We start from the raw sequence: 72089 nt of genomic DNA, 5'->3' as shown, positions 1-72089 counted from the left end.
CTATTTATCTGCGTGCCCTTAATCGTTTTGGTGACAACTATTTCGTAATTTAACCAATAAATATCGCTTATTGACATACATACATATATATATATATATATATATATATATATATATATATATATGGATGCATATATCTATATATCATATATATCTAGGCATGTTAAAGTTGTTATTTTGTTGTTATCAAATTATGTATTAACATATTCAATCTTTTTATAATGCTAATAAAAATATATAATTTGTATTTAGAATAATAATTGCTTGTTCATAATAATTAACTATGAACTAAATAAGTAAGGACATGCACATATCTGACCACTATATTTCATGAATAATTAAAAACTCTTGATAAAAAACCAATTATATCTAGCCTAGCAGCAGGCATCATCTCATAAATAAATTGAGTTTCCCCATTCTAACAATGAGTGAAAGTCGGCGAACCTTATTTAGAAAATGAGTTACATGAAATAAACTATCCGCTGTTGTTAGCTATAAGCATGCACATACCATCGACAGATCAATATTCGCTTTTAATTCGCTTCCCCCACGATGAACAAGTGCCCAACCATAAGCATAATTACGATTTGGATAAGAAATTGCGAGACATGACGTAACGACGTAATTAACGTTTTTATATTAACCGGAAAACAGACATGTATGGTTAAACACAGGTGTATTATCATTATGTCACATTATTACCTATAAATGTGCTTGGAATAATTAAAATGGCAACGTTATGAACAAATATGGACTCGTTTTCTATTGTGTTTGTTTGAATTCTGAAAATAATACTCTATGGACATCCCTGTTGGGTATTAAGTACACATATTAAGGGGTATCCATAGTCATCCTCAATACCTTATTGCTTTCAAATTATGCTGTTACATATACTGTTACAGTGTTAAAATGCCTCAAAATATCGGAGTTTTTAACCAAAAACTCTTGTCTTGTCACACAGTAATGTTTTTTCGTCTCATTTTCATAAAATATATGTCCTTAGACAAAAAGCAGAGCGAGCATGACTCAAAATCGTAGAAAGATTAGTCGATATATCGGTCTGTTATAAAACCTATATAGACTTATGGGGTTCAAATATGGTATTTCACTAAATAATCAAACCAAATGGTAGTTTAGCACTGTCAAAATACAGTTCTTCGATTAATTATCTATGCTTATTAAACTAAAATATCCAACGAAGAGTTGATGATGACGATGAGCACAATGACCCCTGAAGACATCCAAGCATTCGCCTTAAAACACGAAATAATGTTACTAAATCACAGCAATGTAGAAGCAAAACAGCTACTAGACAACATGCAAGAAATCAGATTGAAGTGAACTAAAGCACATGAACTTGTATAGTGTATAAGTGTCTATATAACAGTTCAAATGAAAAGTCCCCGGCCTGACAGATAGATGGCGCTACTAGAATTAAATCCATATGTTTTTTAGTTGGCCCTAATACCCAAAAGATGCTTGTATTAATTTGACATCTCTCGGATCATTACTTTGTGAATTATAGCATTTTGAGTGAAGCAACTTTTGTTATTGTGAAAAAAAATGAATAAAAAGGCATTTCGCGTGTTGATAAAATATTGATTTTTGAAGGAAAAAAATATAGTTGTAGCAAAATCTTGGCTTGATGCCGAGTTTCCGGACACGGCCTCAGGAAAATCAACCATCAAGGATTGGTATGCTAAGTTTAGACGTGGTGAAATGAGCACCGAAGACACAGCACATTGAGCACAAAAGAGGTTGTTACCGGCGAAAACATAAAAAGAGTCCACTAAATTATTTTGAATGACCGTAAATTGAAATTGAATGAAATAGCAGACACTCTAAAGATATTAACTGAAAGTGTACATCATATCATTCACGAATGTCTGGGTATGAGAAAGCTCCGTGTAAAGTGGGTGCTGCGCGAGCTCACTTTTGACCAAAATCAACGACGAGTTGATGATTCGAAGTAGTGTTTTAAGATTCAAGCATAATAAACCCGAGTTTTTGCGTCGATATGTAACAATGGATGAAATTTGGCTCACGATGAACTGCACACGATGAACCCGCTCCAAAACGTGGGAAAACGCAACTGTATTTTGGGATGCGCATGGAATAATTTTCATTGACTACCTTGAAACATTAACATCGACTAATACATAGCGTTATTGAACCGTTTGAAGGACGAAACTGCCGAAAAACGGCCATATTTGAAGAAAATAAAAGTGCTGCTTCACCAAAACATGCATCGTGTGACAAGTCAGTGAAAACATGCATCGTGTGACAAGTCAGTGAAAACGATGGCAAAAATCCATGAATTGGGCTTCAAACTGCTTCCTCATCCACCGTATTCTCCAGATCTGGCCATCAGCGACTCTTTCTTGTTCTCAGATCTCAAAAAAAATGCTCGCTGGGAAGAAATTTTCGTTGAATGAAGAGGTGATCGCCGAAACTGAGGCCCATTTTGAAGCAAAGGACAAATCGTACTACAATAATGGTATCGAAAAGTTGGAAGGTCGCTATAATCAGTGTATCATCCTTGAAGGGTATTATGTTGAATAAAAAAACTAATGTTGTCCCGAAAATGTGTTTTACTATGGTAGGCCGGGTACTTTTCAATTGACCTGTTTTAAGACTGAATTCAATTTAGTGAACGTAATCAGCATACTGGAGTGTTCTTATTGTGTGATTTTGGACAAAATTCGTAAATTATAAAACCAATTTTCATTTTTATCGTATATGGAAAAACAGAGCGTACAGTTGATATAACCGAAACCTAAACCTAAACAAACAATTGAGAATGAAAGAGCAAGACCATTCTAAAAAGAGAATTCAACTATTCAAAGAATAGAAAATCTAAAAAAAGTTAGCAACCCATGAAAAGATTAAATCTACTACAAATTATTTATAAAGTCTTAGGAGTTTTTGATCATATTACTACATCATAGACACTAGCTCTCTCCAGATAACATTTTAAACACATGACTGAATAACTGTGAATTCACATTAAGTGATTTATTCATAAACTATGATGAACGAATGTGAAGAGTGTATTTGGTGGTCAAAGTTGCAAACTTGAATACTATGAAAATATTATCGCTGTTTTAAAAAATAGAATGGGCTATTGATAAAGTGTCCGTATCAATAAGTTGTTAAAATATTAGCTTAGACTCTTGGTTATTATGTCGCAGAGAAACGCCGAAAGAAATTTCATACCCCATCTGTAGCGCTGCGCCGAAAATCAAACAATATACCCGCCCTATATCCGACCCATAAACCTCTGGAGGACGGATCTATCGCTAGACCATGAAAGAGTCTCCTGGCGCCCTGGTGCTCCACCCCGCAATTCGAGACCGATTCCCGCTGAGAGCCCTCTTTGAAGAGGCCGTCCACGAGCCGTGGCCCGTTTCGGTCCTCTGGCCGCATCTCTACGACCTCGAGCCTCGCTAATTGGCTTAGAAAATTTTTAAACGACTCGGTAATGGTCTAATGGACTTCGGCAATCAACAGGTGTTTGACCCATTTAAGTCGAACCGCTTCGATTTTTTTTCGTTCCTCCGGCTTGGGATTCGGCTTCTGCGAGTTTTTTTATTTGGTTTTGGTGAATAATTATCTCGACTAACAAACTAAAGGGACGAAAGTTTGTCTCTACAGTGACGACTACAGTTTACTTATCGTATTAGATTCTCAAAAGATCGAATTCAAGAACTACTATTAATAACTCGTAATTCGAGGCTGATTATTTATATTTCGGGAATTGGCAACACTGTTGAAATGTAACCCCATCTGACGGTTCCTCCGTAAAGTTTGACATTTTTGACGATATATGTACTCAGAACATGTTTCATTATCACAACAAGAGTGCACCAATCAACTTAATTTGACTTTTGGCGATGAAGCTCCATCAAAAACCACCGTGCATCGCTGGTTTAGTGAAGTCAATCGAGGTCGTAGTTCGCTGTCCGACGAGTTTCGTGAAGGTCGTCCAAAATCGGCTGTTGTGTCAGAAAACATCGATGACGTGTGCGAAATGATTAAGCAAGATCGTCATGTCACCTATTGTTAGATTGAGGCATCCCCAAGCATTAGTGCCACCAGCATATATGCGATTTTATATGAACAGTTAGCTGTGCGAAAGTTATGTTCGCGTTGGATCCCACACAATTTGACAATCGCTCAAAAAAAGGCTCGTGTCGATTGGTGCAAAGAAATGCTTAATAATTTCAATCGCGGTAGTTCGAAAGACGTTTATAAAATCATGACTGGTGACGAATCCTGGATATAATCGTATGAGCCCGAGAGTAAGCAGCAGTCGACTGTATGGATGTTCCAAGATGAACCAAATCGAACAAAAATTGTTCGCACACGAAGCACTTCAAAGAAAATGGTGGCCTTTTTCTTCGGAAAAACTGGTCATATTGCAACAGTGCCTCTAGAGGATCTTAGAACAGTACATTCTGATTGGTATACAACTATATGTTTGCCAGAAGTCTTCGGTGAAAAGGAAAACAAATCGGAGACGCTGGATTGTTCTTCATCATGAGACAATTTGAGCACTAAAAACATAGAATTGATGGGTCATCCGCCCTACAGCCCCAATTTGACACCCAATGACTTCTTTTTGTTCCCAACCGTGAAGAATAAACTGCGTGGTCAACGATTTTCAAAAATCATGTCTTGAAAATACCGCATTCGGGATGGAATAAATGCTTTGAAAATTGGTTTAAGCGTGTGCAAAAGTGCATCGATCATTTTGGCGAGTATTTTGAAAAACAATAAATAATATATTCGAAGCTTAACTATTTTTTTTTTATTCTCGAAATATAAATAGTGACCCTCATATTGAGTGTGATTTACCGGATATAGAATGTAAAGTTAACAGAGAAAATGAATAAATTCACAACAAGACATGAGGAAAGACTGCACTCGTTAAGAAAACTCGTAAAGACTGACATGTTAACAACGAAATTTTGGATCACTTGGATACCCCCATGTAGTGAACTATACTGAAAGGTGAAAATACTGAAAAGTGTTACTAACTTTCATTTTTCACCGACTTCGAAAAAGTAGGAGGTTCTATGTTAGGCTATAAATGTATTTTTTAACTCAAAAACCAGTTCCTTAAGGATACATTTTAAAACCCCTTTTCAGTTTAGGCATGAAAGCAAGCCACTTGTTTTGGTGTTGCTTAGCATTGTCTAACATTTCAAAGTATTATATTGCTACAAAACAATTTAAGTAACAAATATAAAGAGATAAAGTTGGAATCTATATATAAATAACGATTTTTATCCTCAGTAATATATTGAACTCTCACATTACTAACTTGATAAATGGAATAAAAATTATAAATAAAAACCATCCTCATTAACCACGATTTTTTCGCTCTACGTCATTACCAATATGGATTTAAAACTAGACATTCAATTAAAATCGTGTGTAGTCAAACAGAAATCAACAGACCACCCACCACATCACAAGTCCATACAAACACCATTTACATAACTTCTAGAAAAAGACGGACAGCTGAAGATAATTAAAACCAATTATGACATTCTTACAAACATACTAAAAGTTTTCATAACAGAGTCATTTCAATAAAATTTTATAGAACCACCGAACGAAGACGAAATAAATATAAATTACTGTGATGAAATGTAAATAGATATTTTGATAAAAGTTTGAGATGTTTTCTCTGAAATCCATAAAGCGGGTTGAAGTAGAAAAACAACTAATTGGGGTTATTGATAATAATTATATGTCAGTAGTGATTACGAATATTCCTAAAAAGTATCAACATATATTAATACGGTTGTGGTTTTTTTAATATATGGCACTTCATGTTTATTCACTTTTATATTCTACACATACAATAATTTATCTTCATTTATATGTCTGTATTTATGTTTCCATAAGTTTGTTTTAGTTTTATTTATTTTACCTGGACCTTCTGATAAGCTAAATTCCACATATAATTACGCTAGGTATAGTTTTGCAGAACTGTATAAAACTCTGAGTTAAAAATAGTTAATAGTTTAAAGTTAAAATAAGACGAATAATTATCAATAACCAAAATTAACTCACAGAGACCGACGAACGTTAAATAGAAATGCGTCCAGACAAAATTAAACTACTGCCTACAATTTTCTATCATTTTCTTTTTTGAAAAACTCCCGGTGAAAAGAATAGAACCGGAGAGAAAGAAAAGGAAAAACCTAACACCTAGTTTAGATTACAAGAATGCATATAATAACAAACATAAATAAAAAAGCCTATGAAGATAAACAGGTATATTCAGCTATATTCTTAGATGCAGCACAAGCATTCGATAAGGTATGGTATGACAGCCTTGTTCATAACCTACCGAAAATGTTACAGAAACAGCACGTTGAACTATTAAAATCTTACGTTACAGCCAGAATGTTTAGAGACAAATACGAAGAAGCAGACTCTATAAAAAAAGAAGCTAAGGCAGGTATACTACAAGTACAATTATTCATCATCAGTGTCCATTTTTATGAACAAAAAAACAAAAGAAAAACGAATAATAAATAACAAGTTAATTGAAAAGTTATATATATATATATATATATATATATATATATATATATATATATATATATATATATATATATATATATATATATATATTTATATATATATATATATATATATATATATATATATATGAATTAAAAATATATATACATACATATATATATTCAGCTATATTCTTAGATGCAGCACAAGCATTCGATATATAAAAAAAGAAGCTAAGGCAGGTATACATATATATATATATATATATATATATATATATATATATATATATATATATATATATATATATATATGAATTAAAAATAGTTAATAGTTTAAAGTTAAAATAAGAGGAATAATTATCAATAACCAAAATTAACTCACAGAGACCGACGAACGTTAAATAGAAATGCGTCCAGACAAAATTAAACTACTGCCTACAATTTTCTATCATTTTTTTTTTGAAAAACTCCCGTTGAAAAGAATAGAACCGGAGAGAAAGAAAAGGAAAAACCTAACACCTAGTTTAGATTATAAGAATGCATAGAATAACAGACATAAATAAAAAAGCCTATGAAGATAAACAGGTATATTCAGCTATATTCTTAGATGTAGCACAAGCATTCGATAAGGTATGGTATGACAGCCTTGTTCATAACCTACCGAAAATGTTACAGAAACAGCACGTTGAACTATTAAAATCTTACGTTACAGCCAGAATGTTTAGAGACAAATACGAAGAAGCAGAGTCTATAAAAAAAGAAGCTAAGGCAGGTATACTACAAGTACAATTATTCATCATCAGTGTCCATTTTTGTGAACAAAAAAACAAAAGAAAAACGAATAATAAATAACAAGTTAATTGAAAAGTTATATATATATATATATATATATATATATATATGAATTAAAAATAGTTAATAGTTTAAAGTTAAAATAAGAGGAATAATTATCAATAACCAAAATTAACTCACAGAGACCGACGAACGTTAAATAGAAATGCGTCCAGACAAAATTAAACTACTGCCTACAATTTTCTATCATTTTTTTTTTTTTGAAAAACTCCCGTTGAAAAGAATAGAACCGGAGAGAAAGAAAAGCAAAAACCTAACACGTAGCTTAGATTATAAGAATGCATAGAATAACAGACATAAATAAAAAAGCCTATGAAGATAAACAGGTATATTCAGCTATATTCTTAGATGTAGCACAAGCATTCGATAAGGTATGGTATGACAGCCTTGTTCATAACCTACCGAAAATGTTACAGAAACAGCACGTTGAACTATTAAAATCTTACGTTACAGCCAGAATGTTTAGAGACAAATACGAAGAAGCAGACTCATAAAAAAAGAAGCTAAGGTAGGTATACTACAGGTACAATCATTCATCATCAGTGTCCGTTCTTATAAACAAAAAAAAACGAAAGAAAAACGAATAATAAATAACAGGTCAATTGAAAAGTTATATATATATGTATATATATATATATATATATATATATATATATATATGTATATATATATATATATGTATGTATATATAATAGGAATGCCCGACTAACCAGTCGACAAAAATTGGAGGAACCATTGGTTCATGCATACACTCCATATTCATCAGAACCATAAAAAATAAATACATTCATTTTTTGGAATATCTAGAAACGATTAAATCACCAACCCGACAATTATTCCATTACGGGTTGGTGTAGTCGAGCGAGTCCACTTTGATCACCATCGACTATCGCCGACCATTAGTGCCCGATCCAAATAAACTACACAATTTATAGCGCGATAAAGCGCAATTAATTTTCAGTCATAAACACTCCAAAATCTCATTAATCAGCCTTTATCTGAAATTAACTTGACCCAATCGACTACCGATTCGAGAAATATTTTTAATTGCTTATTTACATCCAATAATTGTGTGTAGACATGTTGCGGTGGGTGGTCTCCCGGCTCATAATTGTCAATAAACAGACGCTCTTATTGAATTGACGAATTAGGTGGGTACCGTCGCCGATAGCTTATAACTTTGGCTAAAAGTCGAAATGCATTTCGACCAATCATCTAGATGGTTTTAGGCAGAAGCGGTCAAGCAATTTGAATATCGAAGCCATTTAAAAACAATTTTACTCTATATACCTGAACTCGATGGGTTCTCCTTGGCCATGATGCAGCTTAAAAGGTAAAGTACCGAATATCTCGAATTTCGAGACAAATTAGTCGGAGATTTATTGATAAAGTATTTCTTTTGGTCGCCGTTGTTCTTCGGTTCTTGCTGGATCATTAATACAATAGTATTTAAAAGAGAAAGTAGCAACAAGGATATATTTGTTCATTTAATGAAGTCTTGAGTATATTCAAGCCTATGAAGGAAAAAGTTTGATCAATGTTTCCTTGTGTTTACTTTTGTGCGATATTTATATAATAAATACTACTGAAAACGTACTTTTTAATACTTTAAAGACTAGAACCTGAACAGATTCAGACTCAAAATCAAGAAACTGTACTGGTTTGCTAACTTAATAATGCTTATTGCTACATAACTAACGAAATTGCATGATTGACAACATACAGAACTATTAAAATCGTACATTACAACCAGAATATTTAGAGCCAAAGAAGAAGACGCTTATTCTACAATAAAAAAAGCAGGTGTATCACAAGGACGTGTACTGGTACCAATGATTTATCTAGCCTACACTTGTGATATACCACAATTGGAGAATATTATGATGTTTACATCTGCTGATGATACTACGATTATAGCTGTCGGAGACAATAATGAAGAAGCGTCACGAAAATTACAACAGGCAAGTGACAATATAAATAATTGAACACAGGCTTGGAAAATAAGAATTAATGAAAGTAAATCTGTACATGTGCAGTTCACCTATAAACACACCGTACAAGCGTACTATCACTCCATATAGCAACAACGCTAAATATCTCGGAATGACTAATGGTGCAAAACTTTGGAAGGAACATATAAAGAAGAAAAGAAAACAACGTTAATTGAAATATAGGAAAATATACTGGATACCACCAGAACATAATAAATTACTATTATATAAGCAAATACTGAAACCTATAGGGACACAGACTCAAAAGAATCAAACCATCTGATTATGTGTAGTGTTGTGTAGTGAGGTGCATTTACTAAGAAATACAGCAATGACATGTATAAATATTATTTCATCAGGCACTGAGATAGGGCCTGTGGGTCCCCCTAGTTATATACCTAGATTTAAGTTATCATAAAGACCAATTGTAGATAAAACCGAAACGACTAGTAATAATGTATTAATTAAACAATAAAAGAAATCATTAAAACATAATAAAAGGTTACTCTAAATCACTGCAATATGGAAGCAATACAGCTACTGTAAAACGCGTGGAAAATTAGAAGATTGAAATAAACCAAACCACACAAACTTGTATAGCGTACAAGCGTTACTCTTAACTTTACCTGAAGTAGCCTCATTTCATTTTAATTTGGGAAATACGTACTGCAAGTATAATAGAATAATAGTAATTATTTTGTAAACTAAACTTTTATCTAAGTACTAAGCATATCTAATGTAATATGTATCACAAAATATATATACCAAAGTATTTGTTTACTAGTTTTCAATTTTATTTGCAACTATTCTTATTATCAGGTGAAGTTCAAGTAAGTTAAGAAATTCGCAATAGAATATGAGAAAAGTAGCTATTCTTTTCTTAAAACTAACATATACAACATCTTTTAGATCAGTCTTATCTAGATAAATAAAAATCAATCTCAAGAAACCCAAATGGGTTGATTTCGTGTAATTTTGTAGTAACTAGCTATATTTTCGAACAGTTTTTTTCTATCTACATCATTTAAAATCAAAAAAATATCTAGAAACAAAGGTAACTAGAGGAATCATCATTTATATGAAGCATTAATGATAATGCATGCAAAACAATGAAAATATTAGTCAGTATCAACTCGAAAGGGTCCTTCAGGAAGGTCCTGTACCTAAGAAATAACGCTGTACTTAATAATTAACCTTTTTCTGTTCTGTGATGTTCAAATTCCACTCAGTAAAATATTTCTAAAAGTGAATTTGCTGTTGTACCATAACATACTTCAAATTTTGCTTATTAATCTTGAGATAGTTTCAATTTAACGTCTATGAAATTGTATATAACCAATAGTAAATTTTAAAATTTTAACAGATATATAACCAAACATAAACAAATTACAGTTTTTATTATATGACCAGATTTTCCACTGGTTTCTCCCAGAGTAGTTCCTTATTTGCTAATTTTATTACAGAGTATTTTTACACCAACTAGAGATTATCTGAGCTTGGCCCACTGCTTATCATTGATTCTTCAACATTAAATCCACCATCTCAAAAGACATCGGGTCTTATCCAGCTTGATTTATTGTCGAAGGTGATTATTCCTTGTCGAATTGTATTTAATAATAACCAAACCCTTAGCGGGAATCGAACATACGACTATCGCATCAATTGAATGACCCTCCCATCGCTTTAACTACTTCCCTATAGCCGTCTCTAAATGTATCAACTTTCTAGCGACTAAAAGGCCTTTTATGACCAAAAATCCGTATCCATACCTACCCTGTAGCAGAACCATTAGCAACACAAAACCCAATTAAACTATTATTAATCATTTCGCAATACGTAAGTCCGCAAAATCTATTAGTTTCGAGACTTCCTTAATGTGGTTGTCGTAAATGTGACATTTTAAGTGATAAATAATGGTGACGCATCAAAAAGAAACACCGAAAACCTTCAGTTACACGGCATTTTATTAATTTTTGAGGTGGAATTGGTGACTAGCGATTTCAATATAGAGATTTATTTGTTAAAACATTATCTTATAAAACAAAAACAATTTTTTTGTCATTAAATTTGTTAATAATAACAAAAAAGGCCGATTTGCCACCTACCAAACCAAACAAATCTACACAGGATATCGTAAAAGCTGTAATAAAACTAACCGAAGAACACCTTCGGTTTTAAGACTGTTTTCAGTAGTTCGGCATTTTTCACAAATAATAAAAATGAGGCAATTAAAAGATTGGTTCTACCTGTAACCAAGAACGACGCTTACATGACCTAAGTTTCAAAACAATAAACGCTTTTTATTGTTGGTTTTATTGTGGTTATAATCTGTGACTAAATTAATAGCAGAATAATGAATTTTGATTAGGTTTTGTTTGATATTTAAATATAACATAGAGAAATAGAAATACAACCAAGCGAAATCAGTATAAAATATTCAAACCACTGGTTATTTTAAATAATTATTTAAATTTAAAAATGGTGGGGAGCTTTCTGTAGTCTTTTTTGATTAAAAATTGATCAGAATATATTCAAGCATCTAACACTCGTTCTTTAACTTATACTCTTAACACTTTATATCGTACATAGCGCCTATTCAAAGTTATTTTGTACATTAGTCATTTAAATTTGTTACGTCAAAACGTCGGAATGTTGCTGTATCAACTCTGAGTTTTAGTTCCGTTGGGCTTTGATATATAACAAAATTCTAATCTAAATAAAATAATTGAACAAAAATGTTATCAAATATAATTTATTTTAACATTATAGAATATCTAACAAATCAATTGAAAAGTCCCCAGACTGACACATAGATAGCGCTACTAGAGTTAAATCCATATGTCCATTTTTTAGTTAGCCCTTACACTTAAAAGATGCGTGTATAAATTTGACAGCTGTCGGATCATTAGTTTGTGAATTATAGCATTTTGAGTGAAGCAACTTTTGTTATTGTAAAAAGAAAATTGATAAAAATAATTTCGCGTGTTGATAAAATATTGCTTTTTGAAGGGAAAAATACAGTTGAAGCAAAAACTTGGCTTGATGCCGAGTTTTCCAACACTGCTCCAGGAAGATCAACCATCAAGGATTGGTATGCTAAGTTTAGACTTGGTGAAATGAGCACCGAAGAAGGTGAACGCAGTTGACGCCCAAAAGAGGTTGTTACCGACGAAAACATTTAAAAAATCCACAAAATAAAATGTAAATTGTAATTGTATGAAATAGCGAACACTCTAAAGAAATCGACTGAACGTGTACATCATATCATTCACGTATTTGGGTATGAGAAAGCTCTGTGCAAAGTGCAACCGAAAACAACGACGAGTTGATGAATCGGAGCAGTGTTTGAAGATGATCAAGCGTAATAAAGTCTGATTCTAAAACGAATTTACAAATTGCCGCAGGCAATACATTAAACATTTTGTTGACGTATGTACAAAAAACTTTGAATAGACTATATCATCTTCGTAGACGACAGGAAGCAACACAAAAACTACATAAAAAAAACAAAGATAGAGAACCACAACAAAATAATTTACATCTTTTGTTCAATTTAAAGGAAAATTTTGCTGGAAATAGCATCAGGTATACCGCGGTGGTATATATTTCGATCCTGAATACAATTTTAAATAAGTCAAATGTTTCTTGTCAACTACTTACCAAACAAATAAGGAATAATCTTTTAATCCGTTTAGGTCTACCTGAGGTTTATTATACGAGATAAGACAGGTATATCTTTCAGAGCTTTAAAGAATATATGTTGTCAATATGATGCGCTTGGACAAAAACATGTTTAGTTCTCAAATAATAGTGACAATTAACTTATAACATCAGCCCCTATTTATTAGAAACCCATAAAGGAACACTTCGAGATGTCTTTGAATGTTTAATCAGCAGGTGTATATCGATAAGAATCTTTAATAGGTTTGATGATCAGCGGCATCATTAACAAAGGGAGTGTTTATCAGTTTGTTTTAGCCAGAATCTAGCTTCCTAATGTACGATGAACAGGTGAAAAGCTGACCTATTACGTTTATTAGGAAACTGGGAATGTCCGAGTGATTTGAATAAGTGAGATGTTTGTATAATTGATTATCTCTATTAGATGGATTCTCTATTAATTTTAATGAAATAGTGTGATGTAATAAGTTAATTTTTAATAATATATCGTAAGACATAAATTAGAAATGATAATAACTGTTCTAGTATTGAAAAATTGCATTCCTAACTTGGGTATTGCTGCAGTCTGATATCTGTAATCTTAAAGCTTTTCAAATGCAATTATTTTGCAACACTACATTACAGGTTAATTGAAAAATCCCCGGCATACCATAGTAAAACACATTTTTTTTGTCAACAATTTTTTTTTATTCAACATAATTCCCTTCAAGGGTGATACACTCCTTATAGCGACCCTCCAACTTTTCTATACTATTTTTGTAGTACGATTTGTCCTTTGCTTCAAAATAGGCCTCAGTTTCGTCGATCATCTCTTCATTCGACGAATTTTTTTTCCCAGCGAGCATTCTATTGAGATCTGAGAATAGGAAATAGTAACTCGGGGGCAGATCTGGAGAATACGGTGGATGGGGAAACAATTCGAAGTCCAATTCATGGATTTTTGACACGGTATATTGTCTTGGTTAAGTAGCACTTACTTTTTCTTCAAATGCAGCCAATTTTCGGCGATTTCGTCCTTCAAAGGGTCCAATAACGCTATGTAATAGTTGTTGTTAATGGTCCTTCCTTTTTCAAGGTAGTCAATGAAAGTTATTCCATGGGCATCCCTAAATACAGACGTCATAACCTTGGCAGCCAACTGTTGCGTTTTCCCACGCTTTAGAGCGGGTTTGTCATGTGCAGTCCACTCGGATGACTGTCGATTGGACATCGGATGAAATGATGGAGCCATGCTTCATCTATTGCCATATATCGACGCAAAAACTCGGATTTATTGCGCTTGATTATCTTCAAACACTGCTCCGAATCATCAACTCGTCATTGTTTTTGGTTAAAAGTGAGCTCGCACTTTTGTTACTTCCCAGTTGTAAATAAAGATTTCTTATTACAGTTATTACATAAAAATCACATAAAAATATAATTTCAGGCTGTTGCTTAAATAGCTCGAATTTCACTAGAACTTGACTGATTGTCTATAGGCAAGAATTTAGTAGTAATCAGACTTGATAAGAACGAATATCTTTTTGGACAGTGCCTACATTCACTCAGCTTAATATCGAGGACTACAGCTCGCAGCCCACGTTAAGAATTAGCTGCAATCACTCAAAAATTAAACAAACACAACTAAAAATCGTATACATGTTTACAGTTTATTGCAGTCTCTATGTATTAATCTATGTATTAACCAGAGAGGTAGCTATATAACAAGATATTTTGTAGTTAAAATAGGAACACTTTAATTTAGCTATTTAGCACTTTTCTAGATTTGGACTAAATATAAAAACATTGGGTTAAAAGCTGCGGAAAGTATGGGAAATTTGAAAAAGAAGTATGGGAAATTTGAAAAAGAAGAAGTTGTACCTCGTCCTACTATTGCAGATTTCTGTAGAACTAGCCAAGAATTTCATATTGCATTAACATCAGACATTACCAAGATTTAGCGATACTTTATTTTATTTTATATCCACGGTAAATCCATCATGTCTTCAACAGCTACATGTTCAGATACTATAGTGTCTATTAAAGACAAAACAAGGGAAGAGAATTAAGAAATTTAATATCAATATCAAGCTTAATCATTCCAGCAAGATACTTGCGAGCAAAATATAGACAAAATATAATATTATAATTCATAACGATACATTGTATTCCATATTATGAAAACACACGAAATAAATATTATTTAAACGGTTTTTTTTTTATTATAACTCTTCGTGAGTCCACAATCTGCCCTATTGGCAATAAGTATTTCTTCTGTTTATATTATATATACATGACATGTAGAAAATCACTTCATTAAGCAATCTTCTGTATAAAATATTATCTTAATTAATTAATCTTATTCTAAAGCTTATTCTAAAGTCTACATATGTCCAGTAATCAGATCAGGTGGTGTTAAACGTTTTAGTCTACGCACTTCACTATCACGTCGCATATTTAGCTGATTAGCGAGTACATTGGGATGCACTGACACGGATATATAGTACGGAGCATCAACAATGGCACGCAACACCTTATTTTGGAACCGTTGAATGATGGATATATTAGATTTGCTAGCGGTACCCCATAGTTGGATTCCATATGTCCAAATGGCCTTGAGTATAGACTCATACAGCAATACCTTGTTATCTAAGGATAAATTGGATTTGCGCCCAATGAGCCAATACATTTGATATAATTTTAGTCCTAGTTGTTTCCGTTTAGAGAGTATGTGCTTCTTCCAGGTTAGGCGTCGATCTAAATGCATACCAAGATATTTAACATGGTCTGCTTGGGGGAGTTGGCGATGATTGATATTTACTGGTGGACATGTTCTTCTACGCTGGGTAAACGTTATATGCGTGGATTTTGATTCATTGGCTTTAATGCGCCATGTCTTCAACCATAATTGTATTTGCTCCAGGTGGGTTTGTAGGTTTATTGATGCTGTGACTGGATCTTCATGGGATGCTAAGATTGCTGTATCGTCTGCATATGTTGCCACAGTAGTTATTTTTGTGGTGGGCAGATCAGCCGTATACAGAAGATACAGTACTGGACCCAGTACACTACCTTGCGGAACTCCTGAATATATGGGATTTAATTCGGTATGTTCATCGCCTTGATTTACAATAAAATGTCTGTCAGTGAGATTTAAACGGTTGAGACTGCTTTCATTTGTTAAAATAATTAGGAGGAAAAATACTTTTAACAAAAAATTGAACCGGCTTAAAAAAATAAATAAAAAACTCACTAAAAATTGAAAAAAATGCATTTTGAAATAAAATATGTTCCTAATAATCGTTGTAATAACTAAATAAAAGTAAACAATAGCCTTATTTAACCTATTTTAACATACACTTATTTTTTATTCAACTATATACACAACATTTAGCTTAATACCTACCATAACCTACTTATCTATTTATAATATTATTTTAACTTCTATCAATAAAACAAAAAACAAATAGAGTTGTATATAAATTAGCTACTTTCGTATTGGGATAGTAGTACCATTTAACTCGAAGGTCGGTGATTTAACCAACTAACGAGTCTCTTATATATAAACTTCATCGGTTTAGTAAACTGCTTGAAGTCAATATCCGGTAAAGTTCTTTCCATCCGCATCAAAACAAATTCGCCTGTTAAAGACCAAACCTAATTATCGAGATCGGCTGTCAAAGTAAACCGTTAGTCGTTCGCAAAGCGCCCAGGGAAATTCCAGAAAAAATCTGGCGCCCATTTACCGCCAACTAACGAGGAAACGGGGACCGCAACCGGGTACCGCCTCCTCCTCCTCACGTGTTTTTAATAAGCACGAAATCTCCCGCTTTCGAAAAGTGTCAAATGCTAATTACCCAGAGCCGACACACTAATTGGTACGCTGACCTAGAAATATTCGGCGCGCGGTATGTTCCGGCCTTAATGGAGCGTCCGTCGCATCATCCTTCCTTCGAAGAACTGGCTATATGGGGTGTTTAGGGGAAAGGAATAGGTATTCGTGCTATTTTGTGGCAAATTTCGAGTTTTTTTTTATTTAGACGCCAGATTTATCGTACTCACAACATGCCCACAGCTATACTTATCTCAAAACTGCAATAGAAAACAAAATAGATACAATATGAGCTAATAGTGATACATACCTGAGAGTTTTTGCTTTAGAAAAACGCGGTTGACAGAATAAGCAGACAAAGACTGATGGAGTATATTAGAACAAGTTGTAAAGTGTAAGTAATAAAATTGTAAGAATAATCCAAAAAGTACGCAGAATACCAAGGCCATCATTACAGACAACATGACATAAAAAAAAACTTAAAAAAGGGGGTAAGCTTAAGCCCAGCCAAATTAAATCAAATTAATTTAATATATTTAAAATATTAATAGACAAAATAATAAATAAATAACAAAATGACAAAATAGGGCTATATATAGGGTATTAAAATAGGGAAAAACTAGAAATATTGGAAGGATACTTTGCGAATGATGCAAAAATAATAATTGAACTGCTAGAATATCTACAGAAAATTTCAAACACATGATGACCAATAAAAACAAAATGGTTATTGCCAAAGAGAGATAAAAACAAGATACAAGCAGTAGAAAGAAAGTACCTCAGAAGAGACAGCGAGTTACAAAGATGAACAGGATGGCCTCAATGTTAAATCAGTAGAAGTCACGGAAGCGAATCTGGGACGATCAGAACGACCAGAGAAAGAACTCAGAAGACAGGAGAAAAATGTCATCCTGGGTTTGCAATAAAACCAAAGCCGATGGTAAAAGGGATCATCTGCCCTCTGTGACCTCAACCTAATGATTTTAGCACTCATACTGAATTTCGGCAATATCTTTGTCGGATCTATAATATAGATGTTAAACAATATAATCTATATTTTAAAAATTGGGTGATATACAAACATATGATGACCAATAAAAACAAAATGGTTATTGCCAAAGAGAGATAAAAATAAGATATAAGCAGTTCAAATAAAGTACCTTAGAAGAGACAGCGGTTTAATAAAGATGAACAGGATGGCCTCAATGTTAAATCAGTAGAAGTCATGGAACCGAATCTGGGACGATCAGAACGACCAGAGAAAGAACTCAGAAGCCAGGAGAAAAATGTCATCCTGTGCTTGCAGCAAAACCAAAGCCGATGGCAAAAAGGATCATCTGCCCTCTGTGTCCTCAACCTAATGATTTTAGCACCCCTACTGAATTTCGGCAGTATCTTTGTCGGATCTATAATATAGATGTTAAACAATATAATCTATATTTTAAAAATTGGGTGATATACAAACATATGATGACCAATAAAAACAAAATGGTTATTGCCAAAGAGAGATAAAAATAAGATACAAGCAGTACAAATAAAGTACCTCAGAAGAGACAGCGGTTTAATAAAGATGAACAGGATGGCCTCAATGTTAAATCAGTAGAAGTCATGGAACCGAATCTGGGACGATCAGAACGACCAGAGAAAGAACTCAGAAGCCAGGAGAAAAACGTCATCCTGTGCTTGCAGCAAAACCAAAGCCGATGGCAAAATGGATCATCTGCCCTCTGTGTCCTCAACTTAATGATTTTAGCACCCATACTGAATTTCGGCAGTATCTTTGTCGGATCTATAATATAGATGTTAAACAATATAATCAATATTTTAAAAATTGGGCGATATACCTTTGAACGTTGGAAGTCACAGGACGATAAAGAAAAAAGATATTATTGCCTAAAGAATTCTTCAGAAAACAATGTTAGAAGTTTAGTAAACAGATGATAAGGAGTAATTGTAAAGATAGGTAACATGTGGGGCAAAAGTCTCGCTACTATTTTGATTGTGTGCCATCTTGGTTCTGTAACGTTTAGTTCAGTCTCGCTTTAACCATTATGATGTGTATACATCCAAATTTTATTATGGATAAAAATACGCCACAAGAACAAGCAGAAATAGTTACAATATTTCTTAAAATTAATCGTTCTATTATTGCCACTCAGCGGAAACTTCGTCAAAAATATCCTAATCGTCCAGTGCCTCACAAAATCACAATTTATCGTTTACATGCGAATTTTCGACAGCAGACAGGTCTCGTTCTGGAGGACACGGACGTCTCGTAACGATGAAAATCTCAGTCTCCATAGTCAACAATTCGGAGACGTGGTTTCCAGTTACACATGTCTGGATGCAGTTTAAGGCGAATTTTGAAAACTGATTTGAAAATGTTCCCGTACAAAATTCAATTAGTCCAATAATTGCTAACGTTCGGTCTCAGATGTCGCAGGATTCCTGAAGAGGTGTGAATTAAGAAAAATATTGTACTTGTTACAACTAAACAGTTTGCTGATAAGGAAGAGCGATCTGCCAAAAAATCTAAGAAGAGAAAACCTACTTTCCTAAGAAGAACTTTGACATACAACAAAATTCTAATCTAAATAAAATAATTGAACAAAATTGTTATCAAATATAATTTATTTATATTTAGTATATCCAAAAACTACATTTAATTATATAGCCACAATAGTTTATAAATTAGAGTTCTAACCTCTCACTATTGCTTTCAAGAATATTGTTTATGTCTGACTACTAGACGACTTTGACAGGTACATTCGTTTTTGTGTTCGAACTAATCAGTCAGCATTGTGTCTCTTTTTAACTAGAATAAAATGAGAAGGAAAATATTGTCTGATGATAAAACGAATTTACAAGTTGCGGCAAGTAATACATTAAACATCTTGATGACGCAAATACAAACTTTGAATAGACTATATAATACATTTGTACTATTTTATATCCAAATATCTGGTAGTTTAGTAAATGGTTTATGGTATAGTTTAGGCTCATTGTTTAATTACCTTTAACTTATAATTAAAAATTTAATATTATGCTGTATTTTTCTTTTACAGTATACAGTGTATTTTTTTTTAGTTTACAGCAGTGTATTGATACAAGTGCAACAGAACAATAACGAAATAATTGTATAAATTAAGATTTTACTAAACACATAAAATGTCAGATGTAAATAAAAAAGTTTAATAAAAAGATAACTGAGCTGTTTGATAGAAAGATTGCCAGGTCTGCTGGTTATTAAAGAAATAGTAACAACAAATCAACACCCTGTCTCTATGACGCTGATAAAACACGCGTCAAGGTACCGGTAGCTGTTTCGAAAACTGTCATTAAAACGAAACAGTACAAGGAAGGGCTCGATGGAGTTTTAGCCATCGTACAGCTGTAAGAAATGTCCGACATCGCAACAGTCAACAACATAAAAACGAAGAAGAATCGGGGGAGATTTACGAGCGGCTTTCGACATTCCGGCTGATATTTAGTCGTCGGTACGATACCATCTCGGTACCCCACGGACATATTCCGATCTAGGAGCCGTAGAACATTAATTTATTAGTCCTGTTCTAACAGCTTTTTTTTGTTCGAGAGACGGTCGTTAATCCTGGCCTTAATTTTCTGTTAATAGCCAATAAAACTTTTACTGGCTCCAATTAAAGTAATTTCGGCCGTATAGCGCGCTACCGGTTTTCCGAAATTCGATTTCGGCGCGGTACCATTCATGCTTTATTGCCGTTGCTCGGTTTTTAGTTTACTAATTAACATATCTTCGGCCGGCGCGCTGTTCACCTCGGGTTAATAGAGTTATTATTCAATTAACTTTTTATTAGCTCAGGTCTTAAGTGGTAAACAGCGAGGTGCGGCTATTTGGAAACAAATTACTTTGGGATGTTCAAAAGTCTTCAACACTTGTAATCAAACTGCACATACAACAATAATAATGAATAACACTGTCATCGCAGGTAAGAACGACGCCAGATAACGAATCAATTGGTCAACTCATTCACCGTATTCTCCAGATCTAGCCCCCAGCGATTTTTTTCTGTTCTTAGATCTCAAAAGAATGCTCGCTAGGAAGAAATGTTAGTCGAGTGAAGAGGTGATCATCGAAACTGAGGCCTATTTTGAAACAAAGAACAAATAGTACTACAAAAATGGTATCGAAAAGTTGGAGGGTCGCTATAATCAGTGTGTCACCCTTAGAGGGAATTATGTTGAATAAAAAAGACTAATTTTGTCAAAAAAAGTGTTTTACTTTGGTAGGCCGGGGACTTTTCAATTGACCTGTTACCTTAGGAGGAACGTCGATGCAAAACATCGTTGGATGGAGCACGTTAAATAGAAAAATTCTTCAAACACCGTCGCCATGATTGAATTTGCTTGTAATCAAACTGCACATACAACATTAATAATGAATAACACTGTCATCGCAGATAACAACGACGCCAGATAACAAATCAATTGGTCAACTTATCCACCGCATTCTCCAGATCTATCTCCCAGCGAATTTCTATTCTCAGATCTCAAAAGAATGCTCGCTGGGAAGAAATTTTAGTCGAATAAAGAGGTGATCATCGGAAATGAAGCCTATTTTGAAGCAAAGGACAGATCGTACTACAAAAATGGTATCGAAAAGTTGGAGGATCGCTATAATCAGTGCATCACCCTTAAAGGGAATTATGTTGAATAAAAAAGACTAATTTTGTCAAAAAAAAAGTGTTTTACTTAGGTAGGCCGGGGACTTTTCAATTGACCTGTTACCTTAGGAGGAACCTCGATGCAAAACATCGTTGGATGGAGCACGATAAATAGAAAGCAGAAAACTAGAACTAAAATATAGAAACTGCATGGGTTAAATGAAAGAAAATCATACAAGCCTATTGGCTTAAAACTACCCTTGGGAACTATCGACTGAAAATATTACAAACAGTCGAGTTCGAATAGTAATTACTATTTCAGTCAAATGCACACGATTATTTTTCTATTCGTGATAACACATGGAGATGTTGTACTAATTCCTTCCCGTGCTAATTTTGAGAGAGTAAAGGACGGAGATATAATTGTTTGATTATCTGTGCTGTACAGATTAGTTAATTTTAAATAATTCTAAATTGGTAAGTGGCAGTATGAAAAAAAAGGAATAGAATAATAATCCTAAATATATTTAATCAAATTTAGTATTCGGAAATAAACAAAATAAACGCTGACATATCTCAGGCTTTTGACAAAGTATGGCATACGGGCTTGCAGGTTAAAATAAAAAAACTTGTCCCTCATCCGGACTATCAGTTACTAAAATCGTATCTCACTGACAGACATTTCATTGTAAATCAAGGCGGTGAACATACCGAATTAAATCCCATATATTCAGGAGTTTCGCAAGGTAGTGTACTGGGTCCAGTACTGTATCTTCTGTCTTAGCATCCCAAGAAGATCCAGTCACAGCATCAATAAACCTACAAACCCACCTGGAGCAAATACAATTATGGTTGAAGACATGGCGCATTAAAGCCAATGAATCAAAATCCACGCATATAACGTTTACCCTGCGTAGAAGAACATGTCCACCAGTGAATATCAATCATCGTCAACTCCCCCAACCAGAGCATGTTAAATATCTTGGTATACATTTAGATCGACGCCTAACCTGTAAGAAGCACATACTGTCTAAACGGAAACAACTGGGACTAAAATTATATCAAATGTATTGGCTCATTGGGCGCAAATCTAATTTATCCTTAGATAACAAGGTATTGCTGTATGAGTCTATACTCAAGGCCATTTGGACATATGGAATCCAACTATGGGGTACCGCTAGCAAATCTAATATATCCATCATTCAACGGTTCCAAAATAAGGTGTTGCGTGCCATTGTTGATGCTCCGTACTATATATCCGTGTCAGTGCATCCCAATGTACTCGCTAATCAGCTAAATATGCGACGTGATAGTGAAGTGCGTAGACTAAAACGTTTAACACCACCTGATCTGATTACTGGACATATGTAGACTTTAGAATAAGCTTTAGAATAAGATTAATTAATTAAGATAATATTTTATACAGAAGATTGCTTAATGAAGTGATTTTCTACATGTCATGTATATATAATATAGACAGAAGAAATACTTATTGCCAATAGGGCAGATTGTGGATTCACGAAGAGTAATAAAAAAAAACTATTCGGAAAGTAACAGTAACATAATATAATAAAATAACACTTACACCGAACAACACTTAGGATATCAGAAGATTTAACCGAAACAAACCACACGAACTTGTACAGTGTTACTCTAACTTCAGTTCAAGTATTCTAATCTAATTTGCGACATACATACTGATTATATATTGATACATGTAAAACTGAAGAGTAATAATGAATTAGTTTATAAATTAAAATCATACTATAGTAATATTTAAAAACGTTAGAAAGAAAACAGACGTTTTTATAAACAATATTTCTTCATTTACATAAATTATACTAACACTCTATATAGAGAAGTTAATTTATATCGAACAGATGTTTTCGAACCTCCTAACAGTGCTAAGTGGCTTTTAACTTTCTACAAAATGTTGTGATAGTTGGACCCTATTAGTTGTAGTTATAATTAAAAGGAATTTTAGATCTACCCAAGGCGTCATCATGTTTGATCTATTATATCAACATCCGCTACAGACGCATTCCAACCGTAACAAAGCAAATTCAGATTTTAATAACCAACCCTAATTATAACGGACCAAAAGATCTGGTATTTTGGTGTTAAGCAGCATGCAGTTTGTTTGTTGGACATCAGAAGGCAACGGTCATTAAAAGACCACTCTATGCTGTGTTATTAAAATGCAGTATTTCTTAATATATTTTTATTAATCTCATAGAACTTCAACAATCTGGCCGTGGCCAATAAGTTTATTATCACTACATAGTATAAAACAAAGTCGCCTTTTCTGTCATTATATCCCTATGTGCACTTAAATCTTTAAAACTACGCAACGGATTTTGATGCGGTTTTTTTCAATAGATAGAGTGATTCAAGAGGAAGGTTTATATGTATAATACATGCATAATATACTAAGGCAACATTGCTAATTTTAGAGGTTTCTAACGTGATGTCGTAAATTAACCTATTTTTTTAGGCTTATTTAGCAATTAGCAAAAACGCTGCCTAACCCTACGAGTTAAATCAAATTAATGTACTACAGTATTGTACACCATAAAAAGATCTACAAAAAAGTCCGCTATGGTATATGTTTATCTTTTAGGGATAACCCACATTAACCATTTTTATTGTTTACTTTTTACGTGAGAAAATGGCTTATTTACGAAGCTATTTTAAGCAATACGGCATTAATCCTTATCGAATTAAGTACCTTAAATACAGTGTGCAATTAATATAGATCAATATGGTTCCTTACAGCATGTAAATTAAACAAATATTTTCGGAGATATTACAAATTTAAAATTTGCGTTTAAAAATGTGTAATGTAATAAAAATTGTATGAATTTAGATATTCCAAAGATAGCAGGAAATCTTCATAGTAAGTATAGGGGAAGAGGAATTGTTTTACTCCAAATTTAATGCGTGCAGGCCAAGGGCAGTAATGAATGAACCAAAAATACTGGATCGATTTTAATCATGTTTTCATTGAGTGACATAGGCATATATATTTTATGCCCGTGCAAAGTCGGAGCGGGCCGCTATGTTTTTATATGCAACGTTTATATTTCTTCTGTAGTGTATTTAATTTAGTATCAGCATTGCACCCGTGCGAAGCCGGGGCGGGTCGCTAGTATATAATAAGTTTATTATTATATGATTTCCATTATATAATATAACTATCCTGTCGAAGATCGCTTCAGTAAGTAATAATAAGTAATAATAATTTTTTTCTAGCTATCAACTAGTCATCGTCACCGTTGAGCTGCCAAAAAAAAATTCTTCGATTAATTACCAATGCCTATCGCTACGTAAGCAACGAAGAACTACACGATGACCTGTAAATCAAATGGATTTTCGAAGTAATTCAAAATTTCGCCTTAAAACACGAAAGAAGATTACTAAATCATACTAACGTGGAAGCAATACAACTACTGGAGAACTGGCGCAGGATATCAGAAGATTGAAGCGAACCAAACCATTCGAACTTATATAAAGTGAATTAATAAAAATACAAATGAAATGTAGTAATATATTAATTTATAATTAAGATTGTACTAAGCATATCTAATAAAAGTGTTATCAAAAAAAAATTACAAAAAAATTGTAGGTTAAAAAATTATTCTTTCCTAAGAGTTTTCATCAAAAAGTGAGACAAAACTTTGACTAAGCCAGTGAACATATAGAAGATAGATACGTCAGCAGTGCTCACCTAGACCTTTAAAATTAACTACCATAAATAATTTTGACAAAATGCGTTTTTTGAAAGTCTAAACTTTCTCATACAGGAGGTTTGTATGAACAGTCGAAATAACCCGGGTTAATTTATTCCCCATGACTTGGATATCAACATTAACTCCCCCATATTCCCGCACGTCAAAGGAGAAAAAAGAGCCAACCTACGTCTGACTTAAGAGCGTGTCCTGGAACAATAGAGCATTCTCGTAGCCGTAAAGATAAGGCGGAATGCCTATCGCCGGATCATTATGGTGCAGTTAGAATAATTTAGATGAATTTAAATTGAGTTAAATGGCCGACACGTTATAAAAACTCTGTGTTTTTGCACAATTAACAGAACAAATGGGGTGGACGTCCCTATTTCATTATTATTTCAGCGATACCGTAGATCTACTGGATTAAAATCAAGTTGGCATTGTTGAAATGTTGCTGTTCAAATTTGTTTGTTATGTAGAGTCACGCTATATGTGAAAAATTGTAAAAACAACTGTTTTTTTCGGTTGAGTGACCTAAACAGATTATGGAGAACTTTACGAATTAATTTTTGTATTATATTTATTGATTGAAACTAGTAGTACGATTAACAGTTAACTTTGATCTGACTTAACCTAATAAAAACCAACTGCAACTAATATATTTTCCACTGAATCATTTAGTGTTCATTTGCATGATTGCAGAACGTTTTATTTTCATTAATGACATCTAATGACTTTATCCACATTTAAAAGTCTAGCCTTTCCATGTTGATTTGGCTCTGGAGTCTTTTTTATCGACTTTTTCTTCTCTATCAACTTCTAGGTCGCAAAAGAGGTCACAAATGCGTACCTACTAAGGCGCATTCTCAATATTCTTCAGTACCTTATTATTCCGGAACCTCTGAATTACTTGGACATTGGAGTCACTGCCGCAGCCCCATAGCTGAATTCTATAGCTCTGTCCTGGTCTCAGCATCTGCTGATATAAAATAAGCTTGTAGGTGAGATAGATTGGAGTTTCGGCCAAGCAACCAATGTATGAAACTAATACTGAGTTAATCTTGTTTTTTTGCCTCTTTCATCTGAGCTTGGTACACTATACATTTTCTATGTACGTACTTCAACTAAAGTGACAACTAAAAACCTGATAATGGTGAAACATTGCACATTTTCATACTATATACGGAAAATTAGTTTCAAACTTTAAGTTTAATTACTACACCGTTATTTAAACGAAAATGACAACAAAATTAACACACATATTTTTGTAAAATTTCCAATTGCACAATGTCAAAAGTAATTAGAGCTAACAAAAGGTAATTCATTCATAACAAAACGTTTTAGCCATATATCACCGTTACTTTTACACACTTCGAAATGTTACAACAAAATATCCACCAAAAAAAAACCGTAGAATAAATATTTATATCTTTAATATTCAAAATGACAGTCTAAAAATTATTTTTCAATATTTCTACAGTGCCCTTTCGCATATACAAACACTTAATATAACTTACAATAATCTTAGTACCCATCTCGTATAGTTAGAGACGAAATTAAACAACAAAAACCTAGAAATTCACTCATGTTTAACATTACACTTTTCGTTATCTAACTTAAAAACTAAAGGTTTTCTGAAAATTATTATACAACCATTGAAATCAGCGTAAAATTCTTTAGAAACCCTGCGAGTTTCATTACCTTACCATTATTTCAACAAAAATGATAACAAAAACTTGTAAATGATGAAAATGTACACATTTTCATGAAAATGTGCCAATTTTTTTACCTCTCGGATGAAGATAAAAATCTCAAACTATATGTATATTATGGTGAAAGAAATGAAAATCCATGTTAAATTGCTTTAAAATTTATAATTCTTAAGATATGAGGCTTAAACTAAAATCCATTAATTTTTTGAAAATACACTTTTCATTGTATCATTTAAAAACTAAAAGCTTTCTCGCAATTGTTATACCACCATTTGATTCAGCGTAAAATTCTTTATAAACACTGTAAGTTTTAATAGTCTACCATTACATCAACCAAAGTGACAACAAGAAACCTGAAAATGGTGAAAAAATGCACATTTTCACGACTATATATATGGAAAAATTGCAAAAAAAATCACCTCTCGGATGAAGATAAAAGTCTCAAAATATATGTATTTTGGGGTGAAAGAAATGAAAATCCATGTTAAATTGCTTCGAAATTTATAAATCTTAAAATATGTGGCTTAAACTAAAGTCCATTAATTTTTTGAAAATACACTTTTCATTGTATCATTTAAAAACTAAAAGCTTTCTCGCAATTGTTATACCACTATTTGATTCAGCGTAAAATTCTTTATAAACACTGTAAGTTTTAATAGTCTACTATTACATCAACCAACGTGACAATAACAAATCTGAATATGGTGAAAAAATGCACATTTTCACGACTATATATATGGAAAAATTGCAAAAAAGTCACCTCTCGGATGAAGATAAAAGTCTCAAAATATATGTATTTTGGGGTGAAAGAAATGAAAATCCATGTTAAATTGCTTTAAAATTTATAATTCTTAAGATATGTGGCTTAAACTAAAATCCATTAATTTTTTGAAAATACACTTTTCATTGTATCATTTAAAAACTAAAAGCTTTCTCGCAATTGTTATACCACCATTTGATTCAGCGTAAAATTCTTTATAAATACTGTAAGTTTTAATAGTCTACCATTACATCAACCAAAGTGACAACAAGAAATCTGAAAATGGTGAAAAAATGCACATTTTCACGACTATATATATGGAAAAATTGCAAAAAAAAGTCACCTCTCGGATGAAGATAAAAATCTCAAAATATATGTATTTTGACGTGAAAAAAATGAAAATATAAGTTAAATTGCTTTAAAATTTATAATTTTTAAGATATGTGGCTAAAAATAAAATAGAAAGTGTTTCTTTTTATCACTTGAGAACTAAAAACTTTATAAAATTTTTCAAACTATCATTTGATTTAACACAAAATTCTTTATTAACCCTGTAGGTTTCATTACTGTACTATTATTTAAACGAAAATGACAACAAAATTAACTGATATATTTTGTAGTTTCCAATTACATGGTGTCAAACGTAATTGGAGCCCACAAGAGCTAATTCGCTAAACGCAAAGTTTTATCCATATATCACCGTTAATTTTAAACCACTCCGTAATGTATCAACAAAAGTTCCACACAAAAAAACACCCATAGAATGACTATTAATTTCTTTACTATTCGAAATGGCACTCTAAAAAGTTTTTTTCAATATTCCTACAGTACCCTCGAACATATAAAAAAACTTAATTTAATTTACATTAATCACCTTTATCATAATACCCATCTCGTATAGTTAGCGTCGAGATCGACCGACAAAAACCCACCACAAAGGTCCTTAATTGGACCCATTGAACGTCCCAAGTACGTATCATAAAAGAGCACCGCCTATTTTTTACCTGTAACCAAATAAATTTCACACAAAACGCTTAATTACGACAAAACAACCACCGGGAGTGAAAAAATTAAAGATTGGAGGGACGAGTCTGTCCCCTCCCGTAGGATTCCCACTCGCGACGAGCGATACCCGAAAGTTAATCACTTCCTAACAATGGCATAGGATCCATTCGTACTCTGACAGCCCGAATAAAAGTATAATAAATTAGTTGTGCTTCGTATGAAATAATATACTGACACCGGAGTGTATTTAGCGAACGTTTACGAGATATAATGAAGGGAGATCGGCGTTGGTTCAATGCGAACCGAGCAGATGGTCCCGATTCCGATTGTTACCCGGTCGTCACGGTTGCTGATCAAATATAACGCGCCGTACGAAATGGGATTTCTGTTGGATTGGACGAGTTCGGATGCCGAACGGTGCTGGCAGCCGCTGAAATCTGATTGTGATACGAAACGATGACGTTTAATATCAAATTAGTTCATAGACGACCGGGCAGGAGACGGGTCCAATTGAAGTGAGCGAGCACCAGGGACCAATGGGACTCGAGCAATTGTGTTAATGGTCCTGGTGGAGTCGCTCGCTTAAATGGGTATAACGGGAATGAAATGGCTGTAAGCAATTAACCAAACTGGTTGGGCGATGAGATGGAACTGTGTGAAATGTGCTCCGTTCACCAGTATTAATGTTCTTCTAATTCAACGGTTTTTTTTAATTTTTATTGCTCTTAGTGGTTCTTGATGCAAAACGCTAAAAGCTAGAAAGAAGATGTGAAAGAACAACGGAGTGACATGGAGTTAAATTATAGGAAAATGTATTGGTTAATTGGACGAAAATTACAAATAATGATACATAATAAATTGCTATTAAACAAGTATTGAATCCTATATGGACATACGGACATACGACATACATAAAAAGATAGTGCTGCTTCACCAAGACAATGCACCGTGTCACAAGTCAGTGAAAACGATGGCAAAAATCCATTGTAGGTTAGTCGACAACGACTAGTAACAAAGTAATAAATAAATTTTAAAAAAATTCTTAGTGGTATAATTATTCTAGAGGGGAGGGGGTTCTAAAGCCATTTTACGATGGCTATATTAGACTTGCTAAGAATACCCCATAGTCAGATTTCATATGACCAAATAGGCTTGAGTATAGACTCATACACTAATACCTTGTTATCTAATGATAACTTGGATTTGCGCCCGATAAGCCAATAGATATATAGTTTGAGTCCAAGTTGTTCGTTTAGCAAGTATGTACTCAACCAGGTCTAGAAGCGCATCAAGATATTTAGCATCCTTAGCTTGAGGAAGTTGGCAATTATTGATATTCCGTGGTGGACTACTACGGAGTGAATGTCATGTTTTCAGTCACAGTTGTATTTTATCAAGGTGTGATTGAAAGTTATTTGACGCTGTTGTTGGATCTTCAACATTTAAAATAATAGCTCGTTTTTTTCTTCTTTGATCACTGTTACAATATCATTGTTCAAGTGTTGCAATATATATCAACAAATCAAATATAAAATGTCAATATATATCAAACTAAAGGCTTTGTGAATATGATCACACAACCACTAAATTTAGCAAAATATTCTTTTAACATTTCTCTAAATTTCATTGATCTACCATTATTTGGACGAAAACTACAACAAAAAATCTGAAAATAGCGAAAATTTTCAATACTATATATAAGGAAAATGTGCCAAACGTTTTTACCTCTCGGAATATATATTTGAATATAAATTAAGTATGAATACGAATATAGTCTCAAAATATATGTATTTGGAACGAGTGAAATGATAATTCATATAAAATTGCTCTAGAATTCATAATTTTTAAGAAATATAACTTAAAGAGAAATCAACACATTTTTTTGGAAAAACACTTTTGAAATCACTTAAAAAGTAAAAGCTTCATCAAAATTATTATACTACCATTTAATTCAGCGCAAAATTCTTTCTAAACCCTGTAAGTTTCATTACCCTGCCATTATTTACAAGAAAGAACTTGAAAATAGCTCAAAATTGCAAATTTCCATGACGTATATGTGTGGAAAATGTTCAAAATTATTTTGCCTCTAACATGAAAATAAAAATTTCAAAATATATATATTCTTATGTGAAATAAATGATAATTCATATAAAATTGCTCTAGAATTCATAATTTTTCAGATATGTTTAAATAGATGTATTTTGTGGCGAAAGAAATGAAAATCCATTTAAAATTGTTCTAGAATATATAGTTTTTAAAATATATGACATAAACCGAAATCCGATCATTTTTTGGAAATATACCTTCCATTATATCACTTAAAAAGTAAAAGCTTTCTGAATTTGGGCAAAATTCTTTATAATCGCTGTAATTTTCATTACTCTAGCACAATTTGAGCGAAAATCACAACAAAAAATATAAAATTACCAAAAAATCTCAAATGTTCACTACTCAAAGACCAATGTCTCAAAATATATGAACTTTGAGGGTGAAAAAAACCAAAATATATGTTAAGCAAGTTTAGAATTTATAGTTTTAAATATATATTACATAAACAGAAATCAAATAATTTGACGATAATACAATAATATATAACTCAAAAAGTAACACTTGAATAAACATCATAGTACCACCATTATTATCAATGTTATTATAAAAATAGCTACCCTATTTAAGTAATATAACACAGAAGAGCAGTCAGTGGTATCATTGGTGAAATATGAATAAATAAGTATCACATTTTGATTCATGAGTTTATCATTTTTTCATTGGGTCTTGAAATACAATCATAAAATCAAAATAAAAATACGAAATTCGATTGTACCAAGTCCGTATTAACTGACGCATGACATATCGTTGATGAAACAATGCCAAACGCGAAAATAATAGAGATTGGCTATTCGGTAACCTGGCTATTTTCAACGGTTCAGTTACCGCCTTATTCGATACCTATTTGTATCCTTTATGCCTGAAACTTTCACACCATCCCACGTATTCCCGAACAATCGGTCTGCTCGCGTCTCCGTCACTCACTCTCACACATAAGTAGACCCATTCAGCGAATCAACTCTTACTCCCCCAAAAAGGCCATTGTCGCAAAAGGTACGGCCACCGGCGGATGACTCTATAAAAATCAAATAAGATTTATATTTGGTCGGTTTGTTTGAAGTTCGTTTTTTCCTCCACCCTCTGTCTCTCTCTTCCTCTCGCTCTTTCCGAAGATTTTGAATCGATCTGGTGCGATTTCGCCCTGTTCTTTCGTTTTTCCAACCCTTGTAAAAGATGTTGACATACTGAATATTTTTTAAGACTCCGAAACTGTCACGTCAACTTCATAGCATCAAATATGAGCGTATATAATTTTTGTTTACTTTTATATTAGAATCATAAACATATGTGAATGAATATTAAGTGAAGAAATACATATTTTTAAATTAATGTTTAAAAAAATCGATTAAAATTTTAAAAATATAAAAATTATATTTAAGTGTAATCTATTTAAAATTACTAAATGAACTATCGACTTTTCAAAACCTAAATCTACAAAGTAAATAACTGAGACAATTGGAAAAGATTAAAAGAATAATTTATTTATATATAATTATTATTTCCATTTATGCCCTTTGTTCTATCTAGGCAAATTATGTAGTTAGTTTCACTTTATACTATATGTTTTCATTACCTCATTTAGGACATTATATATTGTACATATTTCTCACCTAAAATGGATATTAAACAACAAGAAATTCAATAAAAAAACAGGCTGATTTCATAAAAGAATAATATATTTACATATATTTCTAAATAAAATTGCATCGTTCTTTAATTATTTTTTCCACTGTACAATATTTAAAAGAGTAGCTGTCAAGTTCTTTCCTGTCAGTAAATTTATTTATTTGGATATATCATTTTATGTAATATTCTGATATCTCACCATTACAGATAGCTGATCTTTAATATGTCTTCTATGGATTTCGTTAATTGATGCCAAAAATATTGCCTGATGCCGAGTTTTCGGACCTGCCCCAGAAAAATCAACCATCAAGGATTGGTATGTTAAGTTTAGACTTTGTGAAATGATCACCGAAGATGGTGAACTCAGTGGACGCCCAAAAGAGGTTGTTACCGACGAAAACATTTAAAAAATCCCCAAAATGATTTTGAATTATCTTAAATTGATACTGAGTGAAATAGCCAGACACTCTAAAGATTTTAACTAAACGTGTACATCATATAATTCCCGAATATTTGCATATGAGAAAGCTCTGTGCAAAGTGGGTGCCGCGCGAACTCACTTTTGACCAAAAACAACGACGAGTTGATGATTCGGAGCAGTGTTTGAAGATGATCAAGCATAATAAACCCGAGTTCTTGCGTCGATATATGACAATGAATGAAACATGGCTCCATCATTTCACTCCGAAGTCCAATCGACAGTCATCCGAGTGGACTGCACACGACGAACCCGCTCCAAAACGTGGGATAATGTAACAGTCGGCTGGCAAGGTTATGGCGTCTGTATTTTGGGATGCACATGGAATAATTTTCATTGACTACCTTGAAAAAGGAAGAATCATCAACAGCAACTATTACACAGCGTTACTGGACAGTTTGATGAACGAAATCGCCGAAAAACGGCCGCATTTGGAAAAAGAAAGTGCTGCTTCACCAAGACAATGCACCGTGTCACAAGTCAGTGAAAACGAGGGCAAAAATCCATGAATTGGGCTGTAAATTGCTTTTTCATCAACCGTATACTCCAGATCTGGCCCCAGCGATTATTTCCTGTACTCAGATCTCAAAAAAATGCTGACTGGGAAGAAATTTTCGTCGAATGAAGAGGTGATCGCCGAAACTCAGGCATATTTTTAAGCAAAGGACAAATCCTACTTCAAAAATGACATCGAAAAGTTGGAAGGTCGCTATAATCAGTGTATCACCCTTGAAGGGAATTATGTTAAATAAAAAAACCAATTTTGGCAAAAAAGGATGGGGACTTTTCAATTGACCTGTTAGATATGGTCGACCAGACCTATTCATCACATTTAGATGTAATCCAAACTGGGATAAAATTAAAATTCTGTTATTGCCAGGTCATACATAACTACACCGCCATGATATCAATTCGATACAGATCATTCGACATGAACAGTGATGGTATGAGAATGAACACGAACAATAAAAATTATTCTATTAAAATAACAGCCAGAGGTACGTTTTCAGAAAAATCCGCTATGAAATTTTAAGAATTCGCATCGATACAATCACAATGGCCCGTGTCAGAAGTCAGAGATTACAACCTATAAGCCGATTACGAAACCACGAAAGTCCCTTTGTGTATAAACGTTCGAATAACCGTCATTTTAAGCCTTTTTACTATCGCTAACCCGACCATAATTCCTTAAGTTATTCTTCACTTCATAATTATTATCTGCGGATTAAATTACCGATGTTCACCTTTACGAAGCCCGAACCGATGGCATTACGAGCCTCTATTGCCTGTCGACTGACTGCCTGTCAAAACACAACGGGCTTACGACCGATATTCCTATAGATACCGGTTTAAAATTCGAAAATTTGTTATTCTATTCACGGAAAAATCATCGCTTTGTTGAAATTTAATCACCAGTAGCGTTCAAACTTTGATTTCAAAGGATTTTTATTATTTACTAGTAAATAAAAATATTTTGCAGCAAACAGAAGAATCTTTACTAGTGGTTGACAAGAATTTATAAAGTTAATCATGTTTGGCTCATACCAGAGTAAAGTCGATAATTTGAAAATTACATGTTAATATTACTAAAATTTGTTTTGCCAATATTTTCAATATAAGATCAGAAATATATTTGATATATAACTTTAATTATAGTAAAAAATGTCGATATATTAAAATACATGCAGATTGCATGACTCACTAACTAACACTGACTAACTTTTTTAAATACCATTTAATGAAATCTAATTTGCATTAAGTTATGGTAATCAAAAAAGTATTAATAAATTTAAATTACTACATCAGTCAACATGTATCATCAGTAAGATTATTTTCGGAAGTGCAGCAACTTCAGAGAATCAGATATAAGTATGTATGATTTTTTTTACATTTATGTAAAACAATTGGACAATTGGACACTTTATTTATTGCAATATAGAAATAATATTATAATAATGTATTTACGATCACTAAATGAAGTATTAACGTCTTAAAACTTTTATGATCTATAAAGAAAATAACTAATATAATTGATAAAATAATATCTGAATATACCTTTCGTTAATAATGTAACTTTATATGGTCAAATTTCTCTCAATATTGAAATCATAACTACCATAACTCTTTAATAGTTCCAACAATACGGGAATAACCACAAGTAATACGAAATCTTAAACAACACTGCATAAAATAATTGATGTACCTACAATAGAAACTGTTAATAATCTACTGTATTAGAATTGGAGCTAGCAGTCATAGGGACAATAGCAATAACAAATTACTAATAATTTTATTAACATATCATTTTACTAACCATTTAAAAGTAGTGATTTTCAAGTCACTGATAAAGAACGGTCAGGATAACCAAAGATGTTCAAATACAATGATTGAAACTTTCAAAGAACTCACATACACTATACCATTTTTACATGATATAGCAAACATCATGGTGGTGAGTTTTGAAAGCAAAGATATTAATCGATCACTAAAAAAGGTTTAAAAACATCTTACTATTAATTTTCTGTTAATAATATTGTTAAACAATAATCGAAAACATTTTCTGTATGTAACAATTCGTTAAATCTACAAAACACCACAATAAACGCCAACTCTCTCAAACTCCAAACCCAACAGCAACTCAATCAAGTCGTAAAACTTTTAAACATCACACCTATCCCATTTTTATAACAACAGATTCGAGGCTTTAAGTTTGACCTGAAGAATTAAAAATGAAGGATTACAAGCAATAACACGGCAATAATTCTTATTAAATTTGTAAATATTTGACCAGATTATTCGAAACCCCTTCATTTAAGATTTACAACGTCTATAAACCAGAGATTCAAAAGTTACTGGTGTAAAATGGTTAGAATAAGATAAGAATTTGGAATATTGAATAGAGATATTTTCGAAAGAGACACTAAAATAGTTGTATATTTAAATATACAATACAAAACACGTAAATGTCTGAGTGGGGTGCTTATGGTGCGGATATTATATTTATGTATTCTCATTATTTTTTTAATTCAACAAGGTTTATTTTGTGAAATAAATATTAAAGAACTTTAGACATTCTTAGAGAGAAAAAACCTAATACCAACACACTAGTTTGGGTTTATTAACAAGAATTCAACTATTGACCAGGTCCAGAGAATAACAGATGTTATTGAAAAAGCCTACGAAAGTAGAAAAGTATACTCAGCTATATTCTTAGATGTAGCACACGCCTTCGATCAGGTTTGACATGAAGGCCTTGTTCATAAACTGCAGAAAATGTTACAAAACAACGCACCGAACTACTAAAATCGTACATTACAGCTAGAATGTTTAGAGTTAAACAAGAAGAAGCTTATTCTACAGTAAAAAAAGCTAAAACAGGTATACCACAAGGAGATGTACTAGGGCCAATGCTTTATCTACTCTACACTTGTGATATATCACGAAGGGAGAATATTACGATGGCTATATTTGCTGATAATACTGCGATTATAGCTGTCGGAGACAATAGTGAAGAGGCCTCACGAAAATTACAACAGGCAAGTGAAAATATAAATAATTGGACGCAAGCATGGACAATAAAAATTAACGAAAGTAAATCTGTGCAGTTCACCTACAATCATTCCATATAGCAACAATGCTCGATATCTGGGAAAGAATCTTGATGCAAAACTTCGTTGGAAGGAACATATAAAGAAGAAAAGAACTGAAATTGAAATATAGGAAAAATATAGTCCTCCTAATTATACCGAGATTTAAATGATAACTTAAAAGGTTTGCATTGTAGGTTAGTCGGAAACAATCAGTAACAATGTAGTAATTAAATAATAAAAAAATAACTTTGGACATCTTTGTGATAACATGGAGATGGAACCATGTGAATGGCTACCTTGACGCTCAAAATTATCATTGTGGATACACTTCTCACCAGCAAACAGCGATGTCAAAACGGTTCGAAACGATATTTTCAATCAATTCGTGTAAGAGCAAAAAGGCTCCAAAAAAGCCCTCCTTTTCGATCTTGGTCATTGTTTTTACACGTCTGGCAACACTTGACAGTTTGACATAGGTACTTGTCCATTGAGTTTTGTCTCCGTTCTGTGTCGTTAACATCTTAAATCGCCACTAATAAATCATTGAAACCAAAACCTACAAGTGGTATATGAGGAAGCAATATCACCATAAAAGTATTTGATGGACTTCAACAAATAATTCAATAATACTAGATGGAAATCTGTATTTTATATAGATAAATGTAAAAACCATTCAATTTGAGAATTACGTTCTGTTGTTTGACAGTTATTTACATTAATACAACACATTTTCATCAATAGATCAAAAATCGCTGATAAGTGATAATATTTTATGGATTATAAGTAACCCTACTATTAAACTATTAAGGCATTGAAGAACTAACTAATAACAAATTACTACGAGTTATGATATTTTTCAGTTTCAGTTTGTTAAATCGGTTATGTGAAATTTCTATATATAGTACCATATTATTAGGAGACTATTGTTCAAAAATGTTTCTTATTCTTAATATTTTTCTTTTAATTAACCAAGTTATGTAACGTAAACAAGGTAAATACCAAATAGTTATAATAAAGGTGGCTTCTTTTTTTATATAATAATATGAAAGATATTTTCAACAATCTTCTTTACGTTTATGATATATATATATATTAAGCTTTTATGTGTAATACTTTATTTCTTTTTCAAATAAATGTTTCTGTGATTTGCTGGAGAATATTTAAATCGTATTTTTACGTAATATTCAAAGTATATTCAATCAGCATGGGAGTTTTAACTGCAACCAATTTATCTGTGCTTGTAAATTGATTAGTTTTACATGATCCAACTGAGCTTAGCACACTAGTTTTTATGATAGTTTAATGCATTTTTGATTAATTACAGAACAGAACAAGAACTCTACTGATTAGTCGGAAAGTACCACCAAATTAAGCTAGGATCAAATGGATTGGTTAGTCAGTTATAAATCCAATATTGAGTTGCACTAAAACACCAAACCAACAAGTAAACCAAGTCACCCAAAACAAAGTTCTACGATTAATTATCAACGCTTATTGCTACGCAAACAACGAAGAACTGCGCGATGACCTAGAAATCAAATGAATTTAGGAATGTATCGAAAATATTGCTTTAAAACATGAAATAAGGTTGCCAGTCACAGGTGAAGCAACACAGTTAATGCAGTTAATGGACAACTCACAGGAAATCAGAAGAATGAAGCGAACCAAGTCACTTGTATAGTGTAGAAGTGTTGTCTTAACTTTAACACATGAAAAACTAAAACTTGTTGATGATTCTGAGCAATGTTTGGCCATTTTTAAACGTAACAAATCATATGTGATAATGGATGAAACATGGATCCATCACTTCACTCCGAAATCAACGATCGTTATCTGAGTGAACAGCAAATGGTGACGGTCCTATTTTGTGGCAAAAGATAAGTCGTTCTACAAAAGTGGTATTGAAATGTTAGAGCGATGTTGAAATGATTATATGGCTCTTGATGAAAATTACGTTGATGAATAAAGTCAATTTTGGATAAAAACCGCATTTTCTTTGTCAAACCCATGTGTTAGTTTAAGTAGTATAATTTAATTTTAACTTGGTAAATAGATACTGAAATAGTTTGTTCGCACTAGTCTTGCTTATGTATAGATTTTAAGAAAATTAGTAGATATATAACCATTTTATGGGCATATTTTATAATATTCTAAGAAGAATTCATCAACACTGAGCAGTAAAGTCAAGAATTACAAGGTTTAGTCCTTTTACAAAGTCATAAAATCATTTCTTCGTGTACAAATATTAGAATAGTACCCGTGTAATCCCTCCGAATCCTTTTAACTCTCGATCCGCGAACAATCGACCCTAATAATCATCGGTACGTTAACCAAGTCTCCGATTTTACAACTACCCACCGGTAGAATTAGGTTCCTTCGACGGTCAGTTTCGGACTTCGTGTCAAAACACAACAGGATCAGGTTGAATCCGATTCTCGTCTCCGCAGCTCTTGGAGAAAGCGAATTCAAAAAAAAACCCAACTGATTAATTGAAAAGGGCGTATTGAATTAAATATAGATGAACTAATAATAAAGTACAAAGAGGATACATTATTTTATATTCTCTAAAATATACGTATTTGTAATTAATCTAAGATATATTCTTATAAGATAAAATATTAAATTATCACATTATTATACAAACCCACCTGGAGCAAATACAATTATGGTTGAAGACATGGCGCATTAAAGCCAATGAATCAAAATCCACCCATGTAACGTTTACCCTGCGTAGAAGAACATGTCCACCAGTAAATATCAATCATCGTCAACTCCCCCAAGCAGAGCTTGTTAAATATCTTGGTATGCATTTAGATCGACGCCTAACCTGGAAGAAGCACATACTCTCTAAACGGAAACAACTAGGACTAAAATTATATCAAATGTATTGGCTCATTGGGCGCAAATCCAAGTTATCATTAGATAACAAGGTATTGCTGTATGAGTCTATACTCAAGCCCATTTGGACATATGGAATTCAACTATGGGGTACCGCTAGCAAATCTAATATATCCATCATTCAACGGCTCCAAAATAAGGTGTTGCGTGCCATTGTTGATGCTCCGTACTACATTTCAAATAAAGTGATACAACGCGATATTCCTCTAGAACCCATAACGAGTGTAATCCAACGTGTTTGTGTGAAGTACTTCGAAAGAGTGTCAGTGCATCCCAATGTACTCGCTAATCAGCTAAATATGCGACGTGATAGTGAAGTACGTAGACTAAAACGTTTAACACCACCTGATCTGATTACTGGACATATGTAGAGTTTAGAATAAGCATTAGAATAAGACTAATTAATTAAGATAATATTTTATACAGAAGATTGCTTAATGAAGTGATTTTCTACATGCCATGTATATATAATATAAACAGAAGAAATACTTATTGCCAATAGGGCAGATCGTGGACTCACGAAGAGTAATAAAAAAAACATTATTATAAAAATAATAAAAATATATTGCTTTATACAACCTCTTGCTTGAGACATAATTTTTATAATGTTTATTCCACGATATATTTATTATAGACCCAACAGATTCTTGGGTTTTTTAGGCTCTAACATTGTTTATAAATTATGATATAACCGCAAAAAGTCATGAATTAGTCCAGGTGAGCCATCTACATCGATACCAAAGTGGACTATTCATGGAAGTAACATCTAGCTGTTCATATGGTGAGATCAGCAAGGTGTACTGCATTTCGAGCTAATTAAAATGAATAAAACTGTTACTTCAGATATCTATCGATGTTAATGGAACACATTTAAGGACGTGTTGTTGTCAAAAAGGTCAGTAATAACAAGTAACAACAATACACATTTCAAGGTTTTTGAACAAAACACTGTTGTGGCTTGATTTTTTTTATTAATTACATCTTACATCTAATATGATTATGCTGTACTTTCATTAATACACCAGCACGGTGAGTACGGGATTAATATATCACTATGTATTTCCTAAATTAAAATAAAACTTGCCGGCTTGGAGACGTAGTGGTAAAGGCGGTAAGACGGTCCTCCTACTGTTGTGATAGCCGAGGGTTCGAATCCTGCTGGGGCATGGTCGTAAATTTATGTTTGTGATTGTCCTAGACAAGAGTGTAATATTCGACAAGGAAAATCATCCCAGTCACGCCAGTAACCAGGCTGGGGAAGACCGGATGTCTTCTGGGTTGATTTCTAAAGTTGGTCACTCGCCAGTCGGTAGGCTTAATGCTGAGAACCGTGGTTCGGAGCCCACGTTAAACTGTAGGTCCCCTCCAGATAAACCCATAATTGGTAAAAGGAGACTAAAATATATTTTTAAAAAAATAAAACTAAATTACTTAAGCTAAAGTTAAGAATAACACTTAAACTTCATACAAGGATGTGTGTTATTCCGTAGAGTATTGCCTCTACGTTGCTGTGATTTGACAACTTTATTTTATGTTTTAAGACTAAACCTTGGCTAACTTCCTAAATCGATTTGATTTTGAGGCCATCATGTAGTTCTTCGTTGATTACGTAATTCAATAAGAATTGGTAAATACACGTGAAATTTTATGTTGACAGCCCGGGATCTGTTCAAACTGACTTTGTGATAAATCTCTTAATTTTATGTTAAGTTGAGAGTATATTTTGAAATGATTTTGAAAGTGATCTGCTCTGCTTTTCGTTCAACAGGTTGTACCAACCGAACTTACTATTGATATGAATGCCGAAGTAGTTAACTGATACTGCTTGAGGAATCGGGCATCTGTCAAGTGATATAATTAGGTTCTTGTCATTTCGCCGAAACGTAAAATTTACATGGACAAATTTAGTGCTATTAAACTGTATTTTCCAGTATATAGTCTATTTATAAATCTTGTTGACTGCTACTTGTATTTGCTTGTATTTACTATAACTTGATATAGTTTGCACATACTAGTCTTGTTTCTGTATATATTTTAAGAAATTTTATAGATATATAACCATTTTATGGGCTGATTTTATGAAATTCTAAGAAGAATTCATCAACAATGAACAGTAAAGTCAAGAATTACAAGGTTTAATCCTTTTACAAAGTCATAAAATCATTTCTTCGTGTACAAATATTAGAATAGTACCCATGTAATCCCTCCGAATCCTTTTAACTCTCGATTCGCAAACAATCGACCATAATAATCATCGGTACGTTAACCAAATCTCCGATTTTACAACTGCACACCAGTAGAATTAGGATCCTTCGATGGTCAGTTTCGGACTTCGTGTCAAAACACAACGGGATCAGGTCGGATCCGATTCTCGTCTGCCGAGCGTTCGGAGAAAGCGGATTCTCATCACAAACGTCAACGTTTCGACCGAAAACCCCAATTGACTTCTCGGCTAAGCCCGATCGAATGTTTGGACGCTAAATAAGGGGGTGGTACGCGTCTGTTTTCACCACCCCCCGTTATTCACGAGATGGGATTAGGTTTTCGAGAAGAAAGACGTTGATTCAGGTGCGGAAAGTGAAGCGAGGTGTGTGTCCTGGCCATTCCAGGGGATTAGGATTCGTAATTTGGGAAATAATTTGCATGTTGCTGGGTTTTTGACGAAAAAAATTCGACTCGGAGATTATCGCCGCCTTTGTGGTGGCTAAATTGGATTTTCGGGAATATGTCACGCGAGATATTGACAAGTACATCTCGGACGTCAAGTGAGATAATGATAAATTCAATTTCTTTTGTGCATTTTTCAGCAGGACATTTTTTTTGTACAACTTTAGTGAAATTTGTTATTTTGACGTTATTTTTATAAAACCTCAGGTAAGAATGACTAAATTACAAGCAAAAACCATGTCATATGAAAAAATTACTAATAATGAGAGAGATGCATTGTAATAAAGCTTGGGGATATGACCTTACAAGAACTATCAGAGAAGGGTATGCAATTATTATTAACATTTATATCGTATATGTAAAGTAGGAAACATCACAATGATTCTGAAACCAGGAAAAACACCAGAAGACCAAGTCACCTTCTACCGGCCTATAAGTTTACTACCGATAAGTTTTTAAGAAATTATACATAAAAAGATTTAATAATATAGTAAACCAAAAAAGATTATTCTGGAACATCAATTTGTATTTCGTAACAAACAAAATAAATATAGACTTATACCAAAAGATATTCTTCGGCTGCATTATTTTGATAAAGTACATTCAAATTAAGTTTGTTCAAATTTTCACTTACTAAAATTTTATTTCACAGGTAGACGCTACAAAACCATAGAATGATATATGATATATGATATCTCTTATATACAGCCACTCTACCGACCACAAAAATCATCACTGTGACAACATATGTAGCTACTATCTGAATATCTCACAAAGATCCAACAACAGCATCAAAGAACTTGCAAATATACCTTAATAAAATAGAACTGTGGCGCCAAACATAGAGCAAATTAAACAAAATCTACACGTGTAACAGTTCAATTAAAAAGTCCCCGGCCTGACACATTATTGTAAACATTATTGTAATAATCTTAACAACGTTTAGAATTGCCTCTAGTAGAATTATGTGCTTTGTCTCCAGCTAAAATCCCACTCGGGTAGCCGCTGGATTTGTTTATAAATTTTGTGTCACCGATCTGACAGCTAATAGGTCAATTGAAAATTCCCCGGCCTGACACATAGCTGACGCTACTAGAATTAAATTCATATGTTATCAGTTAGCCCCAACCCTCAAAAAGGGCGTGTATAAATTTGATAGCTGTCGGATCATTAGTTTGTGAATTATAGCATTTTAAGTGAAGCAACTTTTGTTATTGTGAAAAAAAATTGATAAAAAGGAATTGTGCGTGTTGATAAAATATTGCTTTTTAAAGGGAAAAATACAGTTGAAACAAAAACTTGGCTTGATGCCGAGTTTCCGGACACTGTCCCAGGAAAATCAAACATCAAGGATTGGTATGCTAAGTTTAGACTTGGTGAAATGATCACCGAAGACGGTGAACTCAGTGGACGCCCAAAAAAGGTTGTTACCGACGAAAACATTTAAAAAATCACCAAAATGATTTTGAATTACCGTAAATTGAAACCGAATGAAATAGCAGACACTCTAAAGATATCAACTGGACGTGTACATCATATCATTCACGAATATTTGGGTATGAGAAAGCTCTGTGTAAAGTGGGTACCGCGCTAGCACATTTTTACAATATATCCATCCCAATTTCCGTCAATAAAAGTCTTCTTGAAATGGAAAAAAGACCACAGTGCATACCAGCACCTATTAATAAAATTTCTTTCACATATTAATTAATTTCGTAATACGACAAGAAAAAATACTTTTTTTCGTTTTTTTTCCCAAAAATTAACCCAACGAACCAAACCAAACGGCACCGGTTATTAGTACCGAAACTCGACGCGATAGCCAATTAATTTTTTAATTCTGTCCGGGGCGGGAGGCCCGAACAATGGCTCATTAACCGGAAATTGACTTATCCCGGATTAATTAGCCGTACAAGAATAATAACCGTGCTCGGATCCGGGGGTGGCTGGAGACCGGCCGGCCGGACGGCCGAGGGGGATGGGAGTGGGGCTCAACGGACGTCGGGGGGCGGGGGGGCCTCGCGTGGATCCCCCGGACGCGATGTTTTCGTGCGATTGGCAGTGGAAAGAATCGTTCTCCGCCTATGCGTCCGCCGAATCCGCCCTCCTTATTGGTTGCATACGATCAAGAGGGGGCAATAAAATCAATTTAATGCCTTCGCTTGTTTCAGCTGATCGTACAACGGCATATTGTGACATAATCGCGAAAGAGAGTGGGAAAGAGAGAGGCGCGCAGAGTGAAACGTCGCCGCCGCGGTGATAGGGCGCCGGTGTTGTAGCCGTAGAGATAAGAAGCAGGGACGACGCGTTACGTAATGCACGTACGGTGCGGTGTCCCTCAGTCCAACAAACATATCCCAATGTAATGTATTAGTTCTCTAAATTAATTTTAAAGGATTTGTCTTCAATCATATCCGGTACATTTGCAACCAACTTCAAGTTGAAGCATAGTGACAGGCTTCACTTGTCAGTATGTGTCACCTCGTCAAAGTGTGAACAAATTAGTTTTACAGTACGTTGAAATTCTCATCGATATCAACATGGTGTAACAGGTCAATTGAAAAGTCCCCGGCCTATCATAGTAAAACACATTTATTGTTGGCAAAATTAGTTTTCTTTTGTCCAACATAATTCCCTTCGAGGGTGATACACTGATTATAGCGACTCTCCAACTTTTCGATACCATTTTTGTAGTACGATTTGACGTTTGCTTCAAAATAGGCCTTAGTTTCGGCGATCGCCTCTTCATTCGACGAAAATTTCTTCCCAGCGAGCATTATTTTGAGATCCGAGAACAGGAAATAGTTGCTGAGAACTAGATATGGAGAATACGGTGGATGAGGAAGCAATTCGAATTGGAATTCATGGATTTTTGTCATCGTTTTCACTGACTTGACACTATGCAATGTCTCGGTGAAGCAGCACTTTCTTTTTCTTTAAATGCGGCCGTTTTTCGGCGATTTCGTCCTTCAAATGGTCCAATACCTTTATGTAATACTCGCTATTGATGGTCCTTTCCTTTTATAGGTAGCCAATGAAAATTATTCTATGCGCATCCCAAAATACAGACGCCATAACCTTGCCAGCCAACTGTTGCGCTTTCCCACGCTTTGGAGTGTGTTTATCGTGTGCAGTCCCCGCAGATGACTGTAAATTGGATTTCGGAGTGAAATGATGGAGCCATGTTTCATCCATTGTGACATATCGACGCAAAAACTCGGGTTTATTACACTTGATCATCTTATCTTCATTCAATTTCAATTTATGGATATTTAATATCATTTTGTAGATTTTTTAAATGTTTTCGTCATTAACGCAGCCTTCGGTGCTCATTTCACCACATCTAAACGCATATCAATGGTTGGTGATTGATTTTCCTAGAGCAGTGTCCGAAAAGCAAGGATTTTGCTTCAACTGTATTTTTTCCCTCCAAAGAGCAATATTTTATCAACACGCCAAATTCCTTTTTGTCCATTTTTTTTACAATAACTTCACTCAATGCTATCATTCACAAACTAATGATCCGACAGCTCTCAAATTTATACACGTGTCTTTTGAGGGTTAGGGCTAACTAAAAAACTTATGGATGTAATTCTAGTAGCGTCATCTGTGTGTCAAGGGACTTTTCAATTGATCTGTTATAGTAATAATGGTGATCTGATGACAAAAATGTGAAATAAAATACGTTGCAACTGTTGTAACAATGCCTTCGAATGTTCCGAAAGCTTGGATATTTTATGCCGTATGATCTGAAGCCAAGAGACGTTGAAAGGCGTTTGGATATACCTGAAATACTGCTTCAACGTCAAAATCGGAGAGTGTTTTGCATCATACTGTTGCTAGTCGTGGAAAATGAATCCATTACGATAGTCTAAAACGAGAAAAAGCCACCTGGTCATACAACTACATCAACGGCAAAACCAAATATCCATCCAAGTTAATGCTCTGAGCTGTTAAAACCTAATAAAATCACTAATGACGAACGCTATTCACTACAATTAATGTATCTGGTCACTGCATGACAATGCTGAACCACATGTTGCAAAACCGATGAAAACATACTTAGAAACGTTAAAATGGGAAGTGCTGCCCCACCCCCCGTATTCTCCAGACCTTGCTCCTTCTGACTACCACCTGTTCCGACATATGAGTCGTGACCAGTGAACAATCCGCCAAGAAATTGATCTATTCGATTCGGATAACCTCAAGAGATACATCGTTCTTTCGAGATGGATTCCGTAAATTTCCTGAAAGGTGTAAAGAAATAACAACTGTACTGATGGACAATTAAAAAAAATTTTAAATAAAAGAACAAACATCCTTTAAAATGAATTCCAATGAGTCCAATTTAATAATTTATTCCTTAATGTTCCTCTAGGTAATTAACCATCAACTAAAATTTGGTGGTATAGTGTTAAAATGCATGTATTGACATAGTAACATTAGGTGCTGGCACATATGGAGGCTTCCAGTCTGTATTTAGTTATCGGCATGAAAATTACCACTTTCCAATCATTGAAACCAAAGCTGATAATTGTGATATGACAATGCACCATCACCATAAATATCTAAAAGTGTCTAATATGCCGAGGCAACATTTTTTTTAAATTAAATAAACTTAGTTAATATTAAAAATACAATTTAGAACAAATAAGAATATATAGCAGTTTTAAGTTTTAATTTATGGGATCAAAATAGGAATATAGGAAGATTGATGAATATACTTCCTAGTTGCTATTGATTCCTCGTCCAAAAATATTATTTTCTAGTAAATGAAGCCAATGTTGCAACAGTTACAACGTATTTTAATTCATTATTTTAGCTTTTTAGTATGAGCTTCGTTGTCTAGACGAAAAATTGCTTTTCCTACAAATAATTATGTCAACTTGATTCAAATGTTAACAATAATATTCTCTGCCGCAAACATTTCTGTACAACCTTTTATCGAACTCTGAACCGTAGAAGATTTCAAGGAAGTGGAACAAAGTCTCAAGCGAATACGTAATGTGTACAGTTTCCGAACCAAAAACAAAAAAGCCTATCAAAATAAATCTATCAAGTGAAAAATTATTCTAAAACGATAAAAATCTAATATTACTAAACCTATTATAAGTTCTATCAAGAAAATGTCTATAAAACGACTATTTTAAAGGTCATTATAACATTATAACATTCAAGTAACGAAAAAAAAACAATAAATATAGTTCTAAAGTGTTTCTCATCTCGTTCTTTGACGCTTGAGCGAGCTTATCGCATCGTTAATTTCACTTATCACATCGCCCGACTCTACTAAATCAATTGAGATCCCCTTAATTACGAATATAATGTGATTTTGTTTCAAAATAGTGGCTAAACTGTAATAAATATTGTTTCTTTTCCAAGTAGCTTTACTTAATTGTTTTTAGATATCGGATAATTGCCTTGCGATATCACGAAAACAACTATTAAATATGGAGCTGATTATTTAATTACTTGTTATTAAATAATTATATATATCGCATACCACCACCCCTCCATAGCCTTAAGCAAACATTGACGGTCATTAGCTATAACAAAAAAATATTTTAAATTTAATTTCACACAAGTTCGAATCATACATCTCAAATGACCAGGTTTCAGGTTACAACAATTGCCTTTCTTTGAAGTTCAGCAACTACTAAATAACTTTAACATCATCACAGACGTCATTAAAGAGACCTAGGAAAATAAAATATTCCCTACTGTACCACAAGCCTTCAACAAGATTTGGCATGTGAAACTTATCCTTATCCACAATATTTAGAAAATGTTACCAAAGCAGCACAATGTTCTAAATTTTCACATCTCAGCCAGAATGCTTAGAGTCAAACGTAATGAAGCTTATTGTACAACAAAAGAAACTAAAGTAAATGTACCATAGGAAACTTTGTTAGAGGCAAAGATTGCCTAATTTACATATGTGATATAGAAATAAAAATGACATGAATAAAATGTAAAAACTAATATAGAACTCTATAAACAATGTGGGTACTTCCTTTCGTAAAAAAAGAGTACAAACACAGGATTTCTTCATACAGCTTCTGTCATTTTTAAATATTACGTAGAGGTAAAGGCGACAGTGCTGTCCACCTACTGTTGCGATAGTAGCGTGTTCCAATCCAGCTGGGGCATGGTCCCAGTCACGTCAGTAACCAGGCTGGGTAAGACCTGTATGTATGTCTTCTCGGATGATCTTCTAAGTTGGTCACTCGCCGGTCGGTAGGCGTAATGCCGAGGACCGTGGTTCGGAGCCCACGTTATACAGTAGGTTCAGTCCAGATAAACCCTCGTTGTTAAAAAGAAGACTAAAATATTTTAGAAAAATATATATTAATGTTGAATTTTCTACGGTGCCACAGGATTTGAATATTGTAAGATTATTGATGTGTTGGGCTACTGTTGAAGCAATATGCTTGATGTTATCAGGTATATTAGTAACAGGTATCAGCCGTAAAAGAGTAACCGTTTTGTTAATCATTGAGGTTCAGAATATTCACTTATGATTCAATAATGAACGAGTGAGTATGTTGCCACTGCCAGAATGAGCTAAAGTTACTCGTTACAGATACTACAAATACTATCAAACTGACTAATAATTTCCTATTTTTTCAAACATCAGAAATTCTTTCTAACAACATGATTAAGAATCTATAGGTGACCAAAAATAGTTTATGATTTATTTATTGTTTTGCTTAGAAAAAGTGAGCTTAATTTCATAAAAACTATAGAAAGTTGTTTATATCGATAACGAAACATATAATGATAATTTTCTTAGCAAGATATTAATTAGTGTTAAATTTAGATGTTGATGTAATTGTCTCAATATGAGTAATTGTTATTTCCGAGTTTAATGTAGTTTTATTGTAGTATGCTATGAAAAAACTGAATTATTTTAAGGAAAAACGATAGAAAGTTGTTGATATTGATAATGAAATAGGTAATGATAGATTTCTTAATAAGACATCAATATTAAATTCTGTTTGAGATGTTGATTTACTTAGTAGAATAAGTCTTGTAATTTGTTGTCTTAGATTTTTTTTTAATAACAAACGTAATTAATATCGGAAATTTTCAGCGTTCCTTAGCCAAGGTCTGCATATACTGAATAACTCTAAATAATATTAAATGGGAACCGCTTGTTTTTTGTAGAGAATCCTTCAGCGTTTTCACCAATTGCACTGAACAAAACTGAATTATTTTAAGATAGATCGACAGAAATTTGTTGGTGTTGATAATAAAACATATAATGGTAATTTTTTGTTTCAAACGTTGATTTACTTTGTTTGAATTTTAATAACTATTATTAAAAACTTCCAGTGAAACACGGTAGAAAGTTATTGATATGATATAATGCTCATTTTCTTAGCAAGACATCGCTATTAAATTCAGTTTTAGATGTTGATTTACTTTGTCCCAAATTAAGTAATTATTATTGAACATTTCCAGTGAATGTTCTTGTATTATACTTTGTAAAAATTTAACTATTCTAAGGATAAAGGATAGAAAATTATTGATATTGATAATGAAACATATAATGGTCATTTTATTAGCACGACATCACTATTTAATTGAGTTTCAAATGTTGATATACTTTGTTTGAATTTAATTAATCGTTATTACAAATTTTGAGTGAATATTCTTATATTACGCTATGCAAAAAGTGAGCTATTTCATAAAAACTATAGAAAGTTGTTTATATTGATAACGAAACATATAATAATAAATTTATTAGCAAGATATCACTATTAAATTTACTTTTAGATATTGATTTAATTGTTTGAATTTAAATAATTACTATTACATATTTCCAGTGAGTATTCTTGTATTATGTTATATAAAAACTGAATTATTTAAGGAAAAACCATAGAAAGTTGTTGAGAATCCTTCAGCGTTTTCACCAATTGCACTGAACAAAACTGAATTATTGATAACGAAACATATAATGATAAATTTAATAATGAAACATATAATGGTCATTTTATTAGCACGACATCACTATTTAATTGTGTTTCAAATGTTGATATACTTTGTTTGAATTTAGTTAATCGTTATTACAAATTTTAGTGAATATTCTTATATTACGCTATGCAAAAAGTGAGCTATTTCATAAAAACTATAGAAAGTTGTTTATATTGATAACGAAACATATAATGATAATTTTATTAGCAAGATATCACTATTAAATTTACTTTTAGATATTGATTTAATTGTTTGAATTTAAATAATTACTATTACATATTTCCAGTGAGTATTCTTGTATTATGTTATGTAAAAACTGAATTATTTTAAGGAAAAACGATAGAAAATTGTTTGTTTTACGTAGAGAATCCTTCAGCGTTTTCACCAATTGCACTGAACAAAACTGAATTATTTTAAGATAGATCGACAGAAATTTGTTGGTGTTGATAATAAAACATATAATGGTAATTTTTTGTTTCAAACGTTGATTTACTTTGTTTGAATTTTAATAACTGTTATTAAAAACTTCCAGTGAAACGCGGTAGAAAGTTATTGATATGATATAATGCTCATTTTCTTAGCAAGACATCGCTATTAAATTCAGTTTTAGATGTTGATTTACTTTGTCCCAAATTAAGTAATTATTATTGAACATTTCCAGTGAATGTTCTTGTATTATACTTTGTAAAAATTTAACTATTCTAAGGATAAACGATAGAATGTTATTGATATTGATAATGAAACATATAAAGGTTATTTTATTAGTAAGACATCACTATTTAATTCAGTTTCAAACGTTGATATACTTTGTTTGAAATTATTTAATCATTATGACAAATTTTCAGTGGATATTCTTATATTACGCTATGCAAAAAGTGAGCTATTTCATAAAAACTATAGAAAGTTGTTTATATTGATAACGAAACATATAATAATAAATTTATTAGCAAGATATCACTATTAAATTTACTTTTAGATATTGATTTAATTGTTTGAATTTAAATAATTACTATTACATATTTCCAGTGAGTATTCTTGTATTATGTTATATAAAAACGGAATTATTTTAAGGAAAAACGATAGAAAATTGTTTGTTTTACGTAGAGAGTCCTTCAGCGTTTTTAACGATTACACGGGGTGTATAATATTTTGTATAAAAGACGGTTACGACATTGTACGATTCTGATATTTTTAACAGAAAATATTATGCGGGCAATTAAAACAAACGCTCCATAAAAACAAATAACGACGCCACAATGAAAACCGGACAATAGCCTGACGCATAAAAGAAGCGACTGCATTCGTAGATCGGAACACCCGCCGCCGACAAAAATGTTACAATTGACGGATGGCGATGATAAAATGGCGAATTTAGCCGCGTACTATCGCCCATTAAACGGTCTCCGCCAGGCGTGTAAACGAACAACTCGAAACATAATCAATTCGAATTAATAGTAGACATACCGCGACAAATAATATAATATGGCAAAGGCACGGCAACGCCGCGAAGGTCATCAATTGCCGCCGAGGCGCTGCGCCCGCCCAGGGGCGTGGCCTCGCCCCCTACCGGCCCCACCTCACGCGGGTCTTGGTCCTCGGAAGGGACCCGCGGTGGTCGTCAGTGCGCGTTCACAACAGCTCCGATCAGCAGCAACGTTCAAGCCGACGTCGACAGCCTGAACAGCAGTGTATGTGCCGTGTTGGTGCCCCAGCCGAGTTATCCCACGTTTTTTGTTGTTCGGTGGTGTTGCCGTATCCATGATCTCCGCCATGGAAGAGACCAAGACCGACATCAAGTCGAAGATCTCGTTCAGCGTGGAGTCGCTGCTCGCTTCGTCGACCAAATCGGTCTCGCCCGCGCCGGACGAGACCGGCAGCTTCTCCGAGGGCGAGGAGAATCGCTTCGACACCTCCAGCGAGAAGATCGACGACGACGACGACGAGGAGAACATCACCGTGGACGACGAGGACACGGACGGGAGAGAGAGTTTAAGTCCCGGTTCCCAACACACGGTAGTGATACCCCAACCAGTGCATCCTTCCATGCCCAGGATCATACCTCCCGGACATACCCAGTGGCCTTTTGCGTGGCCCGGACCGAACGGACCTTTCAGATCGAACTCACCGCAAGGTAAGCCGGAGAATTACCATATCCGTCGCCGGAAACGTCAATATCCTACTTAGCGGCATAATTAAGTTGCGTTTTATTCAATCGGTTTAATAAAATAACAAACGCCCAGTCAAATTAAATCAAACCCGTTCACAATGAGGTCTTTATTAAGATGATTGATCGATCAAAGAACCATTATGGCTTCATCAGATCTCATTATTCAGAATTACATGTAGGAGAAAGTTGGGAGGACCGAATAAACTGACGTGAAGATATAGGAAAACCTACCAAATTTACATAAAATAATATTCACTATTTAATTAAATCAACAAAGAAATCTCTAGGCAATACTAATTTACTTTGTTTGAATTTAAGTAATTATTATCAGGAATTTCCAGTCAATGTTCTTGCATTACACTATGCGTAAAAACGATACAGATTTCTTGATAGTGATAACGAAACATATAGTCGTAATTTTTTAACAAGATATTACTTAATTTAAGTCAGTTTCAAATATCAATTTACTTTGTATAATTTAAGTATTTATCATTACATATTTCCGGTTAATATTCTTATGTTACACTATGTAGAAACTGACTTATTCTACAAAAACAATAGACATTTATTTATATTGATAATGAAACAAAATAATGTAACTAGTTAATAAACTTTCAAATATTAATTTACTTTATTTGAATTTACACTATTAAGTTGTACATGTCAATTTACTTTGTTTGAATTTAAATTTGTTTGAAATTCTTGTATTATTCCATGTAAAAACTTAATTATTCTAAGGAAAAACGATAAAAATATGTTGATATTGATGGTGAAACATATCATAGTCATATTATTAACATGATATCACAATTTCAATCAACAGTTTAATTATTGGTGTACTACTTTATTCAAATTTAAATAACTATTATTACGAATTTACATTGAATGCGCTTGTATTATTCTGCGTAAAATTTGAACTATTGTTAAGAAAAACGATAGAAATTTGTTGATATTGATAATGAAACATATTATGGCAATTTTTCCCACAAAATATCACTATTTAATCCAAATTAATAGCCTTAGATACAGAATTTACATTGTTTGAATTTAATTTATTATTGTATTTCGCTATGTAAAATTGAATTGTTCTGTAAAAACGATTAAAATTTGTTGATAATATTAATGAAACATATAATGGCATTTCTATCTTAAATATGATTATATATTTCATTTTTAAGTGTTGATGTACTTTCTTTGAGGTTAAGCCATTATTATGTTGTATTACTACGCAAAAAGTCCAGTACTATTAAGTTATCCCTATTTACTTTATTAATTTCCATTCTAAATATTATTTTCGTTCAAGCAATTATTAGTTACGAACCTCCATCCACTCTTCTTGTACCCAAATTTACTCTAAAAGTATTTGAGGTTTGGTTCTCAATAAAATAAAGAAATTGGAGATTTTATTGTTGATAATCGTTCTCAGAACGTCCCAGAACTTCTTAAGAGGGTCTTGATATATATATATACCAATTTCTTTGGTAATGATTTTTGTTAAATGATTTTTTGGGCGAGATTCTTGACTATAAACACATTTTAATTGATTTTTTGAACATCTTTATTAGATGTGCTTAGTACAATCCTAATAATAAATTAATTTATTAGTACATTTCATTTGTACTTGGATTAATTCACAAGCAAGACGAGTGCGAGATAAATACATCAATATGTATTCCTCAATTATAAAAATATAATAACTTAAGTTGTAGTTTACACTAAAGGTATACACTTTATATAAGTTCCTATGGCTTGGTTCGCTTCAATCTTGTGATATCCTGCGCGTCGACCGGAAGATGTATTGCTTCCACGTTAGTATGATTCTTCTTTCGTGTTTTAATGCAAAATCTTAGATAACTTCGCAAATCCATTTGATTTCTAGGTCATCGTGCAGTTCTTCGTTGGTCACGTAGCGATAGGCATTGGTAATTAATGGAAGAATTTTGTTTCGACAGCGTTGGATGACTAGTTGATTTGAATTTTTATTTCAACCACATAAATGCACCCCATTGGTCCAAATTGGCTTTATGATTGTCTGATAACTCAATCTCTTTGATTTTAGATCAAGTTGAGAGTATCTTCCGAATAACCAGTATAGTTGTTTTATTTTGGTTCTAATGTGTTTTGCTTTTTGTCTAACATGATGTTTCCAATTTAATCTACCCTCAGGATGAATGCCAAGATATTTAGCTGATTCTTCTTGAGGAATCGGGCGTCCATTGAGTGATATAATTAAATTTTTATTATTTCGCGGCAATGCAAAATTATCATCAATAGATTTGGAGCTATTAAATTGAATTTACCAATCTTTCGTCCATTTGTAGATTTTGTTGACTGCCTCTTGTACTTTTTCTACAGACCTAAGCAGAGATATGTCGTTTGCCATAATAATTGTGTCGTTATTTATTGTTATTCTAATTTATGTTTGAATGCAACGTGTTTCTGTACAAAAAGAAGTTCGGAAGGCAATGTAAGTTTTTTTTAAAAAGATTGATTGAATTTTTATCAGCTATCAAGCGCATATCCTCGGTCTGTGCAGCGTAGAACTTAACCAATTACGGCAATTAATATGGTACCCAGCTGGAAATAAAAATCGCTCGCTTTGTTGCCGGCGTTTCCAGGAAAAACTCGACGATATATCGAACCGATGTCGTACGACTGAAAGAAGAGAAGGAGAAGGAAAAAAGCGTTCTTCAACCATTACCGTTCTGGTAACGATTGCCGATGGGTCGTAACCGCAGCAATGCGGTTAATTTCGTATCAAGTTTACATATCGTTATGGAATAATCGGGCTGAAAATGCCCGACGAGTTTGCCTTTATGTTCAAGACGGGTCGCGTTCGTAACATTTTCAAGACACCGGCTCTTCTCGACGGACCACAGCGGTTACCAGGACTATTTAACGATACGACGGCCATATTGGCATTGATTGTTGATTATTACTCCTGTTTAGGTACGTCCCGCTGGAGCTAATGACGGAATTTCTTTTATTTTATCTCTTTTTCACGTCGTTGTCAAGCTAGATATCTTTTTCTCTATCGTTAGCCTCATATGTCCACGCTTTTATACTTTTTATATATAAGAAACTTAATTAAATAACATTCTTTCAGTTCGAGTTTCTTCCTTGCTCATTTACTTTCAACAATCATTCAAAATGTAATTATTGTGTTTTAGTTAAGACATTTTTTAACTCTAGTCAGAGTTTTAACTTCAGAGTCAATAATTCTGTTTTCTTTGTTAATAATTTTATTTAGATATTAATGATTTTACTTTTCTCAATCTTTTGACACCTCTGTATGCAGTTTTATACTTTTTTTCGGCAAGAAATTGAATTAAATGACATTCTTGCAGTTCGAGTTTCTTCCTTGCTCATTTACTTTCAACAATCATTCAAAATACATTTATTATGTTTAAATCAAGATCAAGAATACCCATTCAGAGTCAATAATTTTATATTCTTTATTCGTAATTTTATCCAGTTATTAACGATTGTTATTCAATTGTATTGGCGTAGTTGTTTTAACATTTTATATTTATCATTTGAATCATTCCATCATTGTTTTGAGTCAGTTTAATGGTTTAATTTGGTAGTTTTTCAACAATTGTCTTATTTTCTTGCTGGTTATTATCATTATGTTCAATATATTTTAAATATAATTGTGAGGCAAAATGTTTTTGATGTAGATTGTATATAGAGCTAGATATCCTTTTGTTTTTTCAACAATCATTCAAAATATAACGATTGTGTTTTAGTTAAGACTTCTTTTGACTATATATACAAAGATTCAACAATTATATCATCTTTATTAATACTTTTATTTAGTTATTGAGAGATTAAAACTCTATTTTTAATGTTTGATTTCATTTGAGTCAGTATAGTAGTTTGGATTCGCAGTTTTTCGTAATAGTCTTTATTTTCTTGTCAGTTTTGATATTATTACATTTACTTTTTTAATTAAATAATTAGGCACGGTCTTAGTAGTTTTTTCTACAATAAATCTAATTAAATAACATTCTTAAAGTTCAAATATCGTCCTTGCCCATTTACTTTTAACAATCGGTCAAAATACATTCAATCCTTTACCTGTTCGACATCAGTTTTCTTAAACCCTCATTTTTAAAATATCCTTTTTTGATGAGATAGTAGTATTTCACTTTATTAGCAATATTATTCATTTATTGGCGGTTTTAGTTGATTGTTTTAATATTTCTACTCATTTATCACCCCCAGTTATATTGTTATTGTATTTAGTTTGATGTTTTATAATAATTGTCTTTTTCCTGTTGTTTCAGCGAACCTCCCAAACCTTAATGGTACCGGCGGACCTCCGATAGTTCGTTGCGCCCTCAGAAAACACAAACCCAACCGAAAACCGAGAACGCCTTTCACCACGCAGCAACTTCTCGCGCTGGAAAAGAAGTTCCGTGACAAACAGTACCTTAGCATAGCGGAACGGGCAGAATTCTCCAGCTCCTTGAGACTGACCGAGACTCAGGTAAATTGAGATTTTCACGCTTGTTTTAACCTCAATGGCGTTATTTCACGGCTCGTTCGGTCGAGCTTTGTGACCCGATAAGGGTTCTTACGCGTAATCCGTGTTCTTTTCGGATTTCTGACCGAAAAAAAGGTGCCGGTTCAAGTGGTCTTTTGTGCAGGTCGATGGAGAAGCGTAAAAACCCACCTGATGACAAAAGTCGTTAAAGTTGACGGATTTCTGTTGAGGATCAGGTGACTTACAAAAGAACAAAGGGTATCGAAGCACTCGTAACATATTGGGCTTTTATGGATTGTGTCATAACTATGCGAAAAAGGCAGAGGTGACAAATGTTTTACCCAGAAATTTTTCAGATATGTTCCCACAGTTTTTATATGTTTTTTTTAACATTATTTCTAAAGTGATCACAACTTAAACACACTGCACATTATTTGTAAATTTATTATTATGTTTTTACACGAAATAATGTATCTTCCTCCTCATATTTTACTAATGGCTACTCCAACAAAAATCCTTTACGTGATATGAAACGTTAGAAAACTGGAAGCGTTACTGTTCGAATTCAGTGCCAGTTAATTTTATCTGTACAGTGATTTAAATATAGGCACTTATCTACGAACGCAGTAGTATTTTTCTGCGATTTTACTGTTTCGCTACACAAGATCACACCGTTCGGTTCTCTTGAATGTGCAGTCTAGTTTAAAGTTATCACAAGTGTTGCAACATTTCGATGTTAACATAAGAATTGAGAATTTCCTCATGAATTTTTGCGAACCTCTTAATTTTCCCTATAATAATTGAAATCCGAAGGTCTGGGTGTAAGTAATTGTTCCCATAGTATCTGGAGTTCTTTTCTTTTCTTTTTTATATGCTTCAACTAATAAATTTATAGAGGACATATTTATATACCATCGTCACAATTTATATTGTGTTTTCTCATATTGGAATGTATTGTTTTGTGTTTTTCCTGCATGTATCATTCCTCTATGACCCACTAAGACTTGTTTTAGATACCTGAAAGCAATACTGATGACAGTTAAAGAGCTTTAAGAGCATTATATAGATATGAGAGCCAAAACAGTTTAACAGACGTGTTAATTTTAAAGTTTTGAGCCGCATCTAATGAAGACAATGCTCACAAAGCTCTGATAATAACGAATTAATGTTTTCTCTTGAGTAGTATATTAATCTTAATATAATTTTCATTGTCCTATGATATATTAGTCAACTAAATATAAGAAATACAATGAACTAATAATGTTGTCTTCTTTGTTTTGTTAACATGGGACTAAAGTCTTTCCTCAGTTCTTGTTACGAGTTTCTTTATTGTATCTATGATAGTTGGAATCCGAAAGCCTCGGTGTATATAGTTCCTTTGTTATCTGGCTATATCCGCAATACTTAGTAGATTCATATAGATTTTAGTGTCTATTTATACAACAACAACTTATTCTGTACAAATAATTTACATTTTCTTCCAAATAACAAATACATTCCTTGTATTTTATTTCAAGTTCATTTCATTTCTTTTTCATATCCTCCGAACTGACAAATTAATTAAGAATAACTAAATAATCTAAATTGGAGACTCAGAAAACATGTTTATATATCAACATCGCAATTTATATTGTATTTTCTCATATTGGAATTCGTTCTTTTGTATGAAATGCCTTTCTTATATTTATCAATCTTCTATGTACCACTATGATTTATTTCCGCTATCTGAAAATAATACTGATGACAGTTAATGAGCTTTAAGGGTGTTATATAGATGAAGGAACCAAAAGACATGAAAAACGGTTTAATTTTAAAGTTTTGAGTCCCATCCAATGAACGAAGTAAATTTTTTTCTTGAGTAATATATTAATTTTAATATAATTTTCATTGTACTATGATCTACAATAGAGAGTAATCAATTAATAATGTTGTTTTCTTTGTTTCAGGTCAAAATCTGGTTCCAAAACCGACGTGCTAAAGCAAAACGTTTACAGGAGGCCGAGCTAGAAAAACTGCGATTGTCGGCAAGGCCCCTACTACCTCCCACATTCGGACTGTTCCCTGGTGGTGCGCCCTTGATATCGCCCTTCTTAACGGCGATGGCGCATCGACCGCCCCATTTCACGTTCTCGGGTCCCGGTCCCATGTTGAACATGCCGCAGTGAGCCAAACAGTGATATCGATGTAAATAGACTTGTACAGGTGTTGAGAAGCTCCAGAAGCTGTAGACGTTTTGATTGTCCGCGACGTTTGGAATGATCCCAACTCATCCCATCGCGCTATGAACTTGCAATCTAAACCTGAAGTGTTCTGTATATACGAGTGTATCTATTGTAAATATGTTGATTATATGATATTTTCCCCCTCGATTATTTTAGTAAGGTGCAATAAAATCGAGCAGAATGGTACGGCGTTCTATATTATCCTTGATTTCTGTTAGTTTTAACTATTTCTCGAAAGACTGACTAGCATTGAGCCTCTATTTATTTTTGTACATAAACGATTTTAAGTTGTTTTATTTTGTATGAAGATTTATTTGATTGTTGTACACTTTTGTAAGATATAGTTGAATATAAGATAATTGTTTTTATTAGACTTATGCTTGTTTTATTTTTTGTATGGTGTGTGAACAAGTTAATGCATTACTACTGAACTAAACTACTTAAGTTAAAGTTCAGAAGGCGTCTCCTCTTATCGTTCTATAAGCCTGTTACCTGTAATATATATTATTTTGTGGAAAATATTATTCCAGACCATCAATTTGGCTTCCGTAATAGACACGGAACAATAAAACAAATACATAGATTAGTCAAACAAATTAACAAAAACTTGAACGATAAAAAATATTGCCCCGCTGCATTTCTCGATATTTCTTAGGCCTTCGACAAGGTGTGACACACCGGACTGCATATTAAAATGAAAAAGCTTTTACGCACTTTCAACTGCTGAAATCATACCTCACAGACAAACACTTTACTTATCAAACAGGGTGACGAATATATTGACTTACACCCAATATATTCGGGTGTTCTGCAGGGCAGTGTTTTTGACCTATTGTTATATCTAATGTATTGTACTGTTGCAACATATGTTGACAACACAGCGGTTTTATCATCACACGAGAGTCCAATATAAGCCACAAGAAATCTCCAACTTCATCTTAACAAAGTCGAATTGTGGTTGAAAACGTGGCGTATCAAAGCAAATGAGACAAAATCTACCCATTCGCCCTTTGTAGAACAACATGTCCGTTAGTAGAATCATGAACTTCAGCAAACAGACAACGTTAAATATCTGGGAATGCATTTCGATCCACGTTTGACATGGAAAAAACATATAGGGACAAAACGCTAGTAACAGCTTGAGGTTAAACTAAACCAAATGTACTGTAAGCTGCTGATAGGGCGTAAATCTAAATTATCATTAGATAACAAGGTTTTGCTGTATAAGTCAATACAATTTGGACCTACGGTATTGAATTGTGGGGTACTACTAGCAGATCTAACATAGATATCTTCCAGAGGTTCCAGAATAAAGTGATGCGAGTCAATCGATGCCCCATATTACAAACAAACTGATGTGTCCAACAAACTGTTTCAACATGATATCCCCATAGAACCCAAAACGAGTGTGATTCGGAGTGTTAGTGCGAAGTACTCTGAAAGACTATTTGTACATCCCAATGCACTCGCCGACTGCTCGCAGATTGAATATACATTATAATCAAATAATAATGACTATAATTCAAGAAGTCACAAAAACGCTGAACATACTCTATATCAGGCACACAAAAATGACATCAGATAAACAGAAACAAGCCATCGCGTTATAGAAATGAGCCAATCATGTGCCTACGTAGGACAATTTAAACGAATTAGTTAAAAAAAGTTGGCTCAGTGCCTGCAGTATGTTTCGCCTATTTAAGTTCAATCTCTATAGATGACTCTATGTTTCACACATCGGCGAATGTCGGTGAGGCTTCAATATGAGATTGGTTACAAATAAACCGGATGCCATTTAATATACTGTAATGCCATATATTAAAAATTCTTTGAAATGAATTTATAGACCTGATATATTTGTACGTTTAGTTTTACTCAAAGGGAAAAACTATAGCGACGTCTCAAAAAACACGTGTCGACTGAAACTAAGAATACGATTAAAGAGAATCGATTCCGAACCGGTCGCCGTTTCCACGTAGACTTTTCCTGTAACCTCGGTAGCGAAAAGGCCGCGGCATATTTATTGGACGGCAGTCCTATTTCGATAGATTTTCTCGGTTATCGACAACGATCGATCTCGAATTCTTCGCGACGCCGCGTTCTAAGAAATATCGCGCCTGGATTGTAAATGATCGGCAGGAATCCAATAAAACAAACTTATCCAATTAGCGAGCAGTCGCCGCTGAAAATGGCCGAATTTAAATTCAGAATAGCGACCGTAATAAGCGAAAGGACGCGGAATAGAGTAGAAATTACTCGTAGATTACCGGCTTCAGTTTTACTTCTTCAGTTTGGACTGGTAATTAAGCAACAAAAAACGTTTTATCGGTTTCTGCTTCCGTTAAGATAAGGTGTTAATTTTGTTGTTCTGCGAGAGAGTTTCTCTCGGTCTCTAGCCATTTCTAGTGCTTTCCTCGCACTCATTGACGTATTCGGGCTAAGAGGAATGTCTCCATTTTGGTTTGTACCATGATGTGCCAATAAGGGTGAAGTATCTTCTTTAGAACGTCCGAATATTTGGATATCCTTCAGCGTTTCATCAGTAAATTTTATTTATACAGAAGCAGCTTGTTGTACGTCTTATAGTAACTTAAAACTTAAAATTAAAACACACTATAATTCCTACTGGACACTACACTAAACACCCCATCAAACGTCATCGAAGCAGAACAGCAGAAATTACGAAGGTGTCGTTTCGTAATCTACTGGAAAGGGTTTCGGAAAAATTGGTTACGATTTTCCAAAAACTCCTCCAAAGTTGCCGCAATTTCCTTCTCCTCCATCTGCCCCAGCTACTTGATGTGGTTGTGTAGATAGCTTGTCTTAATTCTTCCTCCTCATCAGCCATAAAATAGACATATAGAGTGAGATTTAATAATATCTAGAATAAGTTAGAATAGTATCTGGAATAAAAATTAGATTTTAAGTTGTACACTTACTGAAGTGACCGTCTACTTTTAGTTATATTAAATAACTGAAATCGTATAACAATACTTATTGCCCACGAGTAGATTGTTGACGTTCTAAGAGATCAATAAAAGAAACAAATTTCCTTGGAAGAAACAGCCCAATTTAACTAGGTTAAGGACGTGTGTGTATGTGACATTACTACACTACATATTACCCATTGTTTAAAAAATGTGTCCAAATGGGGCGTTGACAAAATTACATTGAAAGTAAATGCGATTATACTACCTGAAAAGTTTCAGTGCAATGCCATTCAATAAATATAGGGCCAGATTTTGTTGCCCTTTAAAAAGATGTTTAACAGTTTCATTTATTGAAACCTATGTATATTGGTTAAGATACTTATAGTTAATATTTTGGTTTAAGGCTACTTAACCGAGATAGATGGGTTCATTCTTGGGTCTACGCATGAGGCCAGAAAAATTAATTCTTCAACAAGTATGTTTAAGAAAAATATATTAATACAAAATAAAATAATACAATTCGTAGACCAACAAGTTGAGATTGATTTTGTAGGCAAGACAATGTCCCATAATATTGTTTTATTTTTTTGTTATTACTGTTCTTTAGAGTATTACTTTTTGGTAAGTTTTCATCTATTCTGATTTATATCATTCATTTTAACCTTTTCAATTATTTCTTCCACAATTTTCACAATAACATTGTAGAAATAAATCTTTCTGAAAGACAATTATGTTATGAATGTAACGACTATCGATGGACAATACTTTGAAAAAAATATATTGAACAGATATTTCACAATAAAGTTTCACCTATGGGGTGCAAATATGGGGCTGCACTAAAAATTCAAACCAACTAGTCATCCAACGCTGTCAAAACAAAGTTCTTCGATTGATTACCAATGCCTATCGCTACGTAACCGCAAAAGTCCTGCTTTGTGTAGCTCAAAACAAGGTTCCAGGGAACAATCAAAACTACGTGAGACTTAGTCAATAATTAAGATTTATACTGCGATTTCTTCATGTTTTTACAGGATCAGTTTTCAAAATATGATACTTCGTTATATAATGCCTTCCTGTCATATATGTCTCCCTGGAGCTTTTTAAACGTTAATATATCCATTGTCTAAATCCAAACATTCCAAGACCCTCTAGACAACTGAATTAATGCAAATAATGTGAAGAAAATAACACTTAAATAACTCTTAAACACTTTTAAACTCTTTAGTAACACACCAATCATTTCTCTCATACAGAAGCATTTTATTCATACAAAATTCAGGGTTTGAAGTGACATCGTAAAACAAGTTTCACCCATGGGGTGCAAATATGGGGCTGCACTAAAAATTCAAACCAACTAGTCATCCAACGCTGTCAAAACAAGGTTCTTCGATTGATTACCAATGCCTATCGCTACGTAACCAACGAAGAACTGCACGATGGCCTAGAAATCAAATGGATTTTCGAAGTTATCCAAGATTTCGTCTTGAAACGCGAAAGAAAATTACTAACTTATACTAACGTGGAAGCAATACAACTGCTGGAACGCATAGCATATCAAAAGATTGAAGTTAGACCTTTAGTATAAATTATAGCTTAAGTTATTATAATTTTATTATTGAGGAATACATATTGATGTATTTTCTCGCACTCATCTTGCTTGTGAATTAATCCAAGTACAAATGAAATGTAGTAATAAATTAATTTATAATTAAGATTATACTAAGCTTATCTATGTTATCACATTTAACGGTAAACGAATGGGAAACAGACAATTATCAGTAACCAAAGAGCGATATAATTAATTCTAAATTCATTTTCGCGATTTCGCCGGGTTGCAGCGCACGCTTTATAATTTAAAGACGCTAGTCCAAATTACACCTCAATTATAAACAGGGTCGTTAAAAGTTACGTATAATTCCAATTACGGGTAAGTATGGCAGCTATGCCGACCGCTTTTTTCCTGCCCAACTCGAGCATTTCCCTTATCCAGTATAATTAGAATACTTCTCGTATACATATATATATTTAAAATTGCCAGCCATTTGTTTAATGATCTTTAAACTGCCTTATTCAAAAGGGAATCTAACTTATTTCGAAACGGCCGATAGCAGTTTTTCTCGCCGTGGAAAAGTCGCTGGTCGTTAACAGGTAGTTCGTTGTAAATTGCAATGGACACGAGTGTCTTCCATTAATAATTTATATGTTAATTTGTTAATTAATACTACAAATTAGTTCCCCGGACTCTATACAGCAAGGCGTCTGAGTAATTTGATTAGTTCTTTTGGTTTTTGTTGCCATACCAACTCGGTTATTCATCATATCCTGATCACCATCATATTATGCAGACCGAGGACTTTTCATCTATAGCTTATTATTTTGTTCAGAGTTTCTTGTACTTCTCATTCAGTCTCTCCTGGTAACATGTTGCACTTTTCTTAAGATTGTACTAATTACCTATTTTGCTTAAGCAATAGGTTAATAGTCACTAATGTTAACAAGAGTCAATGAATTACTTCATATATCTTTGAAAAAGTTCATCAAAACATTACCATTTTAAGTTTTTTTTCTTCTTCGCTGTTTTATTTATCTATTTGTGACTAAAAAAATGGTTCAAGGACAAATTACGAGTGTAAAATTTTTGAAAAATAACGTGAATAACTTTCCCCAATTTCAAATAAGTGTGCTATGATAATCATAATTATATATGAAAATTCAGCATATGTTTATATTCGCCGTCAAAACTAGAGAATTAGTCAGTAAATTGTTTTTAACAATTCATTTTAACAAGAATGAGTTTCTATATGTTCTTTTTTCTGAAGGTCCAACAAAATCAAAAATCATCAACGTTTTAAATTGATTTATAACACTGTTCAACAATTTAAATACTTCAGACATCATACAGAGTATAATAAAAGTAAAAAAAAGAAAACATATCTCTGTCTAGAGCAAGATCTAGAACAAAATCCAAGATTACTTACACAGACCAGAAGTGTATTACACCTATATTACAATATATGGAGGAAATGTGTATGAAATATATTGGTTTAATCGTTTTCACGTTCTATCGTAATTAGCAAAAGTCCTGCTTTGTGTAGCTCAAAACTAGGTTCCAATGAAGAATAAAAACTGCGTAAGGCTTAGTCAATAGTTAAGATTTATACTGGGATTTCTTCATGTTTTTACAGGATCAGTTTTCAAAAAATGATACCTCGTTATATAATGCCTTCCTGTCATATATGTCTCCCTAGAGCTTTTTAAACGTTAATATATCCATTGTCTAAATCCAAACATTCCAAGACCCTCTAGACAACTGAGTAAATGCAAATGATGTGAAGAAAATAATACTTAAATAACTCTTAAACACTTTTAAACTCTTTAATAACACACCAATCATTTCTCTCATACAGAAGCATTTTATTCATACAAAATTCAGGGTTTGAAGTGACATCGTAAAACAAACACTGTAAAAACCAAAAAGGAAGCCACCAAAATCATTAAGAACGAAAGAGATTAGGAAGAGTGTTGATTAGTCCATTGCTGACCACATATTTTACACAAATATATAAAGCTGAACCTCCACAAAGTTCAGTTGATGTAAAAATTAAAGCATCATAAACAAGACGATCAAGCGCTTTTCAACGTTCTCATTTTAAGCTCAATTTCAACCTATTGGACACACAAATAAGCAAAAAACTTCAGTTGTTTACTTTGGTCGTTAATAATTCAATATATTTTAACAATATATAAATAATCTCTCACTTTCAATAAACATCATTCATCGTCTGTACAATACTTAATCAGCATCAGTATCAGTATGAAATTCCTCTCCATATACTATCAAAAAAAAACAGCATCAATTTCTCTAAAACCACGTTAAAACTAATTAACCAATAACTGACGTAAAATACTGACGCAGGTTCGTGTGTCAGACCGGATATTTATTGGGTAATGAGTAGTGTTAGTCGTGATGACATATTAAATATAACATTTTGTTTACATATCTCTATTTTAATCGACTTAGCGAAAATGTTGCCTCCCTTTTAGTGCAAAACTGAGGCTAAAGGCTTCAATAAAGAGTTATAATAGGCATAGAACTATTAATATGGACTACTATTAATTTGTCTGTCAATTAGTGACAAAGTTAGAACCTTCAGAACATAATGAAAATGAAAAATTAATATAATACAAATACAATACCTATTTCTCAATATATTGTTATTTCATCTACTGATAAAGTAGGCAATGTCCCCTAAAAATTATGGTCTGTAACTTTCACGAGATTGCGTGTTGCCGTAACCCAAATGAGTAGTAGTTAGAGGATACCATGTCTAGCTTGTAAGATACCTTTCAAATTCATTCGGTAAGAACTTCTTACCATAAATATCAATAAAGAATCCCGAAAGGTCATATATATAAATAAGTTGTTTGTGTGTAATTAAATATAAACCTACACAATTGGTATCCTAACATTTAGAGAAAGATGTCCCTTTTCTTTATAACCAAGGAGAAGCGTTAAATCTTGAAGATTACAAGCAAGTATTGAAACCTATATAGATAAAGGGAATTCAATTATGGGGATGTTCTGCGAAAACTAATATAGATACAAAACGAAACCTTCGATAACAAAGTCCTGAGAAGTATTATAGGCGCACCCAGATACTGATACTACAGGACTGATTACTTATACCGAGGCCTTCGGATACCGAATGTCACTCAGGAAGTCAAGAGAACTGATTTAAGTTATTCCAAAGACAAATTGTAATAGACTAGTTGTAATATGTATGCCATATGATTTTTAAATAAAAACGGCCCCATTAAATCGTTTTCCTAACAATCGTAGAAACCCAACTAACGACCGAATCAATTCTATAGCGAATGCAACTTAGAACTAAACGTAGCGGTCCATAAATTATCTATGGACGTCGAGAAAGCGGTCGGAGTTAAAATAAAGTGGCGAAATTTACATCCCGCTAATTGTCTCTCCACACACACCCACCGCTTCTGAAAACTCTCCAGTCAATACGGTTAATTAATTAGGTCCTGAGTAGGAGCCTCGAACCATGACCAGATTAGATCCAGCGCTGTTTGTTTCTTTTACGCTAGTCTTTGAAAATATAAATAAATTTGCAATCGTGCACGATACAGAGAAATGCTTCCCAAAAAAGGACATTTTATTACATCGTTAACATGTTTCCAGTTACCAAAATATGTCGTTACTGTATTTATTACAAAATTTTAAATATAATATTAGATGAATTAGTACATTAAATACTACTTGTGACAAGAAAAATGTAGAAGAATCAGAAAAAACTTGGTTAAAAACCTGTCCCGGATATTTGGAAGAGGTTAGTTAAAACTTATTCTATTGAAAACACTAAAACCAGTTATAGAAAGAAAAACACTAATATTTGCCCTTTAGTTTTGTGTTATAATAATACAGATGTCACTGAAAAAGCATACGAAGATAAAAATAGTCCACCTACAACAAGGTTTGGCATGCGGGATTCATCCACAAACTTTTGAAAATGTTAGCAAAGCATATTTTCGTTTAGAATCATAGAAGAAGAAATCTACTACAATACAAGATGCTAAAGCAGGTGTAAGGAATAGAAGTGTATTGGCGCCAATTCTTTATCCAATTTACACTTGTGATATATCTCAAATGTAAAATATCACATCAGCAATATTTGATGGTGGAAACAAATGCAAAGAATTGACAAGACAAAGTCCTACTTTCAAATTTATCTCCAGATACTAACTAGAAGTTATTGTAAAAACAATAACAACTAGTAATAATGAGTCAAAAAAATACTATATGAATTTTAATATAAAGAGACTGAAACATTTTAACGACCCCACCAAGTTTTGGTGATCTATCATTCAAAACACTTCAACTACATCATATTGCGAAGCAAGGAAACACTGTTTGTCAAGTATTTTGCTTTAAGTATTTAATATAATAAACAGTGTTACGGACACATGCTACAACAATGAAACATGCTACAACAATGTACAGTAGCCTTGGTTTCTATGTAATTAATAAAGAAAAGCTTAAATAAGATCAATTTTTAAAGGTCTCATCGGTGATCTGTATAAATAAAGCGTCCAGTATATAAACAGTAATGTAACCAAGTGGTTTTATAGCAAAACAACGCCCAGTTATGTGCAGAAAAATCAGTGAAGACATACAAATATTTAAAACGTGTTTTACCAGACAATGCTCCTCTCGATTATCATGTTGTCTATTCCTAGTAGTTGAGCTAAATAGTCGTAACTATTTGAAACTTATCAAGTCCGCAGACTTAATATAAATGTCAACGATGCAGATCCCTTAAAAACCATTCAAAAAAATCAAATGATACAGTATATTCAAAATAGCAGTGATCTCACGTCGTCAAGATGTATAATATGTTGCCTTTTGCAGTTTGTAAATTCGTTTTAATATTAGAAATAGAAGATATTAGATAGAAATATTAATATTTTTAATATTAATAAATGCTATCTGATGCATCTGAACAAAATTCTCCAAAACTTTAGTGGTACATTGCTGGGATATACAATTGTTAATTAGGTGAATTAGTACTCCAGGGCATACCATAGGTAATTTGGAAAAGAGTTTAATGCAAATATAATAAAACAACTCTAACCTACAAACTATTATGGCTGTGAAACGAATTAATAAACGAAAAATTAAAATAAATTATATTTAATAAAAATTTTGTTTTATTATTTTATTTACATTAGAATGTTGTTATATATCAAATCAAAATAAACTAATAGTCAATGCATATTTTGACTTCATAAATTTAAATGATGTTAGTTCGGTGCTATATTGGATAAACTATACGTATCATACAATGACCTTAATTGTTATCGATCAAAATTATAGAATAATAATCCAATATAAGTAGAAACAAAGAACAAATAAGAGGAAAAATGGAGCTAACCGACAAACCAAGAACATAAATAATAAAAGGATAGAGTAAATGGGAAAAAGAAAGAGTCTTACAAAGCAATCTGAATTATATCACTATAAACATCATAATATAATGTTTATTATGTGACAATTTAAGAGTCCGATATGGTAGTTCCCGGAATGTAATGACCAATACCAGTTACAGCTACAAAAGATCAATTGTTATAACGCGAAACAATTGCAATTAAATATAATAAGCGCGATAACAACAATGTTAATAATTCCCTTATCAAAAATGATTTTTATTCAATTGAAATATTATTACTTGTCAGTATCATAAAATCATTAAGTAGTAATTGTTTTCATTTATTGGTAATTTCTACGTGAGTGGCTATTATAGATCCAGCCGAGCCTTATAAAAATATATACTCCAAGAATGCAGTTATGCCAATGCCATGCTAATTTATAGAAGAAATGGAAAAGTGCTTAAAGTTTGGAGCTCTCGGACTAAGAGAAAATTCACAAAATATATATATTTTAACGTGAAAGAAACGAATATCCACGTTAAATTGCTTTAGGATCTATAATGTTTGAGATACGGAACATAAATAGAAATACACCTAATTTTTCCAAAATACACTTTTAATCGCATAAGTTGAAAAGTAAAGATTGGAAAATTTAAAATAAACTAGGTAAGTCTCGTTGCCCTGGGGCTATATGAACAGAAACGACAGCAAAAAACATGAATAATGGCCCCAAATCGTATATTTTCACGACTATATACATAGAAAAATGGCCAAAAATTTTTACCTCTCTAATAAAAAAGTATCTCTCAAAATATATGTATTTTGAGGTGTAATAAACCAAAATCCAGGTTAAATTGTGTTAGAATTTGTAGTTTTTGAGATATATGACATAAACCGAAATTCCCTCAATTTTTTCAAATACATTTTTTATTGTTTATTTTTAAAACTAAAGGCTGTACAGAATTTGTTATACTACCATTCGATTCAGCGGAAAATTTTGTATAAGCTCAATAATTATCATTACCTGGGGCTATTTTAAAGGAAATGACAGCAAAAAGCTTGAAAATGGCCACAAATCGTATATTTTCACGACTATATATATGGAAAAAAAGGCCAAAATTTTTTACCCCTCAAGTAAAGATGTATCTCTCAAAATATATGTATTTTGAGGTGTAATAGACGAAAATCCATGTTAAATTGTGTTAGAATGTGTAGTTTTTGAGATATATGACATAAACCGAAATTCCTCAATTTTTTTAAATACATTTTTTATTGTTTATTTTGAAAACTAAAGGTTTTACAGAATTTATTATACTACCATTCGATTCAGCGGAAAATTTTATATCAGCTCAATAATTATCATTATCCTGGGGCTATTTTAAAGGAAATAACAGCAAAAAGCTTGAAAATGGCCCCAAATCGTATATTTTCACGACTATATATATGGAAAAAATGGCCAAAATTTTTTACCTCTCAAATAAAGATGTATCTCTCAAAATATATGTATTTTGAGATGTAATAGATGAAAATCCAGGTTAAATTGTGTTAGAATTTGTAGTTTTTGAGATATATGACATAAACCGAAATTCCTCAATTTTTTTAAATACATTTTTTATTGTTTATTTTGAAAACTAAAGGTTTTACAGAATTTATTATACTACCATTCGATTCAGCGGAAAATTTTATATAAGCTCAATAATTATCATTATCCTGGGGCTATTTTAAAGGAAATGACAGCAAAAAGCTTGAAAATGGCCCCAAATCGTATATTTTCACGACTATATATATGGAAAAAATGGCCAAAATTTTTTACCTCTCAAATAAAGATGTATATCTCAAAATATATGTATTTTGAGATGTAATAGATGAAAATCCAGGTTAAATTATGTTAGAATTTGTAGTTTTTGAGATATATGACGTAAACCGCAATTCCAATGAATTTTTTAAAATACATTTTTTATTGTCTATTTTGAAAACCAAAAAAACTAACTTACAACAAAATTGTAATTATCCACCTGTAATTGTCTATTTGAACTACAGCTACTACTATCAGCCTACATCTATTTGAACGACACTGACAGCACAAAAACGTGAAAATGACACAAAATCGTAAATTTTTACGACTATATATATGCAAAAGGTGGCAAACATTTTTACCTCTCGGATAAGGATAAAACTCTCAAAATATATGTATTTTGAGCTGAAAAATATAAAAATCTATGTCAAATCGCTTTGGGATTAATAATTTTTAAGATATGTGACATTAACAGAAATCCACTCATTTTTGAAATTACACTTTTTATTGTGTATATTGAAAACTAAAAGCTATACCGAATTTGTTATACTACCATCTGATCTAGCAGAAAATTCTTTATAATATCTGATATTTTCATTACCCTAGTGTCATTTGAAAGGAAATGATAAGAATTTTAACAATGACAGCGAATCATTTTCTTCATATCAAGATCGACAGACCTTGGGATGAAAATTTAAAAAAAATCACACAAGTTTTGCACTGAATCGCATTTATAAACATAAAATGATCATATCTCAGTGTCAGGTTTTTGAAAAAAATGGATAAAAGGAAATTTCGCGTGTTGATAAAATATTTCTTTTTGATGGGAAAAAATACAGTTGAAGCAAAATCTTGACATGATGCCGAGTTTCCAGACACTGCCCCAGGAAAATCAACCACCAAGGATTGGTATGCTAAGTTTAGACGTGATGAGCACCGAAGACGGTGAACGTAGTGGACGCCCAAAAGAGGTTGTTACCAACGAAAACATTAAAAAACCCACAAAATGATTTTGAATGACCGTAAACTGACATTGAATGAAATAGCAGACACTCTAAAGATAACAACTGAACATGTACATCATATTATTCACGAATATTTGGGTATGAGAAAGCTCTGTGCAAAGTGGGTGATGCGCGAGCTCACTTTTGACCAAAAACAACAAGTTGATGATTCGGAGCAGTGTTTGAAGATGATCAAGTGTAATAAACCCGAGCTTTTGCGTCGATATATGACAATAGATGAAACATGGCTCCATCATTTCACTCCCAAGCCCAATCAACAGTTATCCGAGTGGACTGCACACGATGAACCCGCTCCAAAGCGTGGGAAAACGCAACAGTCGGCTTGCAAGGTTATGGCGTCTGTATTTTGGGATGCGCATGGAATAATTTTCATTGACTACCTTGAAAAAGGACGGACCGTCAACAGCGACTATTACACAGCATTAATGGGCCGTTTGAAGGACGAAATA

At 33.0% G+C, this 72089-nt stretch overlaps 1 protein-coding gene across 1 annotated transcript; it reads left to right on the top strand.

The window, feature by feature from the left end:
- Nucleotides 1-51692: 51692 nt before the first annotated feature.
- On the top strand, nt 51693-59321 carry Msh (muscle segment homeodomain protein). The gene is made up of 3 exons (XM_076409433.1): nt 51693-52201; nt 56527-56729; nt 58673-59321. Exons 1-3 carry the CDS (start codon nt 51829-51831, stop codon nt 58889-58891), a joined length of 795 nt encoding a protein of 264 aa, XP_076265548.1. The 5' UTR covers nt 51693-51828; the 3' UTR covers nt 58892-59321.
- The last annotated feature ends 12768 nt before the right edge of the window (nt 59322-72089 follow it).

The sequence above is a fragment of the Rhynchophorus ferrugineus genome, unplaced genomic scaffold (genome assembly GCF_030347505.1).
Source record: "Rhynchophorus ferrugineus isolate W39M unplaced genomic scaffold, kcgeb_rfMv2 rfM7, whole genome shotgun sequence".
In the NCBI taxonomy this organism is placed as follows: domain Eukaryota; kingdom Metazoa; phylum Arthropoda; class Insecta; order Coleoptera; family Curculionidae; genus Rhynchophorus; species Rhynchophorus ferrugineus.
The sequence above is the reverse complement of the archived record's forward strand: the minus strand, read 5'-3'. Positions and strand labels throughout refer to the sequence as shown.

Coding starts and splice junctions, on each gene's coding strand:
- Msh (XM_076409433.1), top strand. CDS start 51,829: ATGATCTCCGCCATGGAAGAGACCAAGACCGACATCAAGTCGAAGATC. Junction 52,202..56,526: donor CAGATCGAACTCACCGCAAG/GTAAGCCGGAGA, acceptor CTGTTGTTTCAG/CGAACCTCCCAAACCTTAAT. Junction 56,730..58,672: donor TGAGACTGACCGAGACTCAG/GTAAATTGAGAT, acceptor TCTTTGTTTCAG/GTCAAAATCTGGTTCCAAAA.